General features: G+C 37.5%; 3 protein-coding genes and 1 non-coding gene across 4 annotated transcripts; 2 read left to right on the top strand and 2 right to left on the bottom strand.

Annotated features, from left to right (window-relative positions):
• Nucleotides 1–2,182: 2,182 nt before the first annotated feature.
• TRNAR-UCG lies at nt 2,183–2,256 on the bottom strand. Its single transcript has one exon. It is a non-coding gene; the product is annotated as a tRNA-Arg (tRNA).
• Nucleotides 2,257–42,404: 40,148 nt separating this feature from the next.
• On the top strand, nt 42,405–48,130 carry LOC122045385 (UDP-glucuronic acid decarboxylase 1-like). The gene is made up of 7 exons (XM_042605589.1): nt 42,405–43,164; nt 43,493–43,640; nt 43,785–43,864; nt 45,405–45,488; nt 45,666–45,740; nt 47,344–47,436; nt 47,521–48,130. Exons 1-7 carry the CDS (start codon nt 42,532–42,534, stop codon nt 47,713–47,715), a joined length of 1,308 nt encoding a protein of 435 aa, XP_042461523.1. The 5' UTR covers nt 42,405–42,531; the 3' UTR covers nt 47,716–48,130.
• Nucleotides 48,131–49,560: 1,430 nt separating this feature from the next.
• LOC122045384 (ABC transporter B family member 20-like) lies at nt 49,561–69,137 on the top strand. The gene is made up of 11 exons (XM_042605588.1): nt 49,561–50,162; nt 52,561–52,615; nt 52,696–52,871; nt 53,018–53,218; nt 57,519–57,778; nt 57,869–58,179; nt 58,271–58,491; nt 58,563–58,903; nt 62,713–63,494; nt 63,575–63,816; nt 67,532–69,137. The coding sequence occupies exons 1-11, from the start codon at nt 49,773–49,775 to the stop codon at nt 68,759–68,761; spliced, it is 4,209 nt and encodes a 1,402-aa protein (XP_042461522.1). The 5' UTR covers nt 49,561–49,772; the 3' UTR covers nt 68,762–69,137.
• Nucleotides 69,138–69,666: 529 nt separating this feature from the next.
• LOC122045383 (probable WRKY transcription factor 27) lies at nt 69,667–71,773 on the bottom strand. Its single transcript, XM_042605587.1, has 3 exons — nt 70,782–71,773; nt 70,575–70,688; nt 69,667–70,486 (listed from the first exon to the last, which is right to left on the bottom strand). The coding sequence occupies exons 1-3, from the start codon at nt 71,132–71,134 to the stop codon at nt 69,958–69,960; spliced, it is 996 nt and encodes a 331-aa protein (XP_042461521.1). The 5' UTR covers nt 71,135–71,773; the 3' UTR covers nt 69,667–69,957.
• Between the last annotated feature and the right edge of the window lie 316 nt (nt 71,774–72,089).

The raw sequence follows: 72,089 nt of genomic DNA, 5'->3' as shown, positions 1-72,089 counted from the left end.
AAGCGTCAAATGAGTCATAAGGGTGAGGGTACGAGTGCATGAGAAATTGTACTCGGAGTAAAATCCTAGTTTTAGGGTTTTACTGTAGCAGTACTGTAGTAGTCGACTGCATGTTTTAGCAGTCGACTGGTGCAGTCGACCGCGCAGTCGACGACTGCACCAGTCGACTAGGTGCGAACAGAATGATTCTATTCGTTCGGCCAGTGTGGGTCAGTCGACTGCATGTTTTAGCAATCGACTGCACCGGTCGACTGCATGTTTTAGCAGTCGACTGGTAAATGACCGTTGGCATACTCTTGATGTTACGAAGTAGCCGTTAGCTACCTCCAACGGTAACACTAGTTGATTGATGGTTTTGCCAGTCGACTGGTGCCGAAATGAGTTGATATGATGATCAACTCTTTCCTCTTATTTATAGGAAGCTTTGGGGCTTGAAGGAGGTTACTTATGCTTGTTGAATAACTCCTTAGCAATTGTCCAAAGCTTCCAAGCCTACTCTCTTCCTCCTAATCTAAGTCTTCCTCTTGTAAGAGGAAGAGAACCTTGTGAGAGGTTGTACTCCACCGAGGAGTAAGAGCTAGTCGGAGATTGTCGGGGATTGATCCACCGAAGGAACAAGGGTTCGTCCACCTCAAGGACACGCTGTGGAGTAGGAGCAAGCAATCTCCGAACCACGTAAAGGATTTGTGTTAGCGTCTGCTCTTACTTGTTTATTTTCATTGCTTTAGTTTTTGTATTCCGCTGCGCAAGCTAACAAGTGTAGGAAGAAGAGATCATTCGGGGGTGCCGTCTATCCAACCCCCCTTCAAGCCGGCCACCGATCCCTTACACGTTCTTCGTTCATATTCTATACGTATTTTATTATTTTATGTCATAGTATGTTACTTATATACTCGTTGAATCTGCCTCGAGCATCAGGGACCAGGGACCGGGGCGATCCGATCGTTGGCTGCAAGTAGCGTTGACCAGAGGACTTCTGACGACTTGGTCAACATAAAAGTCATCTCAGCATACCCCCCCCCCTCCGGGACATCGTGATTCGATCAATATTCCATCCACCTCACCCAATGATTCATCTGACTCAGATTTTGGATAGGATCAATCGACTACTAGGATAAATTTAAAGGTGCAAACTATGTGCCACTTCATAATAAACATCCCAAGGTTATCTTCCACCGAAAGAAATTAATCCACAGTGTACCATAATTAAGAATTGACTCGTGAGTACATAATTAACTATGAAAGCACTTTGCTATTATACGCTCGGAGCAACACCTATTATATTTTTTAAAAAATAATTAATCAGATTAGATAACATCGAATCTGAGGCGGCTGACTTGGCCCCACAAAAGTTTCCCACTAGTCGTTAGAGTAAATTAGGAAGTGCTCGTAGCGAGTGGCCCAGAAGCCAAACGTCCCTTGGTTGTGTGTCTCATTTAGAAAAAAAAATTCTACAAATACACCATAACTAAAAATTAAATCGTAAATATTTAAATAATAACTAAACACCCTTCTACTATACTATAACCCTCGAGGTAACACCTATTGTTTCAAAAAATGATTAATCAGGCTGGGTAACGTCGAGCTTGGGGTGACCAGCCCGACTCCATGGAAGTTTTTCATCGGCCATCAGGGTAAATCCGAAAATGCTTGTAGCTGACAGCTCAGGAGCCCAGCATCATTTAGTTGCGTGCCCCATTTGGAGGAAAAATTCTTATAAACATCATAACTGAAACTCAAACCACGAGAATTTAAGTGATAATCTGGATGTCATGTCGCTACACCATAACTCCGAGGCACCTATTGTTTCAAGTACTTAGATTGTGTTGTAAAAATAAAATAAATCTCAAAATAGATTTTTAAGAGAGCTATGTAATTGAAACAATCATTTTTTTTTTGGCATTTAAAAAAATCCAAATTAAAAGCAAATTTATGATGGTGCATCACAAGTGGATTTGTGAGGTAGGAATACGATCACAAATTCTATTTTTATTATTTTTTGTTTTAAAAACAAAATTAAATTAGACCATAAGACCTCAGTAGTTTACACAAATGTCTTTTGTACATATCTGTAAAAAAAAAATTTTGTGTTGACTGACCTTGCTCTTCCATCGGTAGGTCATTGGGCTTGCAACAATTGTCTATTTGGAGAATTAATAAATAGAACAATGAAAAAAACTGTCGACCACAGTGGGAGTCGAACCCACGACCTTCTGATCCGAAGTCAGACGCGCTAATCCACTGCGCTATGCGGTCACGAAGTCAATTGGACTTTAATTTTATTTATATTTGTATACTCTCAGGCACATTTTTTATATTTCTCAAATGGCAAATTTTCTTTATTTTCAATTTAGGCTAAAGCCTCAATGGGCTAGGTTTCCGATGGCAATCGGCCTACCAATTAGGGTTGGTGGGGCCCATTTAATTGGGTTGAAGGATCAATTCAGACGGGCCGAGTTGCAAGGCAAGAAGCGTGCCTGAATTAATTGCAAGGCACATCTAATTCATATTATTAAACTAATAATCCTACCGTAGGTATTTAGTCATCAAAAGGGATCGGATTCGAAACTCGACAAACTCGAGGTAAATATCTTCCTTATGTGCTAGTCACTATTCCAAAGGCTAATAGCTACCCGTGATTTACCTCCTCCATATTGACCCTGAGACGGGTTGATGGGGGCATTGGTGCGAGCGTATTCACCTTTTGCCATCATCAAAAGGATCGGATTTAATATTCTCCGTTTCCATCCTTATTTATTATATCTATTTTCATCTCCAATTCCATCCTCATCCCGTCAGATCATATTTTAGATTTTCAATTTTCATTCTCATCCTCATCCCCATTGAAAATCGAATATTTATCTTCATATTAATATCCATTGAGGATAGAATATTCATCTTCATATTTATGCACATTAGAGGATCGTTTACTAATAACTTTAATAATTTTCTTCGTTCCATTAATATATATATATATTAAAATTAACATCAAATAAAAAGAATATAATTAAAAAATAAATTAAACATCTATAATTTACACTTAATTATAAAAATTTATAATCATAAAGCACCACAAAATTATTATCTTACAATTATTCTTTTCAAGTTTTCATATTTTGAAACATTTGTAGATAACTTCATTATCAACTATTAGAAATATATATATTTCTCTTTATAGACAATAAGACTATCATATCCAATCATCATCCATTCAATTGTGTAATCTTGTTGGTGCTGGATGCATAATATGTTGCTTAGGGTTTTGATATATAACTAAGGTTAAAGTTAAGTTAGTTGTGATCTAACTATTTGTGTCAAGTTTGTAGGTGTAGGATGCTTGACAAGGAGCAAAGTCCAAGTTAGTGAAGCTGTTGGAAACCAAACAATCTGTAGCCGGAGATTTACAGGAAATTAGCTGAATCTAAATACTCGAATTAAATTCAACTCACAGTTAAGATGACCTGAGCAGATAATCTCAGGCTGCCACCAGGGGCTGGTTTTTCTGACCTCAGAGTCTGAGCAATCAGATCGTCCGAGCAGACTGAAGGATAGACAGACAGAGCGGGAGACCAGTCGGGCAGATCAGAAGGGCGAGTGGCCGACCCAGCAAATGAAGAGTCCAACCGAGCGGACAAACAGAGCACCGGACCGAGGCCTGCGATCGACGCAGTTTCCTTGAAACAGATTCGTCCCACCTCCGGCTGTGCTTTGAGGTTTTCTCGGATCGTCTGTTTCCCAGGATACAACGGCAAGACCACGAATGCAACCAAGCACTGGTTGTTCGTGGCGAACTGAGAATGCACCTGAGTGCTATCACAAATAGTTTAGCCGAGCGGATGCACGACTGAGAGAAAAGAATCAGGGAACGAAGGTGGAGGAATTCTCTTGCATTCGTTCTTTTTCTTTCTTCGCTCAAGATCCAGCCTCCTTATATAGGAGCTCTCATCTTGCCTGCAATAAATGATCAAATTATGATCATTTAATGCTGAATTTAATTTCGTCATTAATGGGTTTAATGTCTTCATTAATGTCGAGACGTTACAGAATCATTATTAATGAGATTAATGTCGTCATTAATACTGAGACGTTACGAAATCACCATTAATGAGTTTAATGCCGCCATTAATGTCGAGATGTTACGGAATCAACATTAATTTCACATTAATGCTTCCATTACATCCTTGAGCAAGATTCAAGTGGCTATATGTTGGTTCATTCTTTTGGGTAAATTTTACCTCAACCGGTCCGGCATTCGACATGCACAAGTCGTGCTCGCGCACAAGTCAACCTTGGTTCGGTACAATCCGGGCCCTGGATTTGCACCCACCCTTGCGCACTCACGCGTGAGAGAGATCTCCCCATGCATATGTTTACAACGTCAATGCATGTGTCATAATATAAACCAACAATAAAGCCAAGAGACTTCTAATGTGGGACTAAACTCATGCACAATAGTCTCTTCGTCTCCATCTCTTTATTCCATTCACATTTCCAACAGAAGCTAGCAACGACGAAGTCCTAGTGAGTGAAGGTAGGAGGTAGAAAAATTCTAGTTAGTGAAGTTAGGTAGTATGCAGGCAATTGAAGTCTTGGTTGGACACCAAGAAGATAAATTCCCAGTTGGAAGCTAGGTGAATCAAATCTAAGTAATTAAGCTTTGACAGATAAATTCTTAGCTAGAGGCTATATGACTCAAGTCCAAGTAAATAAGATTTGACAAGCAAAATTCCTACTGGAGGCTAGGTGACTCAAGTCTAAGTGTTTAAGGCTTAACAGACAAGATGGAGTCTAGGTAGATCAAGTTCAAGTGATTAAGGCTAGGCTTGGTAGACAAAATTCATAGTCGGAGACTAGGTGACTCAAGTCCAAGTAATTAAGGTTCAACAGATAAAATTTTTAGTTTGACGCTAGATGAATCAAGTCCAAGTGTGTGGAATTAGTTAGAAGCTGATTGCTTGGCAAAAAGTGTGGAATCAGCTGGAAGCTAATTGCTTGGTAAACTGAACTAGACGAGTCAAATCTAGTCAAGTAAATGCGAGTAACTTCACATTCTATATTATATGTATTACATGTAACAACTGTAAGGAAATATGTTTGACAGTTCCAGGCAATCGGATGGAATTCGAGGGCAACTAAAGGGATTTTAGAGGGTCCGAGTGATCGTAGCTAGGTCAAAGTGATCAGAGCGTATGAGCAATCGGAGCATCTTCTAGGTGACCAGGAGACAGTGTTATTAGCATTCTGAATAAGGTGGTCAAAATGAAGTTTAGCCCCTACCCATGTAACAGGAGAGCTTAGTTAATGTTATCTTAAAGATAAAAATTGCAACCATGTCAACACCTCTACAGGCGACTAGAAAGGCTCCAAGTGATTGGAAGAGTCATATATAAGGAGTTTCGAGGTAGAGCTTGAAGATCACTCATCTATGTAGAATTTACTCTTGTTGTCGTGTTCTAAGTACTCCTTCGCCTTTTGTGCTGCGACACATTATGACACACACTATATTTTTTTATCAGTAACACATAGAGTAACATTTTTATTTTCAATGTTGCCTTAATATGTTTTATTGTGCTTATACTTTTTAGATTCTTTTTTTATTATGTTTCTCTACTTAAGAGAATTAAAAACGAGAATCACATTTTATATCTGCTACGTGTTTATACTTCTGGTTTGATTAATCAACTTGCATGCTTAAACTGTTAGTTAAATTCATTTGCATGCTTTTATTACCTTTATCTTACTTAATTGAATCGTCTAAGTTTAATTTATTTTTACTATGCTTGCTCTGATTAATTTAACTATTTTAAATTGCTATATGCTCATTTTTAAATTCTTAATACTATTCATCCCACTCTAGTGTCGATTTCGATCCTACAAACCTGTCTTTCACAATTCTCATGATAGAAAATAATCTCTCTATAGTCACAATTACAACAAGTAGAATTAATGCTAATATCAAAAGCCAAAAAAAAAGTTCTTTGAACACAAACAAGCTACGTAGACAAAGGAGTAACTCCGTACCTGCCTCTAAAAAATATCATTTAACGCTTAAAGTTGTATATCAATAACATCACAAAATAAATCAACATGATAATAATGTAAATTTATCACTTCTAGTGGATTATGATGGGGATGGCCATGTTGTGCCCAACGTGTCAATAGATCATCCATTTTGAGAATATCAATGTAATGTTGCTAACAAAAATTGTGAACCTTTTCTAAAAATGAATCCAAACCATTATGTCTCATACTTTGGAGTCGGTGTTTGTGTACTTGTGTCAAATCCATTACATTCGTAATATATTGATATTTCTTTTACAATGTTGTAGATAAATTCACTCAAAATCCCTAAGACATGTTTTATTAAGTGTATATTGAATGCAAAATCAAATAAAAGTATTGACTCTAATAAACTAAATGCCTCAGATTTTTTATCAGAAGAATTGAAATCATTTCAAGAGTGTGAGGCCTTGTTTACCTAGTTGTAATGCTATTCTAAGTTTGTCAGGACTAGCGTGAGTTAGAGAGGAATGAATAGCTCTGATTGCTTCATCTTGATTGTGGGCTCATCGTTTGAATGTGCAATGGAATATTTGAATTAAATTGATGTCACATGCACAACACATTAGTTTTACTTGGTATCCTACTCTTAAGGCGACTAATCCAAGGCTTAGTGCTAGTGATCTACCTCCACTAAACCTTCTTCTTCTTGGAAATCTTTCGGAGGCAAAGAAGCTTCTTGCAATAGATTTCACATCAATACAAGATATAAAAACAAATACAAGAATGTAAACAACTTTACAAGAATCTCGCTTTGGACCATTATTGGTTGCTTGAGAACACTTCTTGTTGGTTTGGAAATGTAATAGTACTTCATCCTCAAATCTCCAAGAACTAGCCATGAAAATCTCCTCGAAATCCCTCTTTTAAAGGCTTTAGGTTGGGGTCAATTTTTGTCTATCAATCAATTGATCTTACCCATCAGTCGATTGATATAATCTCCAACACTATTTTTACCATTGAATGGCCTCTGAACCTTTTGAATTCTATCAAATTTTATCAATTATTTGAACAATAATCAACTGATAGCAATCAGTCGAATCTTGATATCAAATTGGCATGCTTCTATTAACTCCTAATCGACAACAGTAGATTAATATCAATTATTAGTCAACTGATGTCATCAATCGAGTCACACAGTCGAATTGATTTGCTTTTGCTCGATTTTTGAAGTCATCAGTCGACTGATATCAACCATCAGTCGATTGATATCATCAATCAAGTTGAACAGTCGAATTCTAAAGCTTCTGGTTAATTTATGAAGCGATCAGTCAATTGATCGAATACATTAGTTGATGATCAATTGTTAACTGTAGCAAAATAATGGTCATGATTATTGCAACAATTCTGTGACAACACTATAACAATACTATAACAACCATATTTTTTAAAGATTTTTGGGGGTTTTGTGTTTATTAGTCGAACAATACATCTTATCAATAAAGTTTTGGGAGGATTTTACGTCCATTGGTTGATTGATACGCCCTATCAATTGGCTAATACTCCTATTTTAGTCTTATTAAAGCCGAATTTCTTATTTTGTCTGGTATCTAGTTGACCTCATCCTACGAGGACTTCATTTTCTCGACATCTGGTCAATCTTAACCACCTGAGACTTTTCATTGCCTAGCATCTGATCAATCTTGACCTGCTGGGACTTCATCATTGCTTGATATTCGACTAATCTTGATTTGCTAGGACTTCACGTTGCTAGCATCCCGTCAACCTTAACTTGTCGGGACTTCCTCATTGCCTAACATCCCATCAACCGACATGTTAGAACTTTATGTTTTATGTCAACTCCTTGTTGAACTTCTGACTGTCAAGTGTGTGGTCAACCTGACCTACTTAGAGCTTTTTCTTGTGTCAACTCCATGTTGAACTTCTGATCACTAAGTATCCGATTAACAATGACCCATTTGGACTTTCTATCTCATCAAATATCTGATTAACTTTAACCTACTCAACTCTTCCTCAACCAACTAACATATTGATCGACTGTTAAATATCTATTCAACTTTGACCTACTTGACGTGTCGGCCAATTAACATATTGATAAAACATTGAAACTTTAACTAAGTCAACTCAAGCTTGATTAAGTTGATCAACTTTAATTAGGAGTCGATTGCACCAAAGAGTTCACATCTAGTGTTTTTTGTTATTGTTCAGCGCACTTTATAGGGTTTCTTATTAGACGTGTTCCTAGCTACAAAATTCTCCTTTATAGATTTAAATGAACTAGAATATTTTTTTTACTTTACACTGAGAATGTTTGGTTAGTCTGCCACTATATAGATTAATGGATATTATTTGCTATTAGTCTAATTGCACCGTAATGCTACAGATAACGGAAACCAACTGTACTAATGCTACATTGATTATACCAAGACAACTCATTAGTAACTATAGTATCCAACCAGTTACCCACACTGAGCCTAAGCTCTGCCTCGGGGTCGTGTGGGTGTGTCCCCTCTTCCATTATTTTAATGCAAGAAGTGTAGGGAAATAGGACTCGGGGGCAATGCCACACCTACCCGCTCAACTTTTGAAAATTCCTAGCTTCCAAAAAAAACTATTATTTAGTGACGAATATTTATTACAAAAATTTTTTATTGTTAATTTATAATAAAAATATGAATTATCGTAAATTAGCAATCAATTTTATGATAAAAATATTCTTGTCGTAAATTATTAACAAAATATAATTTATCGCTAAAGTCATTGGAAATTAATGACGAACTTTAATATTCGTCGCAGATTTTACGATGAATCCTATATAAGTCGTAGATTCAGCAATGAATAATGGATTCATCGTAAAATTTGCAACAAATTTAGGATTTGTTGCTGAATCTTCGAGTAATCCAAGATTTGTCACAGAATTCTAATTTTTTTAATATAAATTTAAATTTTCTGAAGCCAGTCAAGAGACATAAAGATCTCAAAATGATATGAACTCAGTTCCTATGAGTTCCTATAAATCTCTTGATTATATAAATTCCCACAAATATTAATTTTGCCAAATTATTAAGATCGATAATTTTTTGAAATGCAGATTGTTCGGACACATCCGCATTCAAAAATCACCAATTAGATAAATTTTGTGTTTGAGGAGATTTATATAATCAAGTGATTTATAGGAACTAATAGGAATTGATTTCATGATATTTCGAGATCGGTAAGCACCTTAACCGGCTTCGAAAAGTTTAAATTAAAAAAATATCATTTTGCGATAAATTCTTAGATTCTTAGCAAATTTACGATGAATCCATGGATTCGTCACAGATTCTACGATGAATCCATGGATTCGTCACAGAATGTTATTTTTTTATTTAAACTTTTTGAAGCTGGTTGAGAGACCTAGAAAACTCGGAATGACATGAAACCAGTTCTTATAGATTTCTATAAATCTCTTAATTATATAAATACCTTCAAATATTAATTTTACCTAATATATTGAGATCAGTAATTTTTTAACATGATTTATAATTTTCAGATACATTCACGAAAAAAATCATTGATTACGTAAAATTAGTATTTGAGGAGATTTATATAATCAGGAGATTTATAGGAACTCATAAAACTGATTTTATGTCATTATGAGCTCTCAAAGTTCATCAATCGATATCAAAAAAGTTTAATTTTTTTTAAAAAAATTGACCATTCTATGATAAATTCTAGATTCATCGTAGAATGACCTTTTTAAAAATATAAAATAAAATTTCTGAATCTGGTTGATGGACTTAGAGAACTCAGAATGACATGAAACAAGTTCTCATAGGCTCCTATAAATCTCTAGATTATATAAGTGCCCTCAAATAATAATTTCACCAAATATATTTTTCTTCCATTACTAAATAAATTACGTGCACTTAAGACTTAGCAAAATTCCTATAAGGAGTTATGAATTTAACAGGTTAGACTTATTTTGAAAATTCTGAAGCCGATTGAGGGACCTAGAGACGTTGAAATTGTTTGTGCAATCGACCTCTAGAATTTCGATGTTTGACAATGTACCTAAGTCATCAAGAGTTGATCTAAATAGGACTTGATGTTTGGAAGAGAGAAGTCTATTCAGGACTAGATGACTAGCAAGGGTAAGTCCTGACTGAAGGATAGGTATATGAGAAGTCTACTGAGTGATTAGTCCTAACTGGAAGTTAGGTAAGGAGAAGTCCTAGTGAGTGAAGCCAAGTTCTAGTAAGTAAAGCTATGTAGTGGAAGTCCTGGTGAGTGAAGTTGGGTTATAGTGAATGAAGCTAAGTAGTGGAAGTCTTGATGAGTGAAGTCGGGCCCTAGTAAGTGAAACTAGATAGTGAAAGTCATGGTGAGTGAAACCAAACCCTAATGAGTGAAGCTAGGTATTGGAAGTCCTGGTGAGTGAAGTTGGAATCTAGTGAGTGAAGTTTGGCGTGGTGAAAGTCTTGGTGAGTGAAGCTAGGCAATGGAAGTCCTAGTGAGTGAAGCTGGGCAACCCTAGAGGTAGGTAACCCTAAGTAATGAGAAGTCTTGGAGGAGTAAACTCTAAGCATATGTGACCAAATGGTTTTCGGTCGATCGCGCACAATCGACCGGACCAGCGAATTATTAATAATGCTAACATTGTCTTTCTTTACTATTTTATATCTATTGTGCTAACTCAGTATTGTAGACAAGTTTTAGTAGATCGGCTTAATTAGATACTAAGCAAGGTCAGAGAAAGTCTAAACAGGTCTGAAAGACCAGATGTTTGACAAGTAAGTGGAGGTAAGTCATTAGAGGAGAGTGACTTAGTGAGGGCGCGTCCCGGTTAAGGAAACAATAGGCGTAGGTCAAATTTAAGTCAATTTCAAAAACCTAAATTGAGACTCTAACTAGATCCTAGTCTAGAGGACAGGGTTTAAATCATAAATTAATTATATCATTATTGTGCTAACCTTGTTTTACAGGTTAAATTTTTTTATGTTGGACTAACACATTTTGCAGAGCAAAGGGAGCACAAAAGACATTGGATGAACATTAACCCAGGCGCCTTCCATCGCCTGGAAGTGTAGCGTGTTACACTTGTTCCTACTCTTTTTTGTATTCTATCCCCTATTCCAGTACTTTCGGAAGAGGTTATTAGTGGATTACCCATTAATAGATCCGCAGGATCTGGGTCTTGGAGTAAGAGTCGTTGAAAGCTCTGAATCAAGTAAAACTGGACGTGCGTTTTTCTTTTTCTTATTTTCTCGTTATTCCGATGCATTCGTACTTAGTTTTAAAAATAAAAAGAAAAGTTTTTAAAACCATGTGATTCAACCCCCTTCTCACGTGCGTCTCAATTTAACAAATGGTATCATAGTCAGGTTTACTCTGAATTGGTGCAACCACCAATCAAGCAGGAGGGCTTTTTCTTTGTTTTTGGTTTTGAGATTTTTTAGATTATATTTGAACTAGTATGATTATCCCTTCAGATAAATTTTCCTTTGCCACGATTTTTGCTCGAAGTTGGTGCAATACCACTCGAGATATTTTTTTACCTTTTTCTCCCGTACTACTAATCCCAAGATAAAGTCTTGGAAATTGTTTCTTACGTATATTTGTCTTGCATGATCTTCTCACATCAATGGTTTAAGGTGAAGGACGAAGCGTTCATCAACCTCCACCATACGAAATTAATTACTTCAAAATATGGAAGCATCAGATATAGTGCTTCATCATGATGGGCGACTTCGACTATCGAATAACATTGAAAAGATCCACCCAAAATTTAGAAGCAAACCAACAGGTAATAAATTTATTTTAAAATTATTACCTAATAAAATTGTGTACAGAATCAAAGAATTCAAATATGCCTATAACTTTTGGACCTGGCTGAATGAACTTTATGAGGATGTGTCACAACTAGAAGATCAAGTTGAACTTGAGCTTGAATCTAAGTCTAAATCCTAAAGTATCCTCAGAATCATACTTAGGAGAATTAGATCAAATCATCTTCATGGCATTAATGGCAAAGGAGGAGGTAGAAGGATCTGAATCAGAGTCAAAACAAAAGTCAGAATCCCAATCTGAGACAATGATGAACAAGGAGGAGAATCCTAACAAGGATTCAAAAGGTAAATTTATAAATTTAAAATTCAAAGGTCATATAATATGTTTTAAATGCAGTGAAAGAGGGCATTACAAAAGTAAGTGCCCCTCCTATAAAACTTGAACCACACAACCGGAGGTAAAGGAGAAGTCGACACCAAAATTTCAAAAAGGGAAGGAGCATATCCAATACTTCAAGTGCAAAAAGATGGGTCATTACAAACATCAATGCCCAGAAAGAAGACCCAAGGATCTAGGAAGAGCAAAGGTTAGTAAGTTTACAATATATGAAAATCCTTTTTTTTAACACATGTTAGTAACTTGGATAATCACTACTACTCAACTTTAGATTCTTCCCAGAAATTAGATATACATGCTCACTCGAACAAATCAATTAATTTAACTAATCAAGCTAATTCAAAATCATTTAATAATCTTTCGAAGTTAAAAAATTTATCTTCACATTTTAGAAAATTACAAAAATAAAATAAGCTTTTGAAAGATAAACTTGATAAACTAGAAAAAAATATTGATAATTTTATCAATATATAAAATTTAGACTTACAAGTCTAAATCAAATTTAAAATTTAAACTACACAAACCTAAAACCTAAACCCAAAATTCAATAATTTAGGGGGAGATTCTAAATTAGTTAGCACCTCCGATACAATAATTTATCCGGTTGGGTAATTTGAAATAGGTTAAATAGGGATAAAAATTTAACTTGATAAATAGTATTGGAGAAACTTTAGATGATAGTAGGTTAGGGAAGCTCTATCTATGCATGTCTAGGAAGATATGACTTTTGTTAGGACCAAAAGTAGCTAGAGGGGGGGTGAATAGCTCGTCGCGTGCTCGTCGCTCGGCGTGGCTTGTTTCTTCAAGGATATGCAGCGGAAAATAACAGAAACAAACACACAACGCTAACAAGGTTGGTTTACTTGGTATCCACCTCACAAGAGGTGACTAATCCAAGGATCCACACCACGCACGCACCCTCCACTATGAAAACACTCCTTTTCGGTAACTACCGAGGGCGGAGAAGCCCTACAAGACTCTCAGTACAAGAAGAAAGGAAAGGGAAACAAAATACAAGCGCAAAGCTTACAATGAGTACAGAAAACCCTAACCCTAGCTTCTCTTCTTGCCTTTGATCCGCCTCTTGACTTGGAAAGCTTCCAAGATCCTTCAAGAACTGGCGATCTGATCTTTGAGAGCGCTGTGGAGAAGTTGGCGAAAAGATCTGGAGTGAATCGGAGAAGAGATGCCGAAGACAACGTCCGCTTGCGGCTATAAACCCGACGCAACGGTCGGATCCCGATCGATTCGAATGTTCCCAATCGATCGGGGAGGCTTTGGATCGATCCATGGATCGATCCAGAGCGCCTCTGTGCTCTGGAAAAACGCCTGGATCGATCCACGGATCGATCCAGCGCTTATCGCGCGAAGCAGCCGCGTCCCAATCGATCCACTGATCGATTGGGACATCTGGATCGATCCACGGATCGATCCACTGATCGATCCAGCTCCTGGATCGATCCACTGATCGATCCAGTACTTGGTTTTTGCCCAAAACCAAGTCCCAAGCCTACCAAACCAACACCCGGTCAACCTTGACCCGTTGGTACATCATGCCTAGCATCTGGTCACTCCTTTGACCTGCTAGGACTTCCCACCAAGTGTCTGGTCAATTCCTTTGACCCACTTGGACTTTTCTAGTCGTGCCAAGTATCCGGTCACTCCCTTGACCTACTTGGACTTCCACCAGATGTCTGGTCAACCTTGACCCATCTGGATTTCCTCATGCCAAGTATCCAGTCAATCCTTTGACCTACTTGGACTTCCCAACTCCAGATGTCCGATCATCCTTGATCCATCTGAATTTTCCCTTGCCTGGCTTCACTCACCAGGACTTTCACCTAGTTTCACTCACTAGGGTTTTCCATCTGCCTAGCTTCACTCACTAGGACTTTCCACCTGCCTAGCTTCACTCACTAGGACTTCCCATCTGCCTAGCTTCACTCACTAGGACTTTCCATCTGCCTAGCTTCACTCACTAGGACTTCCCAGTCAAGTATCCGGTCACTCCCTTGACCTACTTGACTCTTCTTCAATCAGTATCTTATTGTCAAACATCTAAACTCAAACCAAGACTCAGCTTGGTCAACCAGGTCAACCTTGACCTGAGGGATGTTGCACCAACAATCTCCCCCTTTTTGATGTTTGACAATACCACAATAACACTTACAATCCCACATGTAAGTTAGGCTAATCCTATAGCCTCCTTCTTCATGTCACTAGGTAATGAACACATAAGTTAAGCTTTTCATTCTCCCCCTAAGAGGGCAAACTCCCTCTAGGTAATGAAAACCTACCTTACTTCCTTTCATTCTCCCCCTATTGGCACACATCAACTCCCTACTGATAAAACACATCAACCCATCTTTGGGCACACATCAACCCATGCCCCAATTTTGGGTATACATCAACAAATCCATTTGTTGACAACTCTCCCCCTGAAGAGTTGCTCATCGTTGTTCACAACATCACTCGTTGTGATCAACACGACAATGTAGGTCCCATACCCTTCATTTATCCTTAACTTCACCCTCAATGTAGACAAATACCCAACCTTGAGCATTTTCTAACTACTTGAGTTTCCACTTGAAATAATGAGGATATCCACTCCCCATTTCAAGTTCAAAAGCTCCATGAGCATTTTCTTTAAAGAAGGTTAACCACCTTCCAAGGTTCATGAAAAATAATTTTCATGCCTTTAAAGAGTCCCTCCCCCTAAAGACATGGTGGTAACTTCTGTCATTGCACCAACAATGACTTGGAATCCCTAAACCTTTAGGAAACCCAAATTTAGAAGTTTTGAGGTTCAAATGTTCAAAGTTTGAAACAAACCTCAACCTAAACTTCAACTTAGCCTTCCTTTACCATTCCATCCTTGTTTTCAACATGAAAACACCCTTTTTATGTATACAAATGTATTTTAAGGGTTTGGAATGGTCACATAGACTAAACATGGTTCAAAGATACTGAAATCAGCCTTCCCAGCCAAAATCAGCAACTTGGATCGATTGGAGTTGGGTTCCAATCGATTGAACCTGTCTGAATCGATCCACTGATCGATTCAGGCCTTGTGGATCGATCGGCTGATCGATCCAGCGAGCTACTGCTCGCGAGAGTTGCCTTCTGAGTCGATCCACGGATCGATTCAGGCACTCCAATCGATCCATGGATCGATCGGAGTTCTGATAGTTGCTGAAATTCCATTTCAGTCAACTTCAGAAACCCCTAGAAAATTCTACAAAAATCCAAAAATCATGAAATTTCGTGTAGACATTATTTAGGGCATACTTAATCATGGAAAAATAGTTTTCTATGAAAATACTTCATATTTTCAAAGATTGACACAAACTTGAAAACTTGCAAAAACTTTAGCGTTTTCTTCAAGTTTGTGTCTAACTATTCAATGGTGATTACTATCAAAAGATAGTCTTCACCAAGGTTTTCCAAAAACATTTTAAAAATATTTTCAAAACCAATATCCCATCATGTTCCTTGGGCATAATGCACATGACTTGTACATTAGCTTTCCCAATGATGGGAAAACACATAACTATGTGTTTTGATGAACTTAAAAACTCAAATGAATGCACTAAATCAACATCTTGAGCTTTGTTCATCATCCTAACATCTCACTTGTATCTAATGTGCACTAAAGCACATACAAGTCACCTTATAGTCTTTGTGAGATGTAGATTTTGGTTTTGCCCTAATCTAGGGATCATGCATATCTATCTAGGCATTTCAAAGATATTAGACATCCACCTAGGATGTCACTTGTTAATAAGTGTTGTTAAATGTCATTTATCCTTAATTACAAGGAATTAAACTAATGCATGATAATGTTATGGCATACATCAAAATAAAATAGCTTTCAAAAGAAGGATTCCTATAACTACATGATGTATGTATGGCATGACATGGTATTTTTGTATTTTTCATGATAAGTCATGAATGCAAAATACAAATAAGATAAAATATGATGTCATGGCATATTATGAGCAAACAATCATGGCAAGGTTTAGCATAAATAAAATATACCTAGATTACCTATCTAAGTATCATTAAACTTAGCTAAACTTACAACTTAAACCTAGATTGCCCTAAAGTGCTTCATGAGAATGCCAAAGCCTAAATTGGCATTTCTACTTCCCTTGATTAATTTATGCCAATTGAAATTAAGCATATTCCTCAAATGTTGGCATATTTCATTTTTCCACAAGAGTAGCACAGTTAAATTTAGGGCCGGATTGCCTTAAATTTCCTAAGAGCATACCAAAATCCCAACTTGGTAGTTCTTATGTTTTTCTCAAATTTTGTGTCATTTAAAAAAAACATCAATTTTCCACCATTAGGCACATTTTACTCTTTCAAGGAGCAAATAATAATTCCATTTCATTTTCAAAGGTTAACAAAACCTTGAAAATGCTCCTTGAGTGTCAATTTCCTCAAAGTTGGGTTAACTACCCTTCTAATCGGAGTTGACACTCTCTAACCCATCTATGGGGTAGAGAAGATGCTCCTAGGAACCCAACACCTATTGGTGCTCCTTGGATGCTCTAGATATTCACTAGGGATAACTTCCCTAGATACCTTCCTAGTGACCTTGTTTGGCTTCTTAGAAGCCTTGGTCACATTTTCTAGGTCAACTCTAGGGATAGCCTCCCTTGTGACCTTGTTTGTGACTTTCTTAGACTTCTTAGAAGCCTTCGTCACGTTTGTTGCAAAAACACTCTTAGGGATGACTTCCCTAGTATTTTTGACTTGATCACTAGACCTAGGGTTTGTGCCATAACTATATGGGACCCTATGGTAAGAGGGCACATCCTTCTTAGCCTTGGGTTTGTATCCCAAACCTCTATGGCCATTAGATGACCCATGTGCTCCTAGACCTAGGCTATGCTCATTTTGCCCTTTTAGGATATTTTCCATCCTTTTTAGGGTCTTTTCCATATTATCAAGCCTTAACCTCAAGACTTGATTTTCTATCATTAAATCATTAAATTTTGATTTTTCATTACACCCATGAGCATTTTTGTTTCTAGGCTTATAACTACAACCCTTAGTGTGATTGCCTAGATTTCTATCTACCTCCCTAACCTTAGGTGTGGTAGTCTTAGCATGGAGAGCCACATGATTTTCCTTAATTTTACCATGCTCTCTATTTTTATGGTAAATAGCATTAAAATGATAAAAATTAGAGCTATCATGCTTTTTACCATAATGCAAGGGAATAGGCTCAATAAAAGTTACCTTCCTTTTTACCTTGGAGGCTCCCCCTTGACTAGTGCCTCCTTGAGCCTTGACGACCTTCTTCCCCTTGGGGCATTGACTCCGGTAATGCCCCTTTTGATTGCAAGAGAAGCATATAATATGCTCCTTGCTCTTCTTTGTATTGGGGATGGTCTCCTTGGGCTTCACCTTGTCCTTTTGTGCCACTTGGCCCTTCTTCTTGGCCAATTTAGGGCACTTGCTTTTGTAGTGCCCATGTTCCCTACATTCAAAGCATATGATATGATTTTTATTTTTAATTGAAACATTTATACCTTCTTGTGTAGGGATGGCACTTGCTCCTCCATTTGCTATTTCTTGAATTTCGGAGGTGGCACCATCTTCTTCTTCTTCACTTGACCCGGATGTAGAAGCTTCTCCTTCTTCTTGATCCGGCGTCACCAAGGATTGCTCCCCCTCAATCCTAGAGGTGGAGGCTTCATCATCTTGAACATGAAACAAGGAGTATGCTCCCTCCTTGTTCCCTTCGTTGCATTCCCTTGAGGATGAAGCTTCTTGGATTTTCTCTTCTTCGGAGGTTGAGCATCTCTCAACCTCGGAGTCCTCCTCTTGGTCTTGCTCCAAAGAGTCACCCTCTCTGGATTCTTCATGATCTTGTACAGTGGAGGGGATCTCTTCATGAAGCTTGGCCAATTTGCTCCATAGCTCCTTTGCATCTTCAAACTCTCCAATTTTGCAAAGGATGGTGCTTGGCAATAAATTAACCAAAAGCTTGGTCACTTTGTCATTTGCCTCGCACCTTTGGACTTGCTCCGGGCTCCATTTGCTTTTCTTTAGAACTTTGCCCTTTGAATTTCTTGCAGCCTTGAAGCCTTCCATTAGAGCAAACCATTGCTCTATCTCCATCATAAGAAAATTTTCGATTCTTGATTTCCAAGAATCGAAACTCGTAGAAGTGTATGGTGGAGCCACCCTTGTGTCAAATCCAAGCCCATCTTGGAATTGCATCTTGAAGTTGAGCTTGATAAAGTCTTGAACTTGAAGAATTTGCTCCAACTTCTTCACCCTCTAGCTTTTCTTGTTATGCTTGACCCTTCTGGCGATGATTCCGGTGAAGAGCGGCCTTGCTCTGATACCACTTGTTAGGACCAAAAGTAGCTAGAGGGGGGGTGAATAGCTCGTCGCGTGCTCGTCGCTCGGCGTGGCTTGTTTCTTCAAGGATATGCAGCGGAAAATAACAGAAACAAACACACAACGCTAACAAGGTTGGTTTACTTGGTATCCACCTCACAAGAGGTGACTAATCCAAGGATCCACACCACGCACGCACCCTCCACTATGAAAACACTCCTTTTCGGTAACTACCGAGGGCGGAGAAGCCCTACAAGACTCTCAGTACAAGAAGAAAGGAAAGGGAAACAAAATACAAGCGCAAAGCTTACAATGAGTACAGAAAACCCTAACCCTAGCTTCTCTTCTTGCCTTTGATCCGCCTCTTGACTTGGAAAGCTTCCAAGATCCTTCAAGAACTGGCGATCTGATCTTTGAGAGCGCTGTGGAGAAGTTGGCGAAAAGATCTGGAGTGAATCGGAGAAGAGATGCCGAAGACAACGTCCGCCTGCGGCTATAAACCCGACGCAACGGTCGGATCCCGATCGATTCGAATGTTCCCAATCGATCGGGGAGGCTTTGGATCGATCCATGGATCGATCCAGAGCGCCTCTGTGCTCTGGAAAAACGCCTGGATCGATCCACGGATCGATCCAGCGCTTATCGCGCGAAGCAGCCGCGTCCCAATCGATCCACTGATCGATTGGGACATTTGGATCGATCCACGGATCGATCCAGAGGCTCTCTGTTCGCTAGGAAAGGCTTGGATCGATCCAGTACTTGGTTTTTGCCCAAAACCAAGTCCCAAGCCTACCAAACCAACACCCGGTCAACCTTGACCCGTTGGTACATCATGCCTAGCATCTGGTCACTCCTTTGACCTGCTAGGACTTCCCACCAAGTGTCTGGTCAATCCCTTTGACCCACTTGGACTTTTCTAGTCGTGCCAAGTATCCGGTCACTCCCTTGACCTACTTGGACTTCCACCAGATGTCTGGTCAACCTTGACCCATCTGGATTTCCTCATGCCAAGTATCCAGTCAATCCTTTGACCTACTTGGACTTCCCAACTCCAGATGTCCGATCATCCTTGATCCATCTGAATTTTCCCTTGCCTGGCTTCACTCACCGGGACTTTCACCTAGTTTCACTCACTAGGGTTTTCCATCTGCCTAGCTTCACTCACTAGGACTTTCCACCTGCCTAGCTTCACTCACTAGGACTTCCCATCTGCCTAGCTTCACTCACTAGGACTTTCCATCTGCCTAGCTTCACTCACTAGGACTTTCCATCTGCCTAGCTTCACTCACTAGGACTTTCCATCTGCCTAGCTTCACTCACTAGGACTTTCCATCTGCCTAGCTTCACTCACTAGGACTTCCCAGTCAAGTATCCGGTCACTCCCTTGACCTACTTGACTCTTCTTCAATCAGTATCTTATTGTCAAACATCTAAACTCAAACCAAGACTCAGCTTGGTCAACCAGGTCAACCTTGACCTGAGGGATGTTGCACCAACAACTTTGACCTGATGCATTTGTCTTAGTGAAACTAACTGAAGTTATCCCTTACTAATCCTAGCTGGTCAGATCAAAGTTTTGTACTAAGTTCAGTGGGCAAGAATTATTTAAAAAATTTCGAAAGCGTAATTACTCTAATGATGTCCAGGTGACTCACCACATCTTAGACGTTTATCCAAAGAATATCTGCTTGTTGAATCTAAAGATAAACTTGAATCTAATACAAATTAAGCCAAACCTTGTAATTCAAACTTAACTCATCTCATAAAATTATAGGACTCCTTGATTGAAAATATAGATCGAGTGAGATAAATAAGAATTAAATTAAAATTAAAATTAAAATTAAAATTAAAATTAAAATTAGTTAGAATTAGAATTAAATTAAATTAAATTAAAATTAAAGTTAAATTAAGTTAAAATTAAAACTTAAGACTTAACTTAAAACTAAAACTAAAACTTAAACTTAATTAAATAAAACATAAATACAAACATAAATTAAATTTGAAATTCAATAATTGTTTATCTTAGTTAATTATTTCAAAATTTATTAACTTATCTCAATTAATTTAATTTAAGTAATAATCAATTAACTCAAATTTTAATTAGTTAATCCTAATTTAATAATTCATTTAATAATATGAATTTAATCATTCTAATCAATTAATCAAACCAATACTAGTGTAAATTAATCAACTGAATAAAGTTAATTACTTTCAATAATTAATTTAATGTTTACTATTAATCCAAAATAATTGTAACTTATTTGTTAATTCAAATTAAGTTTAAATTATGTTAAATTATAGTTAACCCTAATAAAAAATTTAACTATTAACTCAATCTTAAGTTAATACATTAACATCTGATCGATTTATTTACTCTAAAATTAATATAACTAAGTCACTTAATATGAAAACAATCTTAAACTTAACTTAAATACAACTCAAGATTAATCTAAAATTTCATTTCAAAATTCAGAATAACTAAGTAATCCATGATTAATTAATGATTCAAGACTTTAATTAATCAAACTTAATTCATGATTAATTTTAGATTATTTAAGTTAGAATTTTTAATCCAAAATAAATTTAAATTAAATTATGTCTACCTTAGACAAATCATGTTAAGCATCTCTTTAAACATATAAGATCACCATATTTGAGAATCTAGAATGGTTGAGATGTCAGGAAAATAAAATTAAGTCATGACTACAATTACTTATATATGTTTCAAAAGTATGCACTCCTTAAAACAATTGTTGATGAACACTTAGTGTCTAGATCTTTTAAGATCAACCATAAACTTGTAGACCCCCAAACACATAGGTGGCTAATAAGGGTTTCCTAAGAAAGTGTTAAGGGGGAGACTTATTTAAAAGACAAATTTAATCACATACTTTGAAAAATATTTTGATAATTTATCTTTAAAATTTTGATAAAAATATTTTAACATAGTTTTTTCAAAATCCTTGTGAAAATTTCTTTTTAAAAATTACTTTGAAAATTCTTTAACAAAAATATTTGAAAAGTACTTTTGATAAACTTTTGAAATTATTCTAAAATACCTTTTTGAAAATATTATGAAGATAGCTTTTGTATTTTTTTTTATTTGGATCAACCTCCTACACATATAGGAAGTTTTCCTTGTAGTTAATAAAGATTCCTAAGAGTGTGTCAAGTTGAGAGAGAGTCCTGATTGAAAGATTAAACATAATTTTCAAAAAAATTTCAAAAATTAGTTTTACAAATCTTTGAAACTCTATTTAAAAATTTATTTTGAAAATTAGTTTGAAAATCTTTTAAGAAATACTCTTTTGTAAAACTCTTAGTTCTTAAAATTATTTGAAATATTGCATTGAAAACATCTTGAAAAATATTTTAAAAATTTTTTATAAAATTTTATGTTTGAAAATTGTTTGTAACATGTCTTTGAAAAATACTAGAAAAGTTTTTTTTTCAAAAATGTTTTGATCAAAAGTTGCTTAAAAAGTTGCCTTGAAAACCAACTTTAAAAATTAGTTTGCAACACCACTTTGAAAAATTATTTTGAAAGTCCTCTTTAACTATTACTCTAAAAAATTATGTTTTAAAAATTATATTTTTGAAACACTTAATTTTGTCTTTTGAATATTATTGTTGGTGCAAAACCTAATGGAGAGTAACCTTAAGTTTGCGTCTTTTTGATGTATGTCAAAGAGGGAAAGTGATCCTAAGTTAGAAACATTAAGAATATTTCTAATCTACCAAAACATTTTTAATCTTGTAAACTTTTTGAATCTCTCAAACTTTGAGAATCTACCCTTAAAGACCCAAATCTAACTTAAAAAATTGTCAAACATCAAAAAAGGAGAGATTGTTGGTGCAATCCACATCTAGGATTTCGATGTTTAATAATATACCTAAGTCTAGTTAGTTTGACTAAGGGTTGATCTAAATAGGATTTGATGTTTGGAAGAGAAAAGTCTAGTTAGGACTAGATGGCTAGCAAGGGTAAATCCTAACCGAAGGTTAGGCAGATAAGAATTATACTGAGTGACTAGTCCTAATTAGAGGTTGGACAAAAGGAAGTCTTGGTTAGTGAAGTCAGGCCTTAGTGAGTGAAGTTAGGTCCTAGTGAGTGAAGCTAGGTAGTGGAAGTCCTGGTGAGTGAAATCGGACCCTAGTAAGTAAAGCTAGGTAGTAGAATTCATGGTGAGTGAAAATAGACCCTAGTGAGTGAAGCTAGGTGGTGGAAGTCTTGGTAAGTGAAGAGAGACAATAGAAGTCCTAGTGAGTGAAGCTGGGAAACCCTAGGGGTAGTGTAACGACCCGGCCATTTGGCCTCTTGGGCGGCCCTTGCGGCGGCCCACTGGCGGCCCCTTATGTCGTCAGCCCATTTGGCGACCTCTCATGTCGTCGACCGACAACCCTTTGGTCGTGCCGTTACTCACTAGGACTTTCCACCCCTGCCAGTGGATTTTTGCCTTCCCCAAGATTCGAACTCTAGACCTTCAGGCTAAGTACTAAAATTTATGAATCCTGGTAGCCAAGTGAGCGGCGCCCAAGAGTTTATGAACTCTAGACTTTCAGGCTAAGTACTAAACTCTAGATTCGCTCACTTGGCTATCAGGATTCATAAACTTTAGTACTTAGCCTGAAGGTCTAGAGTTCGAATCTTGGGGAAGGCAAAAATCCACTGGCAGGGGTGGAGTCGCCAAATGGGCCGACGACATAAGGGGCCGCCAATGGGCCGCCGCAAGGGCCGCCAAAGGGTCGGGTCGTTACAATAAAAAGACGCCTTTTATTGTAACGACCCGACCCTTTGGCCTCTTGGGTGGCCCTTGTGGTGGCCCTTATGTCGTCGGCCCATTTGGCGACCTCTCATGTCATCGACCGAAGATCCTTTAGCTGTGCCGTTACTCACTAGGACTTTCCACCCCTGGCCAATGGATTTTTTACCTCCCCCAAGATTCGAACTCTAGACCTCCAGACTTAAGAACTAGAGTTTATGAATCCTAGTAGCCAAGTGAGCGGCGCTCACTTGGCTACCAGGATTCATAAACTTTAGTACTTAGCCTGAAGGTCTAGAATTCGAATCCTGGGGAAGGCAAAAATCCACTGCCAGGGGTGGAAAGTCCTAGTGCTCCACTGGTGTGTGGCAGTTTGCTCTGTCAGTGCTCCGCTGGTCCACTCATGGGTAGCGTGACGCAGCGTGGTAGCACATCAGGGATCCCTCCTCTGGACTGTCTCAAGGAGATGAGAGCATTGCGCTCCTCCACTTATGATTTGGGATAGGAGGATAGGTGTACTCTGACAACATCCTGTCCACTCAGTCACTTATCAGGAGCAGTGATTGTAGAGTGCATAGTTGGCATAGCCCTACCCACTTGGTCTCATCATCGTGTGTGAGATGGTTAACCGACGTCAGGGGTGACCATATCATTTACATCATATGCATGATTGCATTTATTGCTTGTGTTTGCTGCACTTTGTTTGCTGCATATTTAGTGGATGCATATGATTGACATGCATACAGGAGGCATGATATTTTCGGTCTGACAACCTTACTATTCTGATAGGAGACCCTGGTGAGCACAGTTCTTTTCAACCTTTTCTGTTTTGCATTTCTAGTTTTTGTCTAGGAGACCGTACTCCATGATTATTACTATTAGTTATAGTTTACTATACATGTCAACTTGGTATCCGTTGAGTGTTAGACTCATCTCGTTGATATTATCTATTTCAGGTTGAGGCTGTTAGGAGGTTTCAGTCGCTAGTCCCCACTTTGCGTCGCGTCGCGTCGATTTTCTACTCTTTAGTCTTTTGGTTCCTTGTTACATTATATATATATGTGATGTGTATGATTTGTACTCGAGGAATTGTTATCGAGTTTTGGGTTTACTACTTATTTTTCACTTTGAGGATTTCTCTGCTGTGTTTTGCTTTTTCCGTTGTAGTAGTGGAGTAGGTGGTTTTCAAATAAACTGCGTGGTTGTGTTGTTAGTCGGAGGCTGATTTATTATTAACTGCATGGATTGTTTAGTTATGTTTATTATTATTATTCTGGCTATGTTGGCCGAGGTTTGTGTGGCCCAGAGGGTCTTGTAGTAAAGTTTCATATTATCACCCGTACAGGGGAGATGTTGCCGAAATTTTTTCTGACAGGGACTACCTTGGGGCGTGACAATAAATAAAGCCCCGGTTCTAGGAGTTAAAAACAACACACTTGCTTTAAATTTTGTAATATTCATTTTTAATTGTTTGTGCTTTCAACGCTGTAAATAGCTTCTCCACCTCTAAGAAAGGACACTTTTAGTGAGCTCAATTCTTCCATGGATTAGCAGCCACCCAGGTTGCAAACCAAGTAAATTTCTTGTGCCGCTTACTTTTTTTTTATGCTTTTATTACTTGTTTAACTAACGTGTGTTCTTGCTAAGCTGAAAAAGTAATAGAACCTTTAAATTCTAACTTGCAGTCTTGGCCACACAAGGGATCAACTGTGCCTCCTTTCACCTAAGGCACCTCTGCTCCTTCTGCACTAAGGCGCCTCTAGCGCAGAGGCTTCGGCCAGTTGCTCTAAGGCACCTCTAATCCAATCGAGGCATGTAGGGTGAACATCATTCGATGCTTCTTTTTCTTCTAACTCTTGCAGAGGCATGTTAGTGCACAAAAAAATAATAGAACATGTAAAATAAAATTAGCATAATTTATAAGTATTATTAATTAGATCATATCTTTCAAACCAAGATCTAGTCTTGGTCTGAAATTAGATTTCTAAAATGAATCTAAGTTGGACCAGCTCCTATAGCCCCACAGGGGCTCATTCTCACTAGATTTCTCCTCTAGTTACTTACCTGACCTTACCTACCAAACATCTGGTCCTCTATACCTATTTGGACTTTCTCTGGTCCTGCTTAATGTCTAATCAACCTGATCTACTAAGACATACCTGAAATATTGAGTTAGCATAATATATATATAATGAAGAATCGAAAAGAATTTAGATATCTCCACAATGACATGATATTGTCCACTTTGGCCCTAAGCCCTCATGGTTTTGCTCTTAGGCTCTACCCAAAAGGTCTCATACCAATGGAGATATCTTTTTTTATAAATCCATGATATTTCCCTTGTATTTTTAATGTGAGACTATATTTGCAACCTTACAACCCTTACAATCCCTCCTAAAAAAAAAGACCACAGGGTCCCCCTCTGTTGGATCGAAAGCGCTAGAGGGGGTGAATAGCGCTCGTGGCTTTTATTTTCATTTCAGAAAACACAAAGTCAATACGCAGTGGAAATAAAGTAAGAACCAAAAAGCAATCGCTAACACTAAGGATTTTTTACTTGGTTCAGAGCCTGGGACGATTCCTACTCCAAGGCTCGCATGTAAGAGTGCTTTCGATGGGAAATTACTAATCAACTTGGAATAGTACAAAGAATTACAATTGTATTAAAATCGCTTTTGAAATAAACAGAATACCGACAGCTCTTGTGAGAAATTCTTCTAGAAGGATCGTCGTCAGAGCTTTCGGGTGTCGTGGAGGCGTTTTCTGAGCAGCTCGAAGAAGTGGAAGTTGTTCGTTGTATTGTTCTGAGGCTTCTAGTCGAGGCTCCTTATATAGGCTGTTCCGGGCGCCCGGAACCCCTCCAGGCGCCTAGACCACGTGGCACGGCCACTCCGCGCGCGCCATGTCAGCTTCCCGATAGCTTTTGGGTTCCAGGCACCCGGACCAGCTGGGGGTGCCCGGACCTGCTTTCTCCGGCATCTTTATTTTCTACAAAATAAAGTTAGCCTAGGCATAAAATAATATATAATATAAGAAATGCGACAGCCTCCGACTGTCCAGTTCTGACTTTGAGTTTCGTAGAAACTCTAGGTCGAACCGACACTTAATGTTCCCTCACTAGGAAACGCGTCCTCACCTATTCCACTCGGGAGAGTATACCTGTTGCGAGTTGATCCTCCAGACTAACGAGACTTTTGCTCGCCACTCGAGTCTTCCGGTCTTCATGCTGGATGATAACCATGATTTTACTGTATTATTTTCATTCATACAATCATCGTTTGATGTAGTTTGCATAGATGGAACCCATATTTACATCATATTTTATGCATTGTATCGATTTTGGGCTTAATTACAAATTATTGTATTACGGCTTTATTTGATGCTAATATTTGATTGTTATTTTGTAGGCAACAAAGGTTCTTGGACTAGAATGAATTTGAACTAAATTTGCACTCGGATCGGAGTTTTAACGAGACGATCAAGCTCCAGAATAATTGTAGCAGTTTATTGAAGATCAAAGAGATCTGAGCCATCCGTCAAGGATCTGGACCATCCGACCTAATGTGGAGCAGATCTCATCCGTTGATGAAGATCCAGAGATTTTGATCCAGATCTGAGTTCATCCAGCCATTGATTTAGCTCCAAGAATTTTTAGCCGTTGGATCAGATTGGAAGGGATTTAAAACCCGCGAGAAGCTACAGTGCTTCTTGGGCTCAGTTCCTCACGATTTCCTACTGTTTCTTCTTCTTCTTCGCGCGACGGCCGTAGCTCCCATTCACCATCTCCAGATCCAGATTTCGATTCTAACTTCAACCGTGAATTCAGGATCTCCCAACAATCAACGAATGAAGTTCATAACGCGATCCTTGGGTGTTCCCTAGATCCACGTCAATTTCTTCCGCGATCCACTTTCCCCTCAGATTCAAGGGCGTTCTTTGGATCTGAGGTTTTCAAGCGTTTACTAAGCTTGATTGGAGTTTTCCTGAGGCTTACGTATTCGTTCCGTTTCCAGATCAGCTCGCAGCTTTGAGATCGAACTGATCATTTAGTTTGAGCTGCGATCGTCATTTCCCTCCTCTGTTCTTCACACGACAAGATAGCGAGCCAGAAGGGCGTTCTCTGCATGTCACGCCCCGAGAGTAAGGTTGTCCGACGAAAATCGGACAGCACCTCCCCTGTAGCAGTGACAAATAGGACCAGTATACAACACTACAGATAATACATATACAAATATATCACAACCACGCAGATAATATGCAGCCCACACGGCTGTAAAATCAAACACAGCGGAAAACAAGAATAACAAAGATAAAATAACAAAAACTCACCGCGGGCCGGCCCGGCTTGACTCATCGGCAAAACGACCAAATACAAATAACAAGTCCACAGCTCAATTATTACAATGCTAAATTCAAAGGTTTAACTCACAATAAAATGAAAACCAAAACCGTAAAACCATCCTCGGAAGTGACATGGGATCGGCAGTCGGGATCCTCCTCCAAGCATACTAGCATCGCTATCAGCTACCTGGTGAAATTACCAATACGGGTGGTGAGTATAAAACTCAGCGGGTAATAGGATAGACAGTGCATGAGTATCATAAAGAACAGGAATACAAAAGGATACAGTCTCGGAAAGATAAATAGCAGATACTACAGGGTAAACAAAGTATATACATATCCATACCTGAAACCATATCCTAGGCTAACAGTGTAAGGTCTGAGATAAAGTAAACCGTTACAGTACTGCTCATAACTACCAGAATCACATATAAAGTATACTGCAATAGTAATCAGTGTCCAAGCATATATAACAGGTATGTGATAACAGAACTGCATAAGTAAGCATAAACAGCATAAGCAGGTATATCAAAAAGTAGCGTATGCACGGATGGTCACTCCCGCCCACCCCTCAAGTCCATGACCCCAGTATGGATGAGAGGCCGGGACAATGACAAACTGTACACACTCCAGCTACCACTACTCTCGAGTGGCCGAGGGGACAGTTGCATAGTAGCTGAATAGCTACGTCTGCGATGGGGGTCCCTGCTGCCCGCGACTCCAGCAGACACTACCCATGAGTGAGCGAGTGGGGGGCATGACAGGACATGCGGCACGCTCCAAGCTACCACTACCCATGAGTGGCCGAGCGTGCGGCCCAGGCCAACGACCGTCTCAACCACAAGGGAGCCAAAGTCGTCGGCTATGCATGCAATGACATGATGCGAATAATGCAACAGTCATCATATATATATAACAGAAAATCAGGTATGCTACATGAATCCGCATGCTCAATACTAAGCATAAATAAACAGTAATCAAACAGGTAAACATGGCATATAGTATCTGCTAGTTATCCAGGATAACAACGGAAGACTGTATAGATACGAAAGTGAGCATCTCGAAGATTGAGTGGATAAAGTATCAAGCACAAGAAGTAAAATGAGTGGAGTCAAGATAAAACTCTACTTAATCTGGGCTACTCATGCACCAAGAACAAAAACTAAAGAAACAAGTAGAAGTACCCGCCTCTAAGTGTAGGCTGAATCCAACGCCAATCTCGTCGTGACACTCGTCCCGATCAGAGTCCTGTGTCAACGTATCAATTTTAATTGAATACATATGGAACTAATTAACTACATTACTCTACAAGACAAACGCCTTTAATCCTAGTTCCATTCATTAACCAAATGAAGCCACATGGATCTACCCAAAACCAATCGCAAACCCTAGTTTTAGTCTATCATCATCAGGATTGCAAATCATGGTTTAGCCCCTATTAGTACTGAACAACCACAAGATAAGCTTTAATAGATGTCTACCTTACCTTAGAGCAACTAAATCACTTCTGCTAGCCGCTGTCCAAAAATGAAATCGCCACAGCACAGTGAAGCTGTTTACTGCCACAAATCGACCAACCAAGTTCTTTACAGCGCTATACACATCACAAACACCCCAATCAATACATGCTCAGTATCAAATCCAATCGGAAACCCACATTTAAACCTGCAACCCTAACACCTACAGTGGAATAAACCTTACCTATAGATTCCCGGAGGAAGAATAGCTGCTGGAAGTAGATTCGAGCCCTTCACAGCAAGTCACTAGTGACTCACGACCGGAAATCCCACTGCTGAGGAAGTCCACCGGTGTCCGTTTGCTGCTGGAGAGTCCTGGCCAAACTCCTCACCGCGTGACACTGCCGGGACAACACCCCAATCAACGCCACATCCCAATCTAACCTCAAATCACAAAACTATAGTCTCAAAACCCTAATCGAGCCATTCCATAACTCCACTTACCTCAATGGCAGAGATCCTCACAGCCGGCGACAAGCACCCGACGGAATCAGCTCGATGCGAGGCTACACCCCGGAGAAGCTCCACTGTCGCGGCCCCGCGTTAAGGAGTTGAGAAGCTCGGAGACTCGATCTGCGACTAGGCACCGGCGATCGACCGGGGAGGTGCGTCGGTGCTGATTCCAGTCGGCGGATAAAGTGAGCTCGAGGGGAAATCGGGGGTTATCGGCGGAGTGGACACGAAGAGAATGAGAAGGGAATGAGGTAGCCCTTAGGGCTCGGGCACTGTAGCTTCCTATTTATATAGGTAGGGTTTAATTTCTCCACCTAATTAACTCCCTAACCAGCCCCTCAAAGGGTGATTTACATTATCCCTTTAAACACTGTCATAGATCCTCCAAATAAATCCAGAAAAATATCCAAAAATTCTTTTAAATCATTATAGGTTATTTTATTTTGCCGTATCTCACACTGCAGCTTGGCGATTCTTACTTACATGGCTGAAGAATCCAGATGCAGTGATTGAGAGCCAAAAGGGTGTTCTCTGCGGATCCTTTGCAGATCAGCGAAGAGAAGGGATTGGATCTAAGATTTGGAGTTTGTGAATGTTTCTTAACCTAGATCTAGATTCGGTTTACAGAACATTTGTTGATTTAGTTTTTCTTTATCATAAAAACAAATCCTATTTCTGATTTGATAGTGTAGATGAGAAGTTTTTGTGAACTCTGTTTTCGTTATGTTATTGTATGAAGCTGAAATTGATACATGTTTAATTTTCTGTCATAGATCTGATTATTAGAAGTTTAGCATTTTCCTGTCTGCTAGCACTTTTGATTGGTTGTTAAATTGAACTTAGATTGCTATTGTCCACATGCAGTTTAGATTTTAGCGATATTGGTTAATTTCATTTTAGTTGTTTTAGTTTTCTAATAGCTTCATTCAGTTAGTTCATCTTAGAATTTCATGTCTTGAATTGGTTTTATTCCATGTAGCAATTTGATTGGTTAGGAGCAAACCAGAATTTTCGAGTAGATATAATAATGCATTAGTGCAAGTTTTGTCATTTAAGTTTCAGTTTAAAAGTTTACCTTCTGTTGGCAATTAGAAAACCCAAAAATAATTTTTAATCTAATTAAAGCACACACTTGTTAGTTACCCTTGGAAAAATATGACTTGAGACCCCATCCTACATCTCTTACCTTTAGTTTTGAAACATTTCAATTTCAATTAATTTGATGCATAACGTGACATGTAGAATGGTTGACACTAGGATCCCTTCCGGGCGCCCGGACCTGCTTTCTCCAGCATCTTTATTTTCTGCAAAATAAAATTAGTCCAGACATAAAACAATATATAATATAAGAAATGCGACAGCCTACGACTGTCGAATTCTGACTTTGAGTTTCGTAGAAACTCTAGGTCGAACCGACATTTAATGTTCCCTCACCGGGAAACACGTCCTCACCTACTCCACTCAGGAGAGTATACCTGTTGCCAGTTGATCTTCCAGACCAACTGGAATTTTGCTCGCCACTCGAGTCTTCCGGTCTTCATGCTGGACGCCCGCTCCATGACCCGTCCAGACTTCCACCTGATTCGGGACACCAGGATTTCAACCTAGGGTTACCACCCCCTAGGATTTTGCTTGAAGCTCTCGACTTGTCAAGACTTTTCGCTTAGGGTTACCACCCCTTAGGACCTAAGGTTACCGCCCCCTAGTGTTTTCCCTTTGCCTAACCGCAGCTAGGACTTTTGCCTAAGTACACTTTGGACTTTCCTGCAATCTCATTCAAACACATTAGATAACAAGATAACTTAACTTTGAATCCTTTGACATAATCAAAACATAGGTACGATTGTCGGATGCTTCCCGCACCAATAATCTTCCCCTTTTTAATTATGGCAACACAGTACAAAGTTAAGTAAAATATAACAAAATAATAAAGGAATTTAAGCAATTTTAAGCATGAGCATACAATAATTTGTAAAAAAAATTCCTTATGCTCTCCTTTTAAACTTAACTTTGACTTTTCTCTCCTCCTTTGACATAACTCAAAAATTAATACTTAGTAGAGAGAAGGTTGTTAAAAACATATTTAAGCTCCCTTGAAGGGCAGGACTTAGCTTTGAGAATAATTTCTTTGAAAAATATTTAACTAAATTAGAAATTCAACAAAAACTTAGCTTTGAAAGGATTTTGATAAACAATTATGTTGATAAAAGCTTAGTTTTGATACTTAATTTTATGAAAGTTTTGAAAAAGGCTTAGTTAAAAATACTCAGCTTAAAAAAAATTTGATTAAAGCTTAGTAAAAAAATGATAAAAACTAAGTTAAGTACTTAACTCCTTTTTTTAATTTAATTAAAGTCTAAATTTAAGCTTTGAAAAATACTTAGTTTTCTCAACAAAGATTTAGCTAAATTTTGAAAATAATTATTAAGTACCTAGCTTGAAGAATATTTTGTTAAAAAAAACTTAGCTTTTAAAAATACTTTCTTGTAAAAATACTTAGCTAAGTAAAAAACTTAAAATACTTTATCAAATACCTAGTTTCAAAAGTAATTTATTTTTCAAAAATAGTTTTAGAAAAAACTTTGACCCTTAAAAAAACTTAACTTGACTCCTTTCACTCCCCCTTGATTAATGCCTTTAGAATTTTGAGGATCCTAGAGTCCAAACATATAACTAAATAACAAAAATAAAGGTTATTATTTTCCTGATTTTTCATCTCACACATTTTAGGTTATCAAGCATGTTCAGCTTATGAGTGCGTGTGAGATGGAGTTAACTCATTTTATTAATATTTAAAAAAAATATTGAACTATAAATGAGTAAACATTTAAAATTTTGAAGATTTTGAAAATATATTAAAAATTAATTAGGTTTGAAATTATAACTTAAAAATATGATTTGAAAATTAATTAGGATTTTGAAAATTAAATATGATTTGAAAATTAATTATCATTAAGATTTTAAGTTAAATTTGATTTGAAAATAATTATCATATGATTTTGAATTAAATATGATTTGAAAATTAATTATCATATGATTTGAAAATTAACTAAGATTAAGATTTTGAAAATTTAATAATTAATAATTTGAAATTTAATTATGATTTGAAAATTATAATTTTGTAAATAATGATTTTGAATTTCGAAATTAGTAAAAAAATAATTATAATTTACTTTGATTGAAATTAATTATCCTTTTGAAATTAATTGTCATTTAAATATTTTGAAATTAAGTAAGTTAATTGAATTAATTTGGAACTACTTGAAACTTAGGTCCATCTCACTCTTTTCTAGATTTTCAATTAGGGAACCTTAGTAGTTTTATGAGATGGTTAATCTTCAATTTATATTATCATCTAAGGATTGATTTCCATTTGAGTTAGACTCATGTTTTACAGTTAGTCAATTAAATATCTATTTCAATGATTGACTTCTAGGCTGTAGCGAGGCACTAAGCCTTCTTGGTTATGGGATCATCCACCACTTCTAGACAAAGCCTTTTAGAGAAATTGGATATTTAATTTCCTTACAGTACTCCTAGATCTAACTAGTCAAGTGTAAATCATGTCTAGGTCTTTATCTAGCCTAATCTAAGCATGCATATTAAAAACAGTAAAGCAAGCATCAGACAATTCTATTTTATGATAAAAATGGTCTTTTTATTGGCTCCCTCTAGATCAGAGCCTCGATAAGGTCTATCAAGTTAGTGGATTTGATTCTTGGAGACCCAATATAGTCCAAGTCCAACTTGATTAACCAAGTTTGACTTGGGAACCCATGCTTGGACTATGTTTCTATTTGATCTATTTATAATTGACAAATACGATTTGCATTTATGTTTACGCTTAAATCCAAGTCCGGATCTATTGTAAACGGCTCTTTATTTTCCAAAAATCAGATTAAGATTCTTGGAGCCCAATGTGAACCATTCCAACGTGTCCTTAAGTTCTTTAACTTGAGTTTTCATATTGGAATTTTCTACCTCAAGTTGTTGGACTTGAGTTGAACTTCTAATTTAAACTGGCTCAGTCAAAGGACTCGAGTTAGTCACTTCCTTAAGGGTTGTTACCTCTTTTTGGAGTGAGTTGACCCGGACGTTAGATTTAGCCAATTTCTTTAATAAGTAAGAAACTAAATTTTCTAAATTATCTACATTAGTGCCAGAAATTAGAGAGCTTACAGTGGGGTTAGGCTCTTCGGAAATGGATATGGATTCGTGGCTTCAGTCGTACTCAGTTTCTAATTTGCTCTCGGTTTCTGAATCAGACTTGGTTTCAGCAACATGTGCTTGTACTGGTAGAGCGAGGAAGCTTGCTTGTTCTTCTTCGTCGAATTCAGATTCGTTTGATGACTCGGACCATGTTGCCTTCAACACCTTCTTTCTTCGTTGCTTATGGTTTGGACAATCCGGCTTGTAGTGCCCCTTTTGGTTACAGCCGTAGTAGGTAACTCCAATCTTGACCTTCGAATTTGATCGAGTCGCCTTCTTCTTTTTGCACATTTTTCGTACGAGTTTTACTAGTTCGGCAGTAATCTCATCGTCGTCTTCTGAGTCTGATTCGTCTTTGGACTTGAGTTTAATATGATGCTTCTTTGTTGCCTCCTTTCCCTTGCTTGTACCTGCAACCAATGCAATACCTTTCTCGGCTGGACGTGCATTAGTCTGTTCATGCAATTCGAATTTAGAAAATAACTCGTCTAGTTTAATTAAAGACAAATGCTTAGGAACTTTGTAGGCATATACCATTATATTGATGCCCACAATGTATTCCTTGGAAAAGCGTTGAGGAGGTCTTGGATGCGCGCATGAAATTGGCTAGCCGTCTCTCCTTCTTGCATTCTTATGTTATACAATTTATTAAACAATAAATCACGCTTACTTACCTTCGTGTCGGAAGTACCCTCATGCAGCTCGATCAGTTTTTCCCATAGCTCTTTTGCACTTGAGAATGACCCGACTTAGTTAAGCTCTTCTTTGGTAAGGCTACATTGAAGGGTGCAGGTTGCTTTGGCATTGGCCTCGACCTTCTTGATTATGCTTGCGTTCCAGTTCTCGCATGGTACCGGTTTTCCCGAGCCGTTGAGTGGAAGTATGATCCCAGTCTTGATGATCATCCACATCTTGAACTGAGTCTGAAGGTAGGACTCCATTCCACCTTTCCAGTTCCCGAAGTCTTCGGTGGAGAAGTGCGGAGGGCGGGTTGTGCTATAGCCTTCTTGATAGGCCATTATAGCAAAGAAAATCTCGCACACAAGGAAAAATAAAAACTTGTTCCAAAACTTGGTCTTGAATTAGCAGTGCAGGATAAAGAAAAATAAATACGCGAACTCGAGTGGTGTTGCATCAACTTTGAGGAAAAAAATCTATTATGAAAAAAAATTAGATCGGAAGGTGGCAATTATACCGACTCCGATTGACTCCGAAAAGTTAAAAACTACCACGAAAATAATGTTTGAATGGTGGTTGCACCAATTCGAAGCGACCCCACTCTAATACCAATTGTTGGATCGAAAGCGCTAGAGGGGGGGAGGATGAATAGCGCTCATGACTTTCACTTTCGTTTCGGAAAACACAAAGTCAATACGCAGCGGAAATAAAGTAAGAACCAAAAAGCAATGGCTAACACTAAGGATTTTTTACTCGATTCGGAACTTGGGCCGACTCCTACTCCAAGGCTTGCACATAAGAGTGCTTTCGATGGGTAATTACTAATCAATTCAGAATAATACAAAGAATTACAATTGTAGTACAATAGCTTATGAAATAAACAGAATACTGACAACTCTTGTGAGAAATTCTTCTAGAAGGATTATCGTTGGAGTTTTCGGGTGTCGTGGAGGCATTTTCTGAGCAACTCGAAGAAGCGGAAGTTGTTTGTTGAGTTGTTCTGAGGCTTCTAGTCGAGGCTCCTTATATAGGCTGTTCCGGGCGCCTAAACCACGTGGCTCGGCCACTCCGCGCACGCCACGTCAGCTTCCCGATAGCTTTTGGGTTCCAGGCGCTCGGACCAGCTGGGGGCGCCCGGACCTGCTTTCTCCATCATCTTTATTTTCTGCAAAATAAAGTTAGTCCAAGTATAAAACAATATATAATATAAGAAATGCAACAGCCTCTGACTGTTTAGTTCTGACTTTGAGTTTCATAGAAACTTTAGGTCGAACCGACGCTTAATGTTCCCTCACTAGGAACGCGTCCTCACCTACTTCACTTAGGAGAGTATACCTGTTGCTAGTTGATTCTCCAGACCAACTAAACTTTTGCTTGCCACTCGAGTCTTCCGATCTTCATGCTAGACGTCCGCTCCATGACTCGTCCAGACTTCCACCTGGTTTGCGATACTAGGATTTCAACTTAGGGTTACCACCCCCTAGAATTTTGTCTGAAGCTCTCAACCTACCAAGACTTTCCGCCTAAGGTTACCAACCCTAGGACCTAGGGTTACCGCCCCCTAGGGTTTTCCCTTTGCCTAACCACAGCTAGGACTTTTACTTAAGTACACTTAGGACTTTCCTGCAATCTCATTCAAACACATTAGATAACAAGACAACTTTAACTTTGAATCCTTTGACATAATCAAAACATAGGTACGATCGTCGGATGCTTCCCGCACCAACACCCTCAAGCATCGAGTCATTTTTGACCTACTTAGGGCCTCTTCTCGAGAATCGGGTCACTCTTGACCTATTCAGGGTCTCCTCTCAAGTATTGGGTCACTTTTTACCTGCTCAGGGTTTCCCCTACTTTGTTCAAGATTTCACCCACATGGTTCAATCTTGGATTATGACTCTGCCTCGTGCTTCTTCTGGCGGTTAGTTCGGTGAAGAGTGACCTCGCTCTGATATCAATTGAAGGATCGAAAAGAATTTAGATATCTCCACAATGACATGATATTGTCCACTTTAGGTTTAAGCCCTCATAGTTTTGCTCTTGGACTCTACCCAAATGACCTCATACTAATGGAGATATCTTTTTCTTACAAACCTATGATCTTTCCCATATATTTTTAATGTGGAACTATATTTGTAACCTTGCAACCCCAACATAAAACAGTAAGGTAAAACAATATTAGTAGTATTAAGAATTCGTTGGTTTGATCGATCGCACGCGATCAATTTGAAACCAGTTGGTCACACATGCTTGAAGTTTACTCCTCCAAGACTTTTCATTACCTAGGGTTACCTCCCCCTAGGGTTGCCTAGCTTCACTTACTAAAACTTCCACTACCTAATTTCACTCACTAGGTTCTAGCTTCACTTACTAGGACTTCCATTACTTGACTTCACTCATTGGGACTTTCACTACTTAGCTTTACTCATTAGGGTCTGACTTTATTCATCAGGACAATCATCACCTAGCTTCACTTACTAGGACCTGTCTTCACTCACCAGGACTTCAACCACCTAGTTGCACTCATTAGGATCTGACTTCACTCAATAAGGACTTTCCCTTTTCTAACCTCCAGTTAGGACTAGTCACTTAGTTAACTTCTCACTTACCTAACCTTCGCTTAGAACTTACTCTTTCTAGTCATCTAGCCTTGGCTAGACTTCTCTCTTCTAAATATCAAGTTATATTTGGATTAACCCTTAGTCAACCTGATCATACTTGAGTATATTGTTAAACATCAAAATCCTAGAGGTCAATTACACCAACAACACCTTCATAATTTTAATGTCACTAAAAGTATACTATAAGGGTGTGTATATGTGCCCTTAAAAAGTATTATTCTTGTAGTGACTTCACCCTTAACTATTGGAACATAGGTGAAGCAGTCACTTTAGCGGCCCCTCCAAGGTGGCCACACACTCTCTGAAAGGGGGTAAATCATAGGAGACATTTTCCCTAAAGCATCTACCCTTTGCATGGGGGAGGTCATGTTGGGATGTATACTAAAATCCTAGCTTTTTGTATGAACATAAGAATCACATTGATCAAATATCTGCATTTATGTTAAATGCAGTTGTCCATTTAATGTATATTGTAGATAACATGGTGTGTGGTACCACACAGAAGATCATGTTATCAGTTCCTTATAAATTATAAATAGTAGCTCACAACCAAGATGGAATGGGACAAACCATTGGAGTAGTTGTAGTGTAATTTGATATTTGTTTATCTTGACTATAAAATTACACTAGTACACTATGTGTGTATTGAGCAGGACCATTTGAGGTAGTTTCTTTTTATACTGACTACATAAAAAAACAAAACCTCTGTTATTATGGATGTGCGTACTCTTAATCCTGATATAATAACAAACACATATACTTAGTATGTATTTCTTTAATTTATCAATGAGTGAGATTTAGTTCGTTAAATCAATAGGCCCGATAAGTTGGAAAATAATATTATTTATATGGTGTGTTGTTGATTATAAAAGGAAAGTATGTCCTAATAAATTTAGGTTGATGATGTCCCCTTGAGGAGCTCATAAGGATTGTCATATAAACCCTGCAGGTGGACTTAGTCTGGCATGACAAAGAAGTTGAGTGGTACTACTCTTGGAGCTAGATATTAATTAAGTGAGTTGTCAGTAACTCATCTAATTAATGGACATTCGATATCTTAAACACAGGGAGATTAATGCACTCATGATAAGAATGAGCTCATAATGTAATTTGGGATTAGTGCGGTAGTTCAATAATAATTCTTTAGTGGTATGAGTTATTATTGATGAACTTGAGTTGGGTGTTTGGGGCGAACACAGGAAGCTCAAGCTCATCGGGAGACTAAAACCAATTTCTCCTCTTGGTCCCTGTTGTAGCCTCTGTAAAGCCTTGTATCCACAAAGTCCACTTCTTATCCAAATAATGGGCCGGACACATCCTTGCTAGGAGCAAGAGGGGCCGACCAAGCATTAATTTGGAGCCAAGTAGTGGCCGGCCAAGCTTGGTGTCTAAGCTAGGGGCCGACCACATAAGAATAAAAGGGAATTTTTAATTTTGTGTTAAAAACTTTCCTTTTATAGCCATCCTCATGGTTTTAAAAAGAGAGTTTTAAATTTCAAAGTCTTTCCTTTTATAGCTATCTACAAAAGATCAAAGAGATATTTTAATTTTGTTAAAATCTTTCTTTATTTGTAGTTATCTATAATGTCTAAAAGAGATATTTTAATTTTGATAAAACTTTCATTTTTTGTGACCATGATTTAAAAAGAGAAGTTTTAATTAATCTTTCCTTTTGTATAGTTGTCTATATGTTTTAAAAGAGAAATTAATTTTAAAACTTTCTTTTTGTTGCCATGTACAATAGGAAATTTAGAAAAGAGATATTTTAATTATTGTTAAAATTTTCTTTTTTAAGGGGAGGCCACAAATAAGGAAGTTTTAATTATATTTAAAACTTTCCTTTTTTGCCATAACCAAGGATTATAAAACAGAGGGAGAGGGTGCCTCATGAGTACACAACCTAAGCCTTGCCCTCTTCTCTTCATTGTGGCAGACACCCTTGTTTCTTCTCTAAGGGCCGGTGGATCACATCTCCTTTAATCCTTGGTGGCCAGCTCTCTTCCTTTCTCTTCTCTTTTGCTTTCTTCCCTTAAGGCCGGCAGCACATCAAGCTCTATCTCCTTGGTGGCCGGTTGTTTGGAGGGGAAGAATAAGAGAAGGAAATTTCCTATTTTAGCATCCCTTGGAGGCAAAGAAGTGGTTTGGGTGGAGTTATCTTGGTAGATCGTTGCCCACACGACGTCCAAGAGGAGGATAGCAATACAACAGAAGATCAAGAGGTCATTAGCTACAAAGAAAGGTATAACTAATTAATGGTTTCTGCTTCGAATTAATTAGTTAGTTTTCTTTGCATGAATTATGAAACACCAACACAAGAGGCTAGCGATTTTATGTTTCGGTTTCGTGCTATCAATTTTGTATTTCGATTTTGCGTTTCGATCTTGTGTTTCTATTGTGGTCTCTGTAGTTAAACCTAGGGTTACTATAAGAAGTTAAATATTCAATTTCTTTGAAAGACTTTGTCCAAGAAGTGGTGGATGATCCCATAACCAAGAAGGCCTAGTGCCTCGCCATGTTTAACCTGGAAGCCAATCTTTGAAATAAATATTTAATCAACTTCTGTAATATGGTTTAGATTAGTAAGATCACATTGGGTAAACTTGGAGTAAAAATGTTAAGTATCGTTTCCAATCTAAGTTTAACTTCTGAAGAGCAACTTGGATTAATAATGTTAAACATCGTTTGTAATCTAAGTTTAACTTTAGTAAAGCATATAGGTAGCTAGGTAAAGTTCTGTGCTTGTATAAATTTTTGTACAGGAAAAATAGAACGATGTTCCGAGTAACAACCAACAGGTCAGACACCCAGTGAAGTATTTTGCACCCGTTAGAAACTGATCTCAATATCTATTCTAGTAATTACTCATTCATATACCAACTGTGCCAACCCATGGGAGACACTTCACCCTTAACTATGTTCTTAGTAGAGAGAACTAAATGAAAAAGAGGAGAATGTCTCTTACATGTCATTGTTTTTTTTAAAATTTTTATGAAAGGGTAAATATATAATGAAGTGTCAAATTTGAGAAGGTATATGAGATATAACGTACATGTTCTCACATGTGTACTATCACTCTCACTCTCTATGTAACCTGTATCATAAGTACTTCAGTCGATTACTCATCCTCTGTATAACCACGGTGGATTAAGTATCGACTAACCTTTATTGTCAATGTCAAAACATGTCAAAATAGATATCTCCTGAAGATGCCACAATCCCTCATGTAACCAAGCATCCTCAATGTACGCCTCGTGTAAACAAGCATCATCAATGTATGTACTCCATCCTCTAGGGGTCGTTTGAGTCTTATGGTATCCTCTGAAAAGATGAAGACAAGTAAGGACATGCTCGTGCCCTGGTCCAAAATCCTCAGCCTCTTCTAACATATGATATCTCTAACTACACCGCCCCACCATCCCCTAATCACTTTTAAAAAGTGATTAACTATCAATCGATTTAATGTGTCTTTACCATGAACCGTTTATTATAGACTAAATAGACTTTTCTGGTGGATCTATTCATCCTCATAGGCTTTTGGTAAAACCCCGTCATAAACGAATTTGGAACATTTTTATTATAAGTCATTTGTTACAGATTAAATAGATCATTATAAGATGAATCTATCCACTTATATATCCTCATCATCAAAACTAGCTCATACATAGCTCAAACTCAACATAATGCACTTCCTCTCATGTGACCTCACACCTTACCACTCACACTACATACTCTCACGGAATAGATAGCTAATAACTCTCCATCCAAGCTTGACAAGATGCTCCCCAAAGCATGTTCCATCCAAGATAGTTTTCCACTCCAGATGTCTATCTGTATGCCCACTCTAGTCCATCTCCATTATCTCTGCAATGATCTCCACGTATCTGAAGTGTCTGGATGTATTTGAAGAAGAGGTATACCTCATCACCCATATCATGATCCACCTCTGCAAAAGTATAGTAAGGTGCCTCCTATCCAACCGTACGTTTCTGTAGGAATCCTTCCATGTGGTATCCTTTGTCACCCATATCACTCCAGTTGTTGAAGTTTTTATCATCAACATGTAGACGCTTGTCTTTTACTCACGATATCAAAATCATCACATGCATGTAGACTTGCCCTTGTATCATGACATATATCTCTAATCCTTCCAAAAGCACCCTAAACGAATGGTATTGGCCACACATGAAAGGGACTAGCTGGACCTCCTTAGAAGTTTTCTCCCTAACCCACCACCTTTATGGGTAAGGCCTGCATGCCCTTCCGCAGGGTAAGAGGAGAGAATGCCCCTAGCTATCTTTGTCAGCATTTTTGTTAACAACAAGAGAAAACATATGAAAAATGAAATTAAATGGGTAAAATTAGAATAATAAATTATAAAGGCATATCAGTATTTATAAAAAGCTAAAAATTTTATAAACATCCCTAATTATTAGAATGGTTTAGGGATGCTATGATGTATTAAAATATCTTTTTTGGTTTAATTTAGTTAAAAATATTATATATAGACCATATTATATATAAAGATAAAAATTTAATAAACAACCCTAATTATTAGAATAGTTTAGGGATCCCCATATATATGTATAACTAAATTAAACCAAAAAAATATTTTAATACATCATAGCATCCCTAAACTATATATATATATAATTAAATTTGAAATGTAATTGGATTACATATTATTAGTCTTATAATTTAGATTACAAGACTTTATTACCTATTTATAATTTAGATTAAATTATATTACAATTTTAAAATTATATCAAACAAATAAAGTAATCAATCTGGTAATATAATCTTGATATAATCAAGATTATATTATAAGATTGATTACCCTTTATTAAATATAGCCTAAATGGTACTAATATTATAGTAACTATTAAATGATTTTAATATTATACTATAATTTATTAATTAATATAAATTTAAAATGATTAGTTATATTTAAATGATTCCAATTAAATTTACATAATTGGAACAAATTGATAAAAAAAATAATATAAAATAATCTAATTAATAATATTTTTATCAAATTAAATTGATTTATTTTAATACGTGATTTACTCTGAAAAACAATATTTTAAGATGAGAATTATGTTAAGGTGGGTTTCCTTTTAATTTTTATCCAAAATATAGGTAAAATAATTACCATAAAAGTGTAGAGATATTTACAAAGTAGTTAAAATCGATAATTGGACAACTTTTTGTATTTGTTTTGTTTTAAAACGGTGATGCTCACGTGAGGAGCAGCTGTTGTTCGGTACCTGCCCTTTTCTATTTGACTGCCAGCCATCACTCGGCTTGGCTTCCATAGTTCCGTGGGATCTCTTCCCTCGCCGTGGCAGGTATATTCTCCGCCGTTGAATCGCTCCCGGAGTGCGTCTCCGGCGTTCAGATCCTACAATGAAGCAGCTTCATAAACAACCCAGCCTCAACCAGAATGCCCAGATCCCGACCTACGCCGTCAAGCCCGGCAAGCCGCCGGCACGCTCCGCCGCTTCCTCGCCTTCCTTCCTCCGGGCTGCCTTCGGTTACCTCCTCCGCGAGCAGCGCCTTCTCTTCGTCCTCGCCGGCGCTATCATTGCCTCCACCTTTTTCCTTCTCCACCCCTATTACAACTCCTCTCTCTCCCACTCCCACCCCGACGATCACCTCAACCAACGCATCCTTGATAATTTCCAGCACACCTCCTCCTACGACAGTGGCCGCAGCGGCGCCGTTGCCGTCAGTAGCGGTGGGAGGAGAGTGCCGGTGGGGTTGAAGAAGCCGTCGAAGCGGATCGTAGTCACCGGAGGTGCCGGATTCGTCGGAAGCCATCTGGTGGACAAGATTCTGGCGAGGGGGGATAGCGTCATCGTGATCGATAATTTCTTCACCGGGAGGAAAGAAAACGTGGCGCATCACTTCGGGAACCCGAGGTTTGAGCTGATCCGCCATGACGTCGTCGAGCCGATCTTGCTGGAGGTCGACGAGATCTACCATCTCGCTTGCCCGGCGTCGCCTGTGCACTACAAATATAACCCTATCAAGACCATCATATCCTCTTGATTACTTGTGGTTATTTCATTTTTTAAGATCTGTTCAAATTCCATAAAGTTTATCCCCCAGGTGATTGATCCGCATGAACTCTGATGATCTGGGTAAAACTTCACTCCTCAAATTGATTTAGGTTAAATTTTGATGAAATAAGTCTTGTCGATCTATTACAATTGATTATGGTAATTAGTTGCTTACATACAATGTTGGTTTCAAATTATAGTTCTTCCTCACTCCAAAGAAATTGAGAATTTCCTATGCTTTATGGTAGTAGCAAAGATGATTTGTTTAGATAAAACTGTTGTAATCCCCTAACGGTGTAGAGTACAAGACAAATGTGATGGGGACATTAAACATGTTGGGTTTAGCAAAGAGAATTGGAGCTCGTTTTTTGCTGACAAGTACTAGTGAGGTATATGGCGACCCACTTGAGCACCCACAAAAAGAGACATACTGGGGCCATGTCAATCCCATAGGTAGGGTAACTTCTACTCAAGGTCATATATGTTATATTTTTGCATATCTTGTTATCACACATTCTGAGTTGTTATGGATGACATTTTTTTTTTCCATGCGTATTTGGCATTAGTGATTTAACATAAACTTTTGCTGCTCCTTAGGTGTTAGGAGTTGCTATGATGAAGGAAAGAGGACGGCAGAAACTTTGACCATGGATTACCATCGTGGTGCTGGACTTGAGGTGACTATACACAATTAAAATTGAAACCCTCCCGCTTTTTTCAATTCTTGATGTCAGCTGCAAAACATGCACTACAACTAAAAACAAGTAAACCATGAGTCCCGTCTATTTAGATCGGTTGCAGGCTATACAAATTTGATGCAACATTTAAGCCTATCTAAGGCTATATTACTATTACTACATAAATTTGAAGGGGACCTTTGACGTAATGATAAAGTTGTTGTCGATCTTGTGATCACGGGTTTGAGTCACAGAAACAATCTTTTGCAATGCAGGGAAAGGTTGTGTATGATAGACCCAATGTGGTCCAATTCTTCTCCGGGACCTGCATTGTGATAGCTTCGTACACCGGGTTGCCCTTTTAACAACTACTATTAATATCCAATAGTGGTACAATTTCAATTGTCATGTTTTCACTTTTTACATAACAATATTGCATCAGCCATTAATGTTGTCTTTGTTGAAGACTTTGATATCCAAATGGTTGTAATCATTTTGAATCTTTAATGGTCATAGCAATTACATTGATTTAAATTTCCTATTGATACAGGTATTTCCTCAAAAACATTTCTTTCTAGATCTATAACTTTGAAAGAGGAATTCATCTCATCTTTATCTAACTACACATTATACTATTCGAGAATATATCCAATTTTTGCAAAGATCTTAATATGTTTCTCACTGAATATACCAATACAGACAAACTTCTTACTATGCTTATAGTATTGGAAATTCTCAATCTCTCATCAACATATGTGTTTTTTTCTCCTCTGGCCCACTTATCTCTGAAACATATCCCAAGCACTGTGCTTTCTATGGAATTAATTTGACTGTTGAATTGTTTGGTTTCTTATGCCAATCTATCTGATGGAGGATAAATTTCTTATTACCCCTTTAGCTATTTCGGTTAATGAGCTGAACTTGGAATGCTTGGTAATAGACTATTCTGGATGTTTTCTTTATCATAAATATTTAATCTTAGGTTTGCTTATTCCAACGGTTGGTCTCTCTTATTTTTTACATTTTTTTAATGCAGTTAATCCAACTGAAAATTTTCTTTTCTGGCATCATTTTTGCTTTAACTTTTTTTTTTAATGAATATGTTCATGTCTTTATACATTGTTTCTAGCATATCAGGACAATTTCTAGCCAACAGATATATTAGACTCTTAGTTATTGACCCCATGCAGTGAACTTCACTAAAATTTGGTTATTTTATGTTGCCCCTTTGAGATACGACAATGTCTTAACCTTCTCAAACATGTATATTCATCTATTCTGTTCTTTTAACTTTCTATTATGAGGGCTCATAATTATGACTTAAGAATATTGTACTTTCTGTTTGATCTATCATCCTGGCATTCATATAATAATTATATTTACGATAAAATACATGGAATAGTGACCTAAAAAGTTATTTTTGCCTTTGTAAACAAGCCTCGCAGTTGCATTATTTTTAGCACTTATTTCAGCAGAATGGTTATACCGTTTCTTAAACTGGGGAATTTGAAATAAATCAATCCTGATTGTGCATGTACAGGTTCGTATTGCACGTATATTCAATACGTATGGGCCTCGGATGTGCCTTGATGATGGCAGGGTGGTCAGCAACTTTGTTGCTCAGGTATCTAATCTTTGCCTGCAATTATATTCCGTCTCTTTTAGAGAACAAAATGCACACACAATTACCTTAATATAATATATCTTTCTTTGTTTTAGTTGTGTTAAGTAGACAAAATGAGTTGTTTTGAGGACAAAATTATTATCATGGTGTAGTGAATTCAATATTTATATTTTACAGGCTCTTCGAAAGGAACCTATGACTGTCTATGGTGATGGAAAGCAAACTCGGAGTTTCCAATTTGTTTCAGATTTGGTATTGTACTATGTTCTGCCTTTATATCTGACATGGACTTCAATTAATTCATTCATATTTAATGGACAATTGCCTAAGTTATCTACTTCATTTTTCATGATTTATTTTCTGTGAGCCTAAACCTTTCGTTCATCAAACAAATAGTTTTCTCTAGTAATGTGCTTCATTTTTTGTTTTCATTCACAAATTCTGTTTCTGGAAACCACAGTTAACACTGTCTCAAAAATCTAGGATGACACATAATGTCTTCAGATGGGATTTTCATTAATGAACCAGAGCATGTTTGTTCGTCCTGTGTTTTTTTGCATGTATACCAGGTTGATTTTTAAAATATTTAATTGTTGTTCATCTCATTGAGTTTCTTAACTCACTTGTGATGTATTTCTCTTGATAGCTTCTTTGCCTTGAAAATAGTTTTCTTGTCTCATTTCCTGGAACTTGCTATTGGATGCATCCTTTCGTAGGCAGCATAACATAAGATGCATCAATGTGAGTTCTGCTTCATACATTTTTCACCCTCTTCATCTAAAATTATATTTTTCTACATGTAAACACATTGATAGTTGGGTGAATCAGAATGTTAATTTTTGTCAAATAAGTCCAACACCAAAGTTCCCTTTGTGTGTTAGGTAAATAGCCTTTTTTTTAGCCTTTGATATTGCTTACACAGTGCATGTTATTAGTTGGCAGATTGTTGGATTACCTACCCATTGGGTGATTGAGTGTGTCTTCTGTCCAATAAATACGGTCCTTCCTAGCATGGTGTATTAGCATAAGCTATGATCAAAAAAATACATATACTATATCCAATAAGTGATATTTCAATGATCCCTTTATATCATCATAACTCTGCTCCATTTGAATTTTCTCCATCAATTTACTTTGTCTATTCTGTTATCAAGTGAAATTTTGGTCGGATTTTTGGAATTCTCTTGTCTTATGTAATTTGAAGCTGTTTTTTGCATAATTTCCTTCCACATATGTTTGATAAATTAGATGCGGCTCAACATTCTCCACCAGCAAAGTGTTCCTAACCTTCTCATGTCATTTTATGAGGATGTGCAAAAATTTCACTAACCATTGTGGTTATTACTAGATCCTTAGGTATAGTGGAAATTTTGAGACATGTGTAACATAAGAACTTTGATGGATTATATTGTTCACGAGCTGTTTTTGCATAATTTCCTTCCACACATATGTCTCGTGCAAGATACCAGTAGGCACAACAGACTTGTGTTCAGTGGTTATAACTGTAGTCCCGAATGATTTCAGTCCACCCAGAAGACCTCTTTAACCTAGGAAAAACAAAGGACATTGATTTGAGGATTGAAATGAACTATAGTCCTAAATGCCTTCAGTCCATCCAGAAGACCTCTTTCACTTAGGAATAGTTATTCCGTTGGAATTCATAGAGAGAAGTATTTCCATGAACCAAGCACCGTAAGTAAAACCTTTTCCAGCTCACGTCTGCATTGCTCCAAGCCCCTATACTTCTGTCAAAATCTAAGAATAACGTTTTTCTAGATATTGTCATGTTTTGCTAGCACTCTAGCAGGATAATCCGACTTGTATGGTTAATGATCTGTATGCCCAACTTTGCTAGGTTGATGGATTAGTAGTGTTAATGGAAGGTGAGCACATTGGACCTTTCAACTTGGGTAATCCTGGGGAGTTCACCATGCTCGAGCTAGCTGAGGTATATGATCAGTTGACGAATACCTAAGATATCTATTCAACTCTAATCGTGTTTTTATTAAATGGAGATCTAACACTCATGCAGGTTGTAAAAGAGGTTGTTGATTCTTCGGCAGCCATAGAATTCCGGCCTAATACTGCTGACGATCCACATATGAGAAAACCTGACATATCAAAAGCAAAAGAGCTGCTGAACTGGGAGCCCAAGATTACCTTACGACAAGGACTGCCCCTAATGGTGACCGACTTCCAAAAGCGGATTCTGAGCCCTGAGAATTAATCCATGATTAAGAAAATGATGTCTACATCCTATTCCATGCTATTCTTTTGTTAACTGATATATGATCACTGTAGCTTCTAAAATTCTTGAAGTAGCCAGTTACCCTACTAATAGATTCTAAGTTAGTCACTGTTTATGCCATGTGAGATATGGTTTGGAGACAATCGCAGGCATGTCGAATGGTTTGGTGCCTCCTCTCACAATATTATTGAACTGGAAAATAGAAGCTGGTAAGTTTACACAATTGGGAATGTCATAAGAATATGAATGAGAAGCCAATGTAGTCATGCAACTAGTGACCTGAAACTTGTGATTGTACCAGAACAATGAATGTTTTCGGCTCATATAATACTTCCCTTTTGTTGGCAATGGATATTGTAATGAAAATTCTTCCCAGGGTTTATCCTGGCCATCATATTTTTTGTACTAGGCATGGTGTATAACAGCATTAGGCGAATGCTTTTTTTTTTTTGTCGATTTTTTCTATTTTTCTTATTTCGAATCTCTTCCACTATGCAAATGGGAAGACTACTTGACATTTTGTTCATCGTAAAATTATCTTTTCCTTTTGTATATGCTTCGTTAATTGACATGTGAAATGCCTTTTTGAGATGGTGCGATGATTAAGATATAGGGTGTTATCACATTAATTGACCTGTGAAATGCATACAAGTGGTATCAGAACTTCTAAATTGGTGGCTGATGAGTGGTTTTCATGATGATTAGTAATTAATCAAGTCTTAAACGCTGACTTAAATGTTTCTTGTTTTCTTTCATAAAGTTTGATTAGACATTCATTGCAAGATACAGGCTTTATTGATATATATCGACAAGTCAATAACTTAGAGTTGTTTAGGTCTCAAATAATGTTTGGCAAAACAGCTTCAATTCAGTCATTTAAAATTTAAATATTTTTTTCTTCATTTTTTTTTGGTTAATGTCATAAGAAGCACTTATTCCATTATCTTCTCTCGTGATAATAGAAATTGATGAATTAAAAGCTCTCCTAATAGAAACTGATGAACTAAAAGCTTTCCTTGCCACAAGGAGAGCTTTTAGTTCATCAGTTTCTATTATCACGAGAGAAGATAATAGAAACTGATGAACTAAAAACTCTCCTAATTGTACATTAGTTGGCCTAGTGCAAGCTCAAATAATGGAATAATCGCAAAGAGAGGTGATAATATAAGACACAATTATGACATATTTTGGAGATATATTTGAAAACGTTCCTAATTGAATCTTTTAAGACATAATCTTCCAACTAGACTACGTGGGTTTTACTAATTTTTATTTATTAATTAATTATGATAATTTGTTATAATCTAGCTATTCATACTTTACGGCCCGACTAGTCTTAATAGTAGGTGATCTTCCTCATTGGTTTACTCATTGAATAAATTCAGAAGCGTGAATGGTCTAATGTCCCAGAAGTCCAGTTGTCCTATGATGACACATTCCTTATCGAGTATTGAGTTTCAAACGGTTACAATTATCATGACTTATTTATTTAATTATTTTAATAATTTAAATATTTAATTTATCAAATCAACTAATGAGATAATCAATTGGTCCCTACAAATTTTCTATCGGGGATAAATCGACAAAATAAATGGGGATGGATTAAGATACTTTTAGAACATTACTAAGGCTGAATAGCTTTATATCGGTTTTTATTAATATTAAAGATTTCTCAACATTTTTATTTTTCGCTGAGTCCGATATAACTACGTCACACTCACAAATTAATGATGCCAATACGAGTGTTTTTTTTTTTAATATTTTAATATTAATAAAATTTAGGAGTATTTTATAATTGATGTTATTTTGACTGCTGTTTACTATTATTATCGCCTTCCTCCTCGTGGGATTGCAAACGACGACCTCGTCAGCCACCGCAGCTGTAGACGATCAAACGGGACCGAGGTAGACAGAGCCAGAGAGAGGGCGGAGGCGAAACCCTAGAATTCGGCATCCTTCTGGTGTTCCGATGCGTCGCTAGGGTTTAGGGTTTTCTTCAGCGCCACGAGCAGCAGGAAGAAGAGATCGCGGCGAGGATGATGGGCTCCAGGGGGCTGTTCGGCTGGTCTCCGCCACACGTACAGCCCCTGACGCCGGTTTCGGAGGTGTCGGAGCCACCCGAGTCGCCCTCGCCGTACACGGACGGCGGGGTGGACCCAGTTGCCCCGGAGGACGAGGGCGGCGAGGAGGACATGGAGGAGATCGAGCCGCCCCCGGCCGCCGTACCCTTCTCGAGGCTCTTCGCCTACGCGGACCGTGTCGATTGGGCGTTGATGGCAGTCGGCGCTGTTGCGGCTGCCGCGCACGGGATCGCACTGGTGATCTACTTGCATCTTTTCGGGCAAGCCATCGATCTATTGCGCTACGAGAGCGAGGGGTCCAGGTTGCACAACGACGGTGACCTTGTATTAAGGAAAATGAAGGACGTGAGTTGGGTTTTTGTGCCTCTTATTTTGCCTACTATTTATGAACCCTTTTCTTTTGCGTCTTCCTTGGCTCCAAGTAATTACTTCCGGAATTTAGTTTTCTCGCCTTTTTGAGCCTATTTAACTTGGTAGGATTATCAAACTAGTGAGTCATATACCTATTTGAATAGTTAACGCTTAAAGCCTTGGAGTGAAAAATTTAGGTTTGGTTAAAGGAAAATTCAAGCTACAGATCTTAGTTAGAAGGTCAAGAGAATAGCTAACTTAAACACCTTTATAGCACTGCAGTCACTCTGAATAGGGCTTCCTCCTATACTTGGCTTTACTTATATTCATTTTTAAGCATTTAAACTAGGTTAATGATCAAATAATGATTTTTTTTTAGTTGAACGATTTTCACTTTAAATTTGTCCTTTCCTTTCTTTAGTTGTTTCTATTTGGCAATTGCTTCTAAAGTCTGAAAACCTCTTTCATCAAATGAGTTTCTTGCTCCCCATTACATATTCAATTCTTAATTTCAGTCTACCCTGTTCTTAGTGCTTATGAGCTGCTGGGACCTTTGGTTACAATCATAGAACTAAAGGGTTCAATAGAGGCATAGGTTATGATTGCATCTCTTCTAACATAGAACCGCATATAATAAGACTGATATATATAAAAAAGATATTTTGCTGCATATAAACATTGAACGACTGTGTATGCTCATTTAGGTTGGGTTGAAATAATTTGCTAGTACCTTATGATTTTGGAAACAGGCAGTGCATCACTTTGTATTAACTAAAGTTGAAAAGCATTAAACTACTGTGCTTTTCTTCTTCTTCTTCTTCTTCTTCTCAAACACATATTCCATTAACTAAAATTCTTAGAGAAATTGCAAGTTTGGAAACTTTATTTGCGGAATATTGTATGATTGCAAATGCCAATACCTATCATCTTATCTCTTTGGGCATGCCAGTTGAATTTGTCGATTATAACTTGTAATAAAATATAGTACGAATAGTGTAGCCCTATCAGTGTAGCCCTTTGATAGAATGTGAAATTGATGCATTATATTATTGAATAATTGATAGTTATTGACATAAAATTCTAATTCCATGGAATAATTATCCATGCAAGGATGCCATCTTTATGTTCACTTTTTATACATTCAACTAGGGCTAACTGATGGAAAATAAAAATTGTATTAACTCAAAGCTTATTCAATACATGATATCCTATTTTTTAGGGGTGTACATGGTTACAAAATCATATTTTTCCCATTCTCCCCTTCAAATTGGTGAATAAATGGTTATCAATCCCAGCTTGGATACAATACTTGAAACACTGGGCTACTTAACCATAAAACATATTTACAAGTTGTCCATGTGTAGATACGTAAGGGATACAAATCAATATGCTCTCCAACAGTCCAACTTATCCTTAATAATGTGTTTGTCAATTTTAATGTGCTTCATTCAATCATATACTAGATTGCGAGCTATGCTAATCGTAGGCTTATTATCACAATAAAGTCTCATTAGACAATCTCATTTGATCTTCAAGTTTTCAATGATTATCTTTAACCAAAATAGTTTACATACACTTTGAGTCATTGTTCGTTATTCTTCCTCTTCACTAGACCTCATTGCCATATCCAGTTTCTTGCACCTTCATGTCTTGAGGTTACCACCAAGAAAGTTGCAATATCCGGTGCTTAACCTCCTGTAAACCACTGACCCAACATAATTAGCATCCGTATGCTTTAGGTGAACATGTAAAATTTCTATGTTGCATGTTTTTTGTCATATAAGGGTAAGAATTTGGATGATTAATTCAATATGTTTGGTGATAAGTGTAAGTTTTTAATATTGATGCTTAGTTGATTAATTGTATATATTATGTGACGAATGTAAACTTGAAGCCCTTTAAACACTTACTCTGGCACATTAATGTAAATAGTTTATCACTACTGCTATCCCTTTTTCTCTTACTATTATTATTATTTTTAAATACATCGTATATGGATCTGCATATGCTTCCGCATATCTGTAATATGTAATGTGGTGGCTTGACTGCATACTGCTTTGCTTATAGTTTTTGAGACCTTGCTATTTAGGGCTTTTTTCGTGAGGTTTAAAATACTTAAATTTCTTCATGGAAACACTCCATTTTTTGTTAAAATTTGTTGCTCCTACTCAATGGACCTTTGCTCATGTCTCCTGTTGCTTATCCATGAAAATATTCTTCTTCTGGTTATCCTCATCTCTTGATCAGAAAAGGATATTACTTGATGGAGAGTTTCTAGTTGCATATCTGAAAAGGATTTAAGAATTGTTTGGTTCCTATTGTGCTTTACTCTTAACTATTGTATAAAGTAAACCTATTATGCTAGGCTCTAATATCTGGATCTCATTTGCAGCATGCCCTGTACATCGTTTATATTGCTATTTCTGTTCTGGTTGCTGGTTGGATAGGTAAGAGCAAAAATATTTGAATTTGTCAGTTCTCAGCAGCTCCTAGTTCTTCATCAATATAATGGTTGGATTAATTGTAGAGGTCTCTTGCTGGATTCTAACTGGAGAGAGGCAGACTGCAGTCATAAGGTCAAAGTATGTTCAGGTCTTACTAAACCAAGACATGAGTTTTTTTGATACATATGGGAACAATGGAGATATAGTTAGTCAAGTACTGAGTGATGTCCTGCTCATCCAATCTGCTTTAAGTGAGAAGGTTGTAACACAATGTGGCACACAATTTCTCTCTTTTATAATGTCAGATTTATGAGGAAGAAAATAGAGACCTTGAATCTTTTGTTTACAGATTTCACATCATGCGGTTATTCTGTGATAATGATGCAATTTTGCATTTTGTTACAGGTTGGAAACTATATTCATAACATGGCAACATTCTTTGGTGGCCTTGTCGTTGGTTTAGTTAACTGTTGGCAGATAGCACTTCTAACCCTAGCAAGTGGTCCTTTTATTGTTGCAGCGGGAGGGATATCTAATATTTTTCTTCATAGACTCGCCGAAAATATTCAAGATGCATACGCCGAAGCCGCAAGCATAGCAGAACAGGTTTCATTAATGTAGTTAATTAATATTTCGTTTAAGATTTTGATGCCTGCTACCTTGGTTTGGTAGTCATTATTTTCCTACTTTCATCCTTACTTAAAATGCCTTTGTATCACTCAAGCATGTTGCTAGGATTTAAGGTTGACTCCAGGATCTCCAATAGTATTTGACTGTGCTCGGTGGATCCAAAAATGCATTACAGGATTGCACTGTAAAGAATCAAAATAGTTAGGTTGGTCAGAGTGGCTATGGTTTGTTTAAAGATTAGATCCTGGAGCAGTTGGTCCAAGTATTTGTAAAATCATAGTGTCTGTTGCCATGCTCTGAGTGTGCTCCTCTCGACTAGATACAATTTCATTGTTATATCCACATGCTGACTATTGGATCATGTTACAGAGACATCAGACAATGCTCAAAGTCTCAAACCACGTCCTCACACAACATCAATAATAGACAGAGATGATTAATACACAAAAAAAAAAGGTAGCCCGGTACACAAAGCTCCCACCATGCGGCTGCTTTTAGGATTCGAACATCTTTTGGTAACAAAGCAGCAACTTTACCATTGCGTCAAGGCTCCCTTCAGATGATTAATGCACAAACATAACATAATGTTGCAATATAAATCATGAGAATATGCAAGTACAAAATAAAAGTTAAGCCCAAGGTAGTTCTCACAAATTTAAAGTGCAAGATGGTAAAATGCACAGGAAATCAAATTCAAAACTGTTGTGCAAAACTTTAATTCTAGTAATAGTGATTGTCTAAGAACACCGATAGCAATTGTACACTTAAAAACTCATCGTACGCTAATCTAGGGATTGGGTACAATATAAAGATCGCCAGTAAGCAACATTGGTAAAAGAGCCTCCAAGAGTTCAAAAATAATAATAGCAAATGATGCAACACAAGGGAAAGACTATGCATACGCTACAATCTCTAATATTAAAAATAAAGTCAATCTCAGTTATAATCATTCTTTAGTGTCAGCTGAAATATGTATATCGATCATAATGGTCAGGTTAGCCGCTAAGCCTTGAAAACTGTCTCAAACCTTAGGGGTTGCATCAACATAAAGTTGACATTATATAAGCTCGACCCTTCAGTTGTTCATTGACATTACCCAATTATTGCGAGTCTAAAATCATCATGAGGTGTCATGTGATACTCAATTAGGTTAATCAAACCAAACTGCTACACACCCAATCTTAGAGTTGCAATGGATTACAAGTGGTTCGCCTAACATTCTATCATTATTACATTTATCACAAGAACACTGCCATGCCCATAGCTCTTCGCTTGTATTTTATCTCTTTATTACATATTTCTCATCATGTCTTTCCAGATGTTTAACTAGTAATTCATGATTAATATCAACAATGAAAATGTGTAGGATATGCAACATCCTTATATAAGAAATCCCTAAGCATGTTTCAACAAATGAATATTCTAAGCATGATATAAATGTATAATATTAGTGCATGCATGAGGAGCCAAGGTAATAAAAAAACCATTGTTGTAAATGGCGGTAGGCGATGGTGGGGCAGTGGAATTTTTTTATACATAATATTATAAATAATTATTATTCTTTATAATATTTACTCTTAATAAATATATTAAATAATATTTTAATTTGAATATTTAAAATTATATATATATATATATATATAATGGGATAATTTTATTTGACTTTAATTAAATCTATTTAAATTATTTCAATCATAGCTAAGAGTTAATTAGAATTATTAACCTAAAGTTATTTAATTAAACCCCAACTTACAATTTATCCGCGTGCCCTATTTCAACCGGACGACGAGTCCGACATGCCCGAGCCCATCATTGAGCATGAGCGAACGACGAGTTCGACGTGTCGACGCCTCCGGGCCCATCACTGAGCATGAGCAAAGCCTTTGGCCCGTCGCCAAGCTTGCGCGACGCTTCTGGGCCCATCTCCAGGCTCAGACAACACTTCTAGGCTCGCGTGATGCGTATGAACGCGTAATGGCGGAGAAACGTCGACAGCGGTACCGGTGGCGGTTCCAGGTGTGCCGGTGGCGGAAAGAGGTGAATTACCACCAAAAGCACCACTTGGGGCGGTGCGGTTGATGCCCGTCTCCCCCCTTGGCGGATTGCGAAAAACCAATACATGTAAAGATCCAAAAAGGTAAAAGAAGTGGTTTCCACAAAGTTAGGTTTTCCAGCAGAGCTTGCCTCAACAAACTTCCATTGATTAGGTTGACATACATCTTCATTTCTTGATTAGGTTATCTTCTGGGAAATCCTAATCACCATTGAACACTCCACAATCCAAAACCCAACACGTGATTTAACAATTCTTTCCAAATTGTCTACTTTGTTGATTTAGGTCTTAGGTTACAAACTTTATCTAAAAACATACCCTTATGGTCGCACCAATAAACCATTCATGCTCCACATGAGCCAAGACTTCTGTTGTTATACTAAGGTTAGTCTCAATGTCACAATCACAGTGGACTTTAACTTTGTACCTAGGGCAAGTCAAACATAAGGTGTATGCAAACTCATGCTTTGAGACTTAGCATAAGTCTCGCAAGGAGTACAACACAAACCACTTATTGAGTAAACAAGTGTGGTTACCTCTCCAAGATGCACTATATGATTCCACTCTAAGAATACAATGTACCCAAAGGCAACATGTGTGCCATAGAGATATATGCCACCTTACCTACATTATATGTTTAGGTTTCGAGTTTTTTTGACAACTCAATGGTGTACATCACGAATTCACATATCTACACCTATTACTCGTCCGACATCTAGGAGTAGAGGTTCCATCAACATCGCAAGGGCATGAATGTTGTCACAAAATTGAAATCAACGCAGACTCACTTCACAATAAACTCATGTATAAGTCCTACTCTATGACAATTGGACCCGCTCTATCCATGTGCCCAAAAAAGTGATACGACTCACCCAAGACCTCTCTCTTTAGTTTTTGACATAAAACTCCCTCCATCAAAATTTTAGTTCGCTCAATGAGTACAAGGTTCACAAATAGAAACATAACATCATACGTAAGCAACTCTTAAGGCATTCTCCCAAAACAACTGGAGGTTAACACAACACGCATTACCACATGATTACAACATAACATGAGTAGTCACTCTGTTGGTCAATCTTCTACGTCAGTCATGGCCTTCGGTCAGAACTCACCAGAAACACTCTTCAAACAGAAGAGGATCCTATCTCAAAGTTGGAGATTATAGGCACCAAAACACAATCAATATCGACGACCACAACCCACGATCTCCACTTGCAGCTGATATCTGTGATGCCTGCCACAGTGAAATTGCTGTTCTAGAAAATGATGGCAAGCCTATGCTTAACTAGATCAAAGAGGACAGTGGACTGCTTGCTCTCTGCTTAGGGGGGCTTGAAGGTGGAAATCAACTACTGCTTGCATTACCAATTGAGGGTTCACAACCTTCTCTGGGTGATTAACTAGAGCTGAGACCTGGTGGCTCTGTTAGGGTTGTTGGTTGTAGGAATTGGTGTCGCGTGCAGGCTGATTGAGAGGGAAGGTGCTCGAAGACCAGTTGAGGGTGGAAAGTCGATGCTACACAAAGAAGTGGTGGTTACGAGGTGTCCAGAGTGAGAAATAAGGCTGGAGGATCGCACTCAAGGGGTTTATTGCGATGCAAGAGGGAGATTGGGTCACTCTGGTTGTTTCTAGCAAAGACAGGGTTTCTGGAGTGGTTTGGAAGAGCAGCAAAGGCTGCTGTTGTCGCACACCTTGAGCGGACGAGGCTGTCAGCTTCTACCTGATCTCGCCTAGGAGACAATGTTTTAGAAAAATGTGTCGACAATATCCAATCTAGGCAGAGGTGATGTGCTCAAGTGTTGGTTGAGTCTCACGAGGAGATCAAGTGACATCCACGCCTATTGCATGAAGAGAAGACTATGTAAGACACAGGACTAGAAAAGGGGTAGGGATTTATTTAAATTTTTTACAAAAAGCCCTTCTAATTTTCCAAAATTACATTTAGATCAGTTAAGAAAATAGGTTTTACATCTTCCGTCGTTTGATCTATATAACAATAATGCTCTTTTGTGCATGTTGAGTATCCTTTGATTGCCTCTTGTGCTTTGGAGTGATAAAAACTGTATTAATTTCTTTGTTTTTTGTGTGGATAATTATCTTTAGCAATACAATCCCATATTCCCATGTGAAGGATAATGCAATAGAATCAGTATTTCGTATCCCTGTGCTTCGGCAGCTAAAGTCTGTTATGGCTTTCCCTTGTGTTTGTTTTCTGTTCTGCAGGCGATCTCATACATTAGGACATTATATGCCTTCACAAATGAAACCCTTGCAAAGTATTCTTATGCAACCTCACTTCAGGCAACACTTAGATATGGTATATTGATTAGTCTTGTGCAAGGCCTTGGTCTTGGGTTTACATATGGACTTGCTATATGTTCTTGTGCTTTACAACTTTGGGTTGGGAGATTCCTTATTTCACATCAAAAAGCTAATGGTGGAGAGATCGTGACAGCTTTATTTGCTGTAATCTTAAGTGGACTGTAAGTGTCCTGTATGTCAAAACATATTTCATTCTTCTCATTTTGTTGTAATTTTTTTTTTTTTTGCATTTTGCATTTTGCCACATGTAGTGGACTAAATCAAGCGGCTACAAACTTTTATTCATTTGAACAAGGAAGAATTGCTGCTTATAGACTTTTTGAGATGATTAGCCGTTCAAACTCTTCTATTAATCAGGAGGGAAGCATTCTAGGTTCAGTGCAAGGAAATATTGAGTTCAGGAATGTGTATTTCAGTTATCTTTCTCGACCAGAAATTCCCATATTAAGTGGTTTCTTCCTAACCATTCCCGCTCGAAAAGCTGTGGCTCTTGTTGGTCGCAATGGATCTGGAAAAAGTAGTATTATTCCTCTTATGGAACGATTCTATGATCCAACACTCGGTTGGTCGTTTTTTCTGTTTTTCCCTCTTTCACTTTAGAGGTTGATCTTCTAAATGGTGTAATTGAGTGGCATTTGGATGCTTTGGTGCAGGTGAAGTTCTTTTGGATGGGGAGAATATAAAAAATTTGAAGCTGGAGTGGTTGAGAGGCCAAATAGGATTAGTTACCCAGGAGCCTGCTTTGTTAAGTTTGAGCATCAGGGATAATATTGCTTATGGAAGATCTGCTACATCTGATCAGATTGAGGAGGCTGCTAAAACAGCTCATGCACATGGATTCATTAGTTCCCTTGCAATGGGATATGAAACACAGGTATTTTGCACATATTTTCACTTTAAGGTGTGATGTGATCTTCTGCCTTATGTAGTTTATGCAATATATAGGTTGGCAGAGCAGGTTTAACTTTGACAGAAGAACAAAAAATAAAGATTTCAATTGCCCGTGCTGTGCTTTCAAATCCTTCTATACTTTTACTAGATGAGGTCACAGGTGGACTTGATTTTGAGGCAGAAAGTGCTGTTCAGGAGGCTTTGGATATCCTCATGCTGGGAAGGTCCAGTATAATAATAGCCAGACGCCTTAGTCTTATCCGTAATGCTGACTATATTGCAGTAATGGAAGAAGGTCAACTTGTGGAAATGGGCACTCATGATGAGCTATTGAATCTTGATGGTCTGTATGCTGAACTCTTGAGATGCGAGGAGGCAGCAAAGCTTCCTAAGAGGTAGAGTTGTGACCGAATTATAGTCTATCATATGGCTTCTCCTTTGTGGAAGTAAATATACCCAAGTCTTCCCATTTCTCTCATGAGTATACGTTGATTTAGTTTGTTGACTAGGTTAATCATCTTTCAGGAAGTTTTACTTTTCTTGTTGATAATAGTTAAGCTCCAGCATGGATAATATGCCTTGTTTTAAGTATATTTTAAAACCAAGTAGATAACATCTTTTTGTTTGTCTGTGATGTGATCAACCCTGCTCTAGATTGTGCTATCATTGTATATGGCTAGTATTGAGTTCATATTTGTGGTTGTTGTGGCGAACCCAATTTGACTCATGGAAATGCCAACCCAAGAATCCATGACAATTTAGAAAATTAAATATTGTTTTGATGTGGTTATCTGATAAAGTAAGTCATATATAGAGTCTTGCTTTCAGTATATGATGCTTTTGCTTGGATTAACTTGCATGCATGCTAGATAAGTTTCACAATGTCATGAAATAGTAGAAATGGATTGGAGCTGGGATTGGTATTAAACAAAGTAAAATATTTACTTGAGAATTGATACAAGAGAAAAAGAAAAGGAGCTGTTTTGTGTCTTGACAGGTAACAGTTTAGAAGCAAGAGGAAAATTGTATTATATTGAGTAAACGAAAACTATTATAGACATACATAGGACCCTAATATGGCTCCTAATGACTTGATGATCAATGTGAGAGCATCTACACTCCCCCTTGCGTTGGAGCATAGATATTAGTGTCCAACTTGTTAAAGAAGAGTTGATAACAATGGAGCAATATGCTTAATGAACAAGTTGATTTGGCTTCTTGAACCCCTCAACTAGAAAATGTTGTAGATTATTTGTTTTTGAAAGATGAAGTGCCAAATTGTGAAAGGCCAAATAGAATAAAGTTTAGTATTATTCTTATGGCAAGGAGTTAACATCAGCAAGAATACTATCTCTTTATATTATCCTGAGAGACTAGGAGAAGAGGTTGGAGAGGAGACTAATTAATGTCCTCACATGTCAAGGACACATCTAGTTGAAAAGGAGATTTACGATATTGGAAGTAGTACAATTACTATCATGAAGATATTAAGTTTCCAATTATTTTACTTTGTGAGTCAGAAGATGTTGATAGAGACAAATTTTGACATCGACCAAGAAGAGAAGATAGAACTTAGAAGATACATTCACTAACTAATTTCATTTGAATCATAAACAAAATATCAAAAGGAGAATGAAGTGGAAAATGATCCATAAATTTTGAAACCTAGAGACTCTTCAATTAATTGTGATGGAGGAGAACAAAAATAATTTAGTTGGTGAAGGAAAATACTGAATTGTAACTACTGCCACCTGTTTTTAGGAATCTATAATGTTTTTGTTTAGGACAGGCTCCTTTTTTTTTTTTTTTGCAGTTTTCTGTCCAATACTGCTTTTCTTTTTTCTTTCCTGCAACTCTCTTTTGGAATATGCAAAAAAAATATTCCCATTCTTTTAGGAAATAAATGGATGGTTTCCTTGTTAGAAACCCTCAGATTTCAGCAGATCTGGCCACCTTCAGATCAAGGCTAAAATCATCAAGGAAACTTAGTGGCTGAATCAGGCTGAAGTAGTGGTGGTGGGGGCATTGATGAAGCAGAAGACACCTCAGAGTGGGTGACAAACAACATAGTAACATTATCGTGTGATATAGATAACCGTACAAAGAGATCATAAATATATATTTACGGAGAATCTTGCACTCCAACGTCTCGTATGCACAGTAGCATTATTGTGAACTTATTGGGATTTCTGCATTAACATGTTTGGGCATCAGTAGTATCTTACTATGAATGTAAGTTCAGTTTACCTAAATATCCATGCACATTACATAATTGAAATAACAAATTTGTTGCACAACATTGGCAAATTGCACATTCACCATTTGTAGAAGTTAGAATCTGATATACCTCAGTATAATCTGTTTCCTATTTGCCACTATCAATATAAAAAATTCATAAACGTTAATTTTATTTAATATTAATAACAGTTTGAAAGAGAATGCTAATCTATGTTATAAACTCATGTTCGGAAGAAGTTGACTGGAGCAATATCGTTGGATAGAAAATTGAAGAGTTGCATGTATACATATATAGGGTTCTAAGTAAGTGGTCCAAATTTTGTGGAGATTAAAATGAAAATAAACTTAAAGCTCAGGAAAAAATTGAAGTCATTAATGTTTAAATATCTATTCTAAAGAGACAGAGGAGAATATATAAGAATTAAAGTGTCAAGCTGTGCCAATTGGCATTGATGGAAATTTTCAATTCTCTTGCCAATCAGCACATGAGACAACTTTGACATTGAAGTTGTTGTGTGCGGCTGAAACAACTTTAGCTCAATAGTAGCGGTGCACAATGAAAATAGAGACAAGAGATATTGATGGAGAGAAGAGAGACCAAGGGAGAGGAGAGTGGAGAGGGAAGAAGGTACTAGAAAAATCTAAGAAAAGAGTACCTCGGAGAGAGAGAGACTCACAGTGGATGGCTAGGAGTCGGCAGGTGAGAGGAATCAAAGGAGTGGGAGAGGAATACAAGGAGGAGAATTAAATAACTTTTAATCTTCTAACTTAATTAAATATATGATTTAATTGGACTATTTTATATATAAACTTGTGATATATATAAACTAGGTGCAACTTTAAGCTAGCCAAAATAAATTTAAATTGAGCCCAGTTTCAACCCACTGGATTACACCATCATGTATAGTCGATGGACTCCACCTAACCAAAAACCGATTTCCACATGACCCCAAAACTAAAAATATGAGTTCAATTTATCTTAATTGGTCATCTAAAGTTTTTTATAAAAATAATTTAAATATGAAATTTTAAATAGAAATAAAATTATACCTAACATTGATGATTATTATTTTTCATGTTCTAACTTTTTCTGACATTGAGGACAGAGAGAGATTATGTGAGTAAGCAATAGGAAAATTAGGGTAGGATTTGGTGAGATAATGTTAATCTTATTCTCCCCCTTTGTGTCTTCTTTCTACTTTGGTTTGAGTGTCAAAGAACAACTACAACGTTTTGGTTAAATGAAAATTTATTTGATTAATTTAAGAAAATAATTCATTTACTTTTCTTCCACTATTTTTAGTTCATTTCATTAGAATATTATTGAAGATACATGATGATTGCAATAGGTGGTCACTGATCCAATCATATATCCAATTCAATTTGAAGGTATAACAAATTTTCAAATTAGAATTTGATTTTACCTAAAAAAAATCTCAAATCCAAAAATTTCAAGTTTCATTGAGTTGAGACTCATATATACATATATTATTGTTTTAGAAATTTTATTCTTTGAAAATTCAATAATTTAATTACAAAATTTAAAGTGTAGGTTAAATCTAAAATGTAACATTTTACATCTCAAAATTAGAAAAATACAAAAAAAATTACAAGAGTTTGAATCTTAAGAGTGATCAGTAATTCACTACAGTCACACCTCATTTGATAAATCCTGAGTTATCACAGACCTAAATTTAAAAAAGGGGTTCCTATATCGCTCAATTTGTTAACCTATAAATATTTTGTATTTGAAATGCCTTCTGATTTTCTTGAGGAAAGTGTAAGTATGAAAATGATGACATTCTCCTTGTTTTTTAGTTGTACGATCTGTGTTCATAGTGCATCCGCCTCTACTTGTATGCATCTCAACTTTATGCCTATTTATTCCAAGATTTATACATTCAAATGATTTCTTCCAAACTCTAATACTGTCAAGGGACTAATCATTATCTCTGAAATATTCTAGGACACCCATCAGGAATTATAAAGATTCAAATCTTCAAACTGAGAGGGCTTCATCAGGGACTCAGAGACTTCAAGAACCATCATCCCCTACTTTGTCAAAGTCACCTTCTCTTCAGAGAGGAGAAGATATTCTCTTAACTAATCAGCAAGATGCCAGTTATAACTCACACGAGTCATCAAAGAGTCATAGCCCACCTCCAGAACTGACTCTGGAAAATGGGATGGCATTGGAAAAATTTACATCCTTCAAAAGACAGGACAGCTTGGAGATGAGGTTGCCTGAGCTTCCCAAACTAGATGTTCATTCCATTAACAGGCAATCTTCAAAAACATCAGACCCAGAATCTCCTATTTCCCCACTTCTGACATCTGATCCTAAAAATGAGCGGTCTCATTCAAATACTTTCAGTCGTCCAATTAATCTGTTTGATATGGTTCATGTTAAAAGGAAAGAGGTGAATGAGTTTCAACAACATAAACCTCCATCGTTCTGGCGGCTTGTGGAACTCAGTTTTACTGAATGGCTTTATGCTCTTCTAGGAAGTATTGGTGCTGCAATATTTGGATCATTCAATCCTCTCCTTGCTTATACTATTGCACTTATAGTAGCAGCATATTATAGAATAGATGGTGTCCGTGATGTACACCATGAAGTAAATAGGTGGTGCTTGTTCATTGCCTGCATGGGTATTGTCACAGTGGTTGCAAACTTTTTGCAACACTTCTACTTCGGTATAATGGGAGAGAAAATGACTGAACGAGTTAGGAGGATGATGTTCTCCGGTAATTATTTCTTTTTGCAAAAATAAATTTCATCATTGAATCTATCCACATTCTATCACCTAATTTTTAGTTTTTTCTAGCAATTTTGCACAATGAAATTGAGTGGTTCGATGATGAAGAGAATAGTGCAGATACATTGTCAATGCGATTGGCTAATGATGCAACCTATGTTCGTGCTGCATTCAGCAACCGCCTCTCTATATTAGTACAAGACATTGCTGCTGTTGCCGTTGCATTTCTTATAGGTTTGCTGTTAGATTGGCGTGTGGCACTTGTTGCACTGGCAACTCTACCCATCCTAACTGTTTCTGCTGTTGCACAGGTATGAAACTTATTATCAAAAATATCATCTGATCATTTGCTTTCTTAATGTTTATAAGTTGACATAATTTTCATCTTGCATGCAATTTATATTTTGAATATAATCTGTGGAGGCTTGCTTCTGGTGCTATCATAATCTCACTGAATTTAATTTACTTCATAGTATTACATTCTTTGCAATTGAGCAGCATGGATACTGTGGAGGTGTTATTTGTGTGTAAGCTTGTATTTTTAGGTGTACTGTGTGTGATTACATGCTGCATGATGTTGTCTCTTAACTAGCGGGCTCTGATTTTGTCACCTGAGAGCCTTTTTTTCTTAGCTATTTGGTTGCTAAGTGAAGCACCAAGTTGAAATTTTATCAGAGAATCTGGTATCTTAGTATCTTACTACTTGTAGGAACTTATTGATATTGCCTTCGCCATTTCTCTTACTCTTATATCACCCATTCACTTAGGGTTATAAACAAGCCAAGTCGAGTACAGTTTGGATAGGTAGCCTAGCCGAGCTTAAAATGAACCAAGTTGTTGAAATGATTGTTCAATCTTGGTCTTTTTTTTTATGAGCTTGAGATTGGTTCGAGTTTGACTTGAGCTTGGTTCGTTTAGATGTTATTGAGCTCTTAATTCAAGTTTGTTTGATTGTTTGAAATTTTTATATTTTAAGCTTGATAATACAAACTTATTTAATTATTTTGAAATTTTCTTTGTTTATTCAATATGTTCATAAGAGTTTTATTGAAGAACATTGTTCGTGAACGTTGTTCATGAATGTTAACGAGCTGAACATTTGTGTTAAACTTGTTTGTTTAGTTTAACGAGTTGTTTCAATCTTGTTCATTTAATTGATTTTATGTGTATTGAACGAATATAAACAAGCTCTTACCAAGCCGAACATCAAGTTTGTTCACGAACATTTGATTCATTTACAACTCTACATTCACTCATTTCTTGTATTTATAGGTTGTAACCTAGTTATCCATTTAGCTGTCAAAGTGCTACACTTTTTCAATCTAGCTTGGATTTGTGTCCAACTTTGACAAATCTTTCACTCGAGGAAAGAAAATCCATACAGCCAGCCACAACTAGATGACTTCCATCTTTGTTGTACATTTGGCGGATCATTAACCTGCAAAATCTCAGGGTTACATGATTTTTGGCATGGTTGGCATATCATAATTGAAAATGTCAATCTGATTTGAACTGAGAGATCAGGCACAAGCAGTAGCAAATTGAAATATCTCAAATCTGTGAAGAAAAAGCAAAAGAATTAGCTGGGTTTGACAAGAATCGAGGTAATTTTGGAAGAAACAAGTTGAGATCTCATTGACTGAACTGTTCTAACTTGAAATTCTTGGACATAGAGAGACAGGGTTGATAGAAGTGGATAGGAGAAAGGAAGACTTCTGTGAGGTGAGCTATGAGAAGACTACTATTGTGAGGGTGGCCTACACGAAGATGAGAGAGAATCTTTCTGATGGAGATGGTGTGGTGTGAACTAGAGTGGAGGAAAAGGAAGTGTTAAAGGAGAGTTTACTTGGGTTGGGCATGAATATTAATATAAATAATAACTAATAAGTATTTGTAAAAAATACTGTTTAGTAATACAGTTATAGTATAAATAGGATGATTATAATTTGATTAATATTATTGTATTAATTGTAAAAACTATTTATATAATAGTAATAATTCAATTAATTTTTTTCATATAATAAATTTATTTGATGCATGCTTTCAATATAATTATTATTAAAATATTTGTATAGCCTTATCCTATTTTAATAATATGGTTTATCAGTAATACTAACTAAATTATTTATTTGTCCAATTATTATTCTTTCATTATTACTATTACTAACTATTTTTATTATTATTGTAATCATTTGTCTTCTTAATAAAATATGGATCTGATAATAATACCACATTCGTATCATATATATTATGAATATTGTTGATATTATTTTTAAACTGATTGTTTTGAATAATATTATTGCTAGAAAATTTTATTAATGGTAAAATTTGATAAAATATCAATACTATTAATATATTAGCATTTGTATATTATTTACTAATAGTCATATGCCATATTATTATTTTGATATTATCATTCATAATAAGCTTATTTAGCTTGATTCTGTTTAACTAAATATCTAATAATTGATGTTATTTGTTTGATTCTTATTGCTCTGGAATAATAAATTTGTTTCACCTTTGATTATTTTTAGTTTTTTCTAATCAATTCTGATTTAATTGATCCAACAGATCTAATACATTCAATATATTAGATTTTTATTGAACATTTTGAATTTTTCATGAATATTAACTAATTTCTTCTTTAACAGGACTCCAGTAATTATTTTTTCTGTGTATGCTTTTTCGTGTTTATTTAGCATGATGGCTAGTTTGTATTTGTTGTTCTATGTACTAAATTTTCCATTATTCACATGATTCCCAAGATTAGTTGATTTCTCCTACGAGGATTTAATTGAATGTTCAATCTACATAACACAATCCTTAATGGTTGCCTACATGAGGGAAATGATCCCTAAATACCTAGATCCAGATACCTTTCGGCATTCATTTGGCTTGGTACCCAGATTTAGCTAAGGCTAGCCTTCAGTTCAATCCACTGCGCCCAACATTCAACTCTTGTTTCACATCAAGCCTACTAGCTTTAAACTGTAACTAAGGAAATTGAGACATTATCCAAATGACTTGGTTTTTGCCCAATCTTTGTTCTATGTTTTGAAGCCTCTTGGCCTATCTCAGCAAGATTTTGCTTCAAGGAGATTTCCAGCAGCATCCTGGTTTTTCTAATGAACAGTTTTTAAAAATCTTTCTGTTTGGCCTACCCGCATTGGCACCCATGCAGTAACCTACTTAGACAGGGTAAGAATATAAGCGGATTGGCAATGCCTGGCTCTCCAAATGGGAAGAAAAAACACAAAATGTCTTAGGAGGACCACCTTTACGTGCAAAATAACTCATTCAACCAACCTATGGTGAAGGATCCGGAAAGGGAATGGCTATAACTAAGCCAAACTCAGGCTACGGAGGCGGAAGCTGGTCTAATCTAGGGCTAACCGGTCCGCTGGCACATATTTTTCTAGAGCCATGAGAATATTGCATAAATGATAACGGGGCAAGTTGCAAGGATTTTCAGTTTTTCTTTTCATTTCAATGGACCTTTCAACTGAAATGTGTTATGTATCAATACAAATTACAAGGCACTGTTTTTTTAGATAATAAAATTACAAAGTACTTTACCTGTCAATCAGCAAGGAAAGACATGTGAATTTAAGAAAAACTTATTAAGCATGGATATAAACTTTGGCTATTTTCTCATTATAATGTTCATGACTGAGTTTTGGAAGGTAAATCATTCTATTGCAGTGTACATTATTTTTAGTTAATTCATGCATCCAGCAATAAATATTACGAATCAGCTGCGTATATATGCTATTCTCGAAGTCAAGCAAATTGCAATGTGGTGGCTTACAATTTTTTGATTGATTTTCTTCAATCCTCTATTATTATCATCATTTTTTTTTTTTTTAGTCTTGATTGTGCTACTTGCACATATTTCTCACCATCAGAACATTTTCTTTGTTTACACTATATTTCCTTTTTCCATGGTTATAATAGCTATGTGCCTTATAGATTGATGTGACTGCATCTGCTGTTTCGATCCTCATTATTTAGTTTCCATTAGTGCAGAAAATGTGGCTTGCTGGATTTTCAAAGGGAATTCAAGAGATGCACAGGAAAGCCTCTTTAGTCCTTGAAGATGCTGTTAGAAATATCTATACTGTTGTTGCCTTTTGTGCTGGTAACAAGATCATGGAGCTGTATAGATTGCACCTTTCTACCATACTGAAACAGAATTTCACCCTTGGAATGACAATTGGTTTTGCTTTCGGCTTCTCACAGTTCCTCCTTTTTGCTTGCAATGCTCTTCTTCTTTGGTACACAGCTATTTCAGTACACCATGGCCGACTCAAAGTAGCCACAGCACTTAAAGAGTACATTGTCTTTACTTTTGCAACCTTTGCTTTGGTAGAGCCATTTGGCCTTGCACCTTACATACTAAAGCGGCGGAAGTCTCTTACTTCAGTGTTTGAAATCATAGATCGTGTACCAAAGATCGATTCAGATGATAATACTGGCATAAACCCTCCTAATATATATGGAAGCATTGAATTCAGAAATGTAGATTTCTTCTACCCAACTCGACCTGAGGCAATGATTCTCAGTAACTTCAGTCTTAAGGTGAGTGGAGGACAAACAGTGGCAGTAGTGGGGGTGTCTGGATCAGGAAAGAGCACGATAATATCTCTGATTGAGAGATTCTATGATCCTGTTTGTGGTCAAATTTTGTTGGATGGGCGAGATCTGAAGCTCTTTAACTTGAGATGGTTGCGGAGCCACATGGGCCTTGTTCAACAGGAACCAGTCATATTTTCAACAACCATAAGAGAGAATATAATCTATGCGAGGCATAATGCAACTGAAGCAGAGATGAAAGAAGCAGCAAGGATTGCAAATGCACATCATTTCATCAGCAGTTTGCCGCATGGTTATGACACTCATGTGGGCATGAGAGGGGTTGATTTGACTCCTGGACAGAAGCAAAGAATTGCCATTGCTAGGGTGGTACTAAAGAATGCACCTATACTGTTGTTAGATGAGGCAAGCTCTGCGATAGAATCTGAGTCGAGTCGAGTGGTGCAGGAGGCACTCGACACCTTGATCATGGGGAACAAGTCAACAATTCTTATCGCGCATAGGGCAGCAATGATGAGGCATGTGGACAATATTGTGGTTCTAAATAGTGGCAGGATAGTTGAGCAGGGCACCCACGAGTCACTATTGCAGAAGAACGGATTGTACGTAAGGTTGATGCAGCCACATTTTGGGAAGGGCCTTCGACAGCATCGGGTTGTCTAGGCAAATTTTCTCGCGGCGCTTGTAAATTATACTGGACCAACTAGTTCTCTTTCACCTGACATTTGATTGTGAAAAGCTTCCTCCTCAAATGAAACATCTCAGCTCCATTAAATGTAGATCCGTGCGGGCAGCAGCTACTATCGGAATGAACTAAACGGAGAACTATTGCAACTTGTAACATTATTGATCTCTGGAGTTGTGAAATGTGCCATAGGGTTTGCAAAAAGGTTGGAGGTCAACTGGACAATTAAAGGCATCATGCATCGAGTGTTGTGCATTAATTATTTTGGAGGCTAGGCTCTTTGTTCTGTGGAATGCTGCCTGCACTCTGTATTGATCTGTAAATTCAAAGAATGAAAGGTGTGTTGTATTTTTACGCCAGTTTCTTCATGATAGTAGCTTCTTTAACCCCCAAATCCCTCTTAGAATGCTAGTTCTTAGTGAGATAGTTTCGCCTGCACATTGTATCGATTGTCTTATCGCAAGTCGATAGTGCAGCCACGAGAGATGAGATCATTGGACACAAGAAACACCCGAGACGGAATGCTCGAAGACTTTGATATTCTTATGGGGTGTCCAATTGATTAGAGAGTTAGGATAAGGGGTTAATTTTTAATGGCCGTTTATTTTTTGGGAATTTTTTTTTTCTTATCCTCGACGCTTGACTATAAATTGATGTCTTTATCTCTCTTCGTATAATTGGGGAAGGGGTGCTTGAGAATATATATATATATATATTTTGTGCGTGATTTAGTGTTTCTTAATGAGACTTTCTTTATGCGAACTATTTCCTATCTTTTTTTTGGTCTATGGCCTTACTCATTAATCAAAACTTAAACACGTCTAGTCAAAAGTCAAAGGGAAAACATCAAGAAGGATAAGAGGCCAAAGTCAAAGGGAAAACAAAGTCAAGAAGGATAACGTATGCTGCAAACAACGCCGCCCCTTCATTAAGTATCTTGACTGGCATAAACGTTGACAAAGAGCTCGCGGTCAAAGACATGAGAGTTTGTTCACAAGCTTAGAAACTTTACATTTCTTAATCGATCTTGTTGACCGGTGAGTTCCATAAACTCGAAATGATGATTCAACATTGATAAGATCGACGAATTTTTAAGTAATTTACTAGATTTCTTACTAAATTTTCCCAAACAAGAAGCGTGTTCTTCTCTACGATCTTTCCTTTTCTTTCTCTGTTATGAACCAGAGGAAGATTCACCAGCAGTTGCAGTGGCGTTGCTGGACTCGGCCTTCGATGGCAGCGATGATAGAGGGAACAGGAGGGCGTCGAAGCAACCGTCGCCGTCGAATAACGCTGCTATATCCCCCGTCGGCGACCCGCCGGCTCCCTCCTCCGAGCTCATAAATTGCAGATCGTCTTCGCCCATCATCTCCATGTCGTCCACCAGCAGTTCTGCCTCCTCGTCGTCGTCTTCCACCTCTACCTCCTCCGCCGCTCCGTCTTCGCAGTATTTGTTTTGCTGGGGAAGGATGGAGTCGCAGAGAGGCGCGGCCGTGGAGGGAACAGGACTCGATTCCTGGTTGCCTGTGGGGGTGGTGGGAAGCTTGGGGCGGGTGATTCCGGCGAGGGAGTTCCGGTGGGTGGGCATAGGGTGGTTGTGCTCGTTGGTGTAGGTGACGATGAACACCGCCGGGTCTGTCCGGCTCCGCTCCACCTGTTTCCGGGCGGCGCAGCCTTTGGAGCTGCTACAGCGGTAGTATCCCCTGTTTTCTCACATCAAAGTTAGCCCCTTTTAATCTTCGATCTCTACACAAGATGAGAACAGGGGAAGCAGAGGAGCTGCTTAATTACCGTGGATAAGGCGAGCCTTTGATGGGCTTCTGCCCGTACTTCCGCCATGCCCACATGTCGGAGGAGAGCCCGTCGGCGGCGACGTGATGTACCACCTTCTTCTGCTGGTTCTTCCTGAGATTTTAATTAAAGATCCAAATTTTATGCTAAAGTCTTCGCTTTTTGGACACAATCGGAGCGGGATCAGCAACAGTTTGGGCCGCTTACCTTCGCCTGGAGCGGGGAGTTTGGGAAACTGGCCGGTCCACTTTCCGGCAGACTGGGGGCTGCTTTGACTCCGCTACGGCGGCGTCCTGTAGCACAGCGGCGGAGAGAGGCGACAAAGAGCTACCTTTCTCCCCCGGCAGCGGCTGGACTTCGGGGATCTCTAACACGCCGCTCCGGCGTTCGAATACCTCCGATAAACTTATAAAGGCGCCCCCTTTCCGGTCCTCCACCACCCGAAGCTGCTCCAACGACCGCGGAAACACCCACAAGGAGTCCCTCGTCGACGGCGCCGCCTCCCCTGACGACCGGCAACTCCGCACCACCGCGCTCAGGTCCCAGTTGTCGTCCTCCATCTCCTCCACCAGGATAATCCCACCGCGACCCGAACGCAGCAATATATAGCCGCGCCGACGCGTGCGGCCAACGGCGTTGACCAAAGAAGGAAGATCGGAGGTCGGAGGAGCAGAAGAGCAAGTCGGAAAAGCAAGAGGCGAGGAGAGGCGCTGACTTTTTCAGCGGAGTTGACATTTATATATATAAAAAAAACACAAGTGGCAACACGGTAAAAAGAGGAGAAGGTTTCGACGGTGGTGGCTGGCGAGCATTGGATCCTCTGAACTCGTCAACGCAAATCCACTAAATCCGGGTAGGTCTTTGAGGCATGAGAAAGCTAAAAACTCGTTTATTTATTGGATTTCCCAGCTTTGACTTGTCGCAATGTCAAAGGGGCGAGAAAGACAGAGAGGGGATTCAGCTCCGAGTAATTAATTAAAAGTGGAAGCAAACAACTACTTTTCCTTTGCCACACTGGTCGGCTCACAAAAAGAGCAATATAAACAAACAACAGGACAAACATCAAAATTCAAAAGGACTCCGTTCACTTTTAAAGTCCATCAGAAGAATCAATTCTAAAAATTCTATTATTATCAGAACTTCAGTTCATCTTCAGTTTTGGAAATCCTGAATGATCTCGTTGCATGGGCAGCTGAAGAACAATTAGGGACAGAAAGGAAGAAGAAAAGAGCAGGCCTCTGAGAGAGAAGACACTCATTGCTGTTGCAGAGCTCTTACTGATCTGTTCCATGCAGTGTGGAAACTGATATGGCAAAAAAGAAAAAGAAGAAGAATTTATTGATCATGGCATCTTATATTTAAAAGTTTAATGTGAGATTTCCAAAAACTTGTGTGAAGTGAGACTATTTTAATGTTAGAGTTAATTTTTAACTTATTTATCTAGAATTTTCTACCTTTCAATTAAAATTAATTTGACAATTAATTTATTTGCATTGGAATTCTTATATGAGACTA

This window comes from Zingiber officinale, chromosome 2B, assembly GCF_018446385.1.
Source record: "Zingiber officinale cultivar Zhangliang chromosome 2B, Zo_v1.1, whole genome shotgun sequence".
In the NCBI taxonomy this organism is placed as follows: Eukaryota; Viridiplantae; Streptophyta; class Magnoliopsida; order Zingiberales; family Zingiberaceae; genus Zingiber; species Zingiber officinale.
This window is presented reverse-complemented; position numbering and strand designations above follow the sequence as displayed.

What these genes read in the sequence shown, in the direction of transcription:
- LOC122045383 (XM_042605587.1), bottom strand. Translation starts at nt 71,134, where the DNA reads ATGGAGGACGACAACTGGGACCTGAGCGCGGTGGTGCGGAGTTGCCGG. An exon ending in ACTCCCCGCTCCAGGCGAAG is followed by an intron (nt 70,689 to 70,781) that starts GTAAGCGGCCCA and finishes TTAAAATCTCAG; the next exon opens with GAAGAACCAGCAGAAGAAGG. An exon ending in AAAGGCTCGCCTTATCCACG is followed by an intron (nt 70,487 to 70,574) that starts GTAATTAAGCAG and finishes GTGAGAAAACAG; the next exon opens with GGGATACTACCGCTGTAGCA.
- LOC122045384 (XM_042605588.1), top strand. Translation starts at nt 49,773, where the DNA reads ATGATGGGCTCCAGGGGGCTGTTCGGCTGGTCTCCGCCACACGTACAG. An exon ending in CCGCAAGCATAGCAGAACAG is followed by an intron (nt 53,219 to 57,518) that starts GTTTCATTAATG and finishes TCTGTTCTGCAG; the next exon opens with GCGATCTCATACATTAGGAC. An exon ending in TAGGAGGATGATGTTCTCCG is followed by an intron (nt 63,495 to 63,574) that starts GTAATTATTTCT and finishes AGTTTTTTCTAG; the next exon opens with CAATTTTGCACAATGAAATT.
- LOC122045385 (XM_042605589.1), top strand. Translation starts at nt 42,532, where the DNA reads ATGAAGCAGCTTCATAAACAACCCAGCCTCAACCAGAATGCCCAGATC. An exon ending in ATCGTGGTGCTGGACTTGAG is followed by an intron (nt 43,865 to 45,404) that starts GTGACTATACAC and finishes GTGCATGTACAG; the next exon opens with GTTCGTATTGCACGTATATT. An exon ending in TCCAATTTGTTTCAGATTTG is followed by an intron (nt 45,741 to 47,343) that starts GTATTGTACTAT and finishes CAACTTTGCTAG; the next exon opens with GTTGATGGATTAGTAGTGTT.